The sequence below is a fragment of the Daktulosphaira vitifoliae genome, unplaced genomic scaffold (assembly GCF_025091365.1).
Source record: "Daktulosphaira vitifoliae isolate Bord-2020 unplaced genomic scaffold, ASM2509136v1 Scaffold_1, whole genome shotgun sequence".
Lineage (NCBI taxonomy): Eukaryota > Metazoa > Arthropoda > Insecta > Hemiptera > Phylloxeridae > Daktulosphaira > Daktulosphaira vitifoliae.
The window spans coordinates 22,475,228-22,541,581 of NW_026099572.1; the positions used below are offsets into that span (position 1 = coordinate 22,475,228).

Here is a 66,354-nt window from a genome sequence, read left to right on the forward strand (position 1 = left end):
ACGTCTTTTAAACATTAGTTTATAAATAAAAATGCTACCTTCTAAAAAAAGACGCCCTAGGCTATAGCCTACTTAACCGATCCCTAAATATGTCACTGGATACATAGAATTATAATATTACTTTTAAATTTGTTTGATTCGATATGCTTTCTGTTGTAAAGTAAACAGATGATTCAACTGGTGAAACTGCCAAATGTATTTCATTTTTCCCTGACAAAATAGGTTCACTAGGCAAACTACTATAGCTGTAAACCAAATACACCAAATGAAAGGGATATATCTAAGATATTAATAATAAAATATTTGTTTGATCTATTTATTTTTCAAAAAGTTATGGCTATTTTTATCAAAAAAGGATGAAAAATGTTGAAATTTGTCAATTTCAAGTCATAATTTTTTTGAGATTTGTTCAATTTACGGGGAACGGGGTAAATTTTTTCAATTTTCGAGAGCAATGTTTTCAACAAAATTCGATTTGTAATCTTTTGACATATTGTTCATTAAAATTGGTCCAGTAAAAACTGAGAAAAGTTGGCGACAGACACAAAAAAAAAACACATCATAGTAAAATTAATTTCTTCTCAGTTTCGAAGCTAAAAAATCTTGAATATACTAAAAATGAGCATAGGAACAACGATGAATTGCCAAGTAAAAAAATTTTTTAGTTGGGACACTAATATTTCCCTATCAATGAAGAATCGTCTATCTACCCTTTTATGGATCTGATTGAATTACAGCGATCGCTATTACAACAATAAATAATATACTTACTTTGAATTTTTATTATATCTTTTTAGAACTAATTGACGGGTAATTTTTTGTTTATTAGAAAATATTTTTAGCTTCGATGCGAAGCTGAGAAACCTCCAAAAAAATTACAAATTTAAAAATCGCTAATTTTTTCAATTTTTTTTACTAAAAACTGCTGTAACTTTTTCAAAAATGAACATATCAATATAATTTTTTTTTATATAGATGCTTGATGTCTTTAACTATCATTTGGTATATATTTTTTGTAAATCTGACACTTAACCTGCCCACAGGAGGGGAATTAAAATAGTAACTTTTTTACAAAAACTAACTTTTTCAACTTATTTTTTGAAAATGTTCCGGAAGGTCTGACACTTTTATATATATATTAAATTAAAGCTAATGTAATGTACTTTATTATGGAAATAAAAAATTTGACCTCTGGACTTATCTTCGTGGTGAAAATTGCTACCAAATGCTATTTTTGTGTGAAAATTCTTGATTTTATTTTTTTAATTTTTAACTTTATAATGCTATAACTTATTGAAAAGTGTATGGATCAACACAATTTTTTTATGATAAATAATATTTTTTAATAATCCCTTTTTCTTTCGACATACTTTATCTTAATCAGGATATTAATAAGGAACTAGCAGATCATGTAGCTTTTGGAATAATACATCAATTTTTTAAAATTGAACACTATCTAAAAATTTGCATCGAAGCGTTTTTTTTGAATAGTGATTTTAATCACTGTCAGATATCATTATACTTGATCCAACTATGCCACGTCACCACTGTGCCGCGACCCCCCTGTGCTGGGTTTTTTTATTATTTTTATTACCCATTTAAAAAACCTTGTACAACACCACACTTTAATAATAATTTTAGCCAAAATGCTTGCAAATATTTCGTACAACTTGCGACAAGCAGTGCTGCAGTAGATACGACAAAATTAGTTTTGCTTAATTCACTCTAAACACATAAAACATAGTTGGGGAAACATTTATGTGTTTTTTTTATCAAATCAAAGGACTTAGCATGGTATCTTTATTCACTAGTAATAGGAGAAAAACAATTATTATATTGTCATCCGGAACGTATTTAATAAAAATTCTGAAAAGCAATAACAATTCAAACATTGAGTGCGGGCATAATAAAATTGGTCCGCACGTGTTAGCAAAATTAATTAAAGAAATATTGATAACATTTTCGGCGAAATATCGAGCAACACCGCACGCCGCACCATCATCTGTAAATATTTTTAAAATATAATCGATAGGAGTAGCACTAGTCGGCAAAAAAATCTACAAAAGTTGTCTAAAACATATCTTAAAAGAATGCATTTTACTCACTCTGTATTACATTTAGAGCTTTAACACCTATTACAAAATTGAAAGAGGACAATATTTCGAACAAAATCTCATAGCCATTTTGAGATTAACCTAATATTAAGCTTGATAATTGAATTTGAAAATGTACTTTTTTATTAAACTTCAATCAGTTATAACTCTTTACTAATACAATATATTCAAAAACGCATATGAGATCATCTCCAAAATATTGTTCTCTTTCGTTTTTATAATGGGTGTTATTGCTCTAAGTGCAGTACTTAGTGTGTAAAATGCATTTTAAAAAGACATGTTTTTACGCTCTAAAATTGGCTGTATAACGTCCTCTTAACCAACTATGTCAGGCTGACCCTTTTCTGTACTATTAAAAGTAAAATTTTTAATTATATTTAAATTAAATATTTTTAAAAACGAAACAATATTTTATTTGAGTCGAGTCTTTTGAAAATTGATAATACTACTAAATGATTTTGATATTAGAAATATCAATTAAAGTCAAAATGATTCAAAATACAATTATTTATTTGGTAATTCAGATTTACATAGATTAGGTGCTAATTTTTGTTGAATTGTAAATCATTGAATTGATTTAACGAATCGCATTCATATAAGTGAACTGTTTCAAATCACTTAATCATATTGATCATCTCTACTCTATTGTGACGAATTAAAGCAAAATACAAAAGATATATATGCAAAGAAATATAGTAATATAATAAATATGTAATTAATAAATGAGTCTAAATATATCATATCTTATCTATCAATAGACAAGCAAATTGTTAAACAAATAAATTAATAAATTTGATTATTCATTTTATACATTATAGATAATTTATAATCTACAGATAACCGCCACTATATGATATCTTTATCAATGTTACTTGACCGTTTAATGTTCGAGAAAAATTGATAATAATTTACAAATAGAATTCCAAATAGCAACTATTTCAAAAATATACGAACTTTATGGAACTTATGTAATTTTGATTTCAGATTTGGTTTTCTATGAGAATTATTTTTTAGAATGCCTCCTATGAAACCTTTTAGGATAGGAAAACAAACAGGACCTAAAGGTATTTTTATATTTACAGTGTACCTAACAATTTAAACTTAAATATCATAACTATATCTTAATAAATTGTTAATTAAATATAATATTATATATGATTATTTAAATTCAACTGTTTAGACAATTTAAGTGGTAGAAATTTATAATTTTTATATTACTAACTAATATAAAGACAGATAAAAGTTTAAATTTTAATCGCTACTTGCTTAATTTTTTTTGTAATTCATTACAATAATTTTGATAATATATGAATTGCTGTGTATAATTGTTTCTTTTTATTAGATAAAAATAAGGGTCCAAGACAATCTAAACCAAAAACAAATCACAGTGAAGATAGTTCTGTAAGTGATATTGATAAGCCTTCTGGTTCAAATAATCAGTCTAAACGCCACCCATCTCATCTTAAAGGTCGAGAAATAGGTAATTTAGTATAAAAATATTTCAACTAACAAATGTAAAAAACTATTTTGTTGTATTAAAAATTTGTACATTTTTTTGCAAATTAATTTTAAATATTTACAACTCTATAATATACCATGAAGTTTTTGACATTTAATATTTGTAAAATTTGTAGTAGAAAGAGGATCTTATATTTGTAAAAAAAGTAGTGTAAATGAATTTTTATCCAAATTACTAAGCCAAGATTAAGGGGGGCTCATCTCAATTTTTAATACCGACTAGGATGGCCCATCTCAAGGTGACGTCCCAGAGTTCATATAGGTCTAAATCCGGCACTGGAAATTGCTAAAAAATTTAATATCTCATTCATTTAATTTTTAAAAATCAACTTGTATGTATATTAAATAATTTAATACTTTGTATAATATTTTATTTAAATTATTTAGGTCTCTGGTATGCACATAGAGCAAGCCAAAAAGAAGATGAAGAATTACTAAATGTTAATAAAAGAGGCATAGGACTAAAACTTAAACCACCTCCTTATTTAAGAGGTCATGATTTAGATTTATGGCATAAAGAACAAAATCGATTATGGCAACATGCTCAGAAAAAAGAAAAACAAAAGGAACTTGGCAAATGTGTATGATTTTTATAAAATTTATTTTATAAAAAACAGTAATTAAAGTCTAATCAATTTTTAAATTGTAATATCTTTGATGTGTTGTCACTTCTTAAGTTTTGATTGTTGATACATTATTATTTGAAATCTGAGATACTTTTAGTATAAAATATTATTTTTGTAAACATGTTTCTTGTGGATACATTTGTCTAAGTCTTACTCTATTATACAATAGAACTACCAATTTCTTTTTTTTTTGAAAAAAAAAAGTGTAAAAGGAATATTTCTTGTAGTTTATCAAGTTAAGAATTGAAGGCATTGGTCATGTTGAAATCTTAGCTCTTCAATTGGAAACAGAAATGCCAATTATTGAAGAATATAAACCTAAGTTATTTAGTAAAAACTTAAGTTCAAAAATTGTGTCTTCAAAAATTTCAAAGTAATTTTCTCAAATTATGTTTATGGTGATTCTTTTAACGCTAGAAATTTTTCTTAAAATAATAACTTTTTTGTGAAATTTTTTTTTGGTTTTTGTTTGTTACATATGTATTACCATTTATCTATTATAAAATATTTATTATGTTTATCCCTTATGTCTTAAAGGGGTGACAGCTTTATTTTTTTTAAAAATAACATACATATTTATCTAGCTTATAAAATATAAAATGACTAGTCAATAACAACTTTTGGTTTTATACTTTGGGAGTTATTAGCATTTTAAATTAAGACTGGAGGTAAAGCAATGATGTTGCTATTTTTATCATTAGTCATTTCTCAGTGGCTCTTCTCCTTCTGACTAGGTGAAAAATTGTGAATATTTTCTGAAGCACTGGTCAATAATAACTTTTATTATTGACCAGTCTCGATTATATTATTGCAATGTAAGTCGTGTCAATACATATTTAACTAACTTATAAAATATATAAAATTATCCAATTAAGAAAATGACTGATGATAAAAACTTTTTCAGAAGTTANTTAAAAATAACATACATATTTATCTAGCTTTTTTTATTTTTATACTTTTTTAACATTTTTATACTTAGGCAAGAAATTGTGTGGCTAGTGTTAAAAGAATCACTCCATATATGACTAATTTAGTTATCCAGTTACAAAAATATTTTTTTTGGTAATTTTCTTTTCTCTATGAATTAGCTTGTAACTAAGTAGGCAAAAAAGGAAAATTAAAAAAATATATATATTTTTTTAATATATGTCCTGCAACTGGACAACTCAATTTATATCATATAAAAGAAATCTATTTTGAATTTCTTAAAACTTGTTTTTGAAGTTAAAGATATTTATTCTGGTGTCTTTTTTTAGCTTTAGAAATTTAAATTGTTATTCATTAGATGATGAAGATATTGATGAAAATGCTGAATATATAATGGACAGATATAAAAAATTAGAAGATTCAAATTTTAAAAGAAAATTTCTTGACCATATAACTGGATCAATTGAAGATAATTTAATTGCTTCAGTGCAAAGTAATTTGGTAAGAAAAAATAAAATTGATTTCCAATGATAATACAAATTCTAAAAATTGATTTTTATTTAAGAAACTTCAAAATGATGAAATGAAAAATTCTGCATTAAAAAATGAATTAGAAGCAAAATTTAAAACTCCCAAATATAGATCTATGTGTGAATTCCGGAAAAAGTTACCTTCATACAGCAAAAAAGATGAAATTTTAAATCTAATAAAGGCAAACCAAGTTGTTTTGATTAGTGGTGAAACTGGTAAATTTTAATGTAAATATGATAAAAATTATATTAATAACTTTACTATATATGTTTAGGTTGTGGAAAAACTACACAAATAGCTCAATTTATATTAGATGATGCAATTTTATCAGACAATGGTTCGACGTGTAGAATTGTTTGTACTCAACCAAGAAGAATTAGTGCTATATCAGTAGCAGAACGAGTAGCTGATGAACGAGCAGAGCGTGTAGGAGAAAGAAGTGTAGGATATCAAATTCGATTAGAAAGGTAATAGTTAAAATTAATAAAATAATTTATTTCATAAATGATGATATATACTATTTGGAATAACTTATTTGATTTTTATCTAACATATTTCGTAAAAAATATTTCAGACGTTTAAGTAGAGATTATGGATCTATTTTATTCTGTACTACAGGAATTTTACTTCAGCAAATACAACAGGATTCTGCTTTGAAATATTACTCGCATGTGATTATTGATGAAATACATGAACGTGATACTATTAGTGATTTTACTCTTACAATCCTCAAGAGTATTATACTAGTGGTAATTTTTTTATTATTAAATTTATATTTAATTTTCTTTTAGAAATAATAAATATGTTAAATTAAAAATTTTGTTTTTAGAGACCTGATATAAAAGTTATATTAATGAGTGCTACTTTAAATGCATCTGCATTTTCTAAATATTTTGATGAATGTCCAACTTTGAACATACCTGGTTTTACTTTTCCAGTTGAAGAGTTATATCTTGAAGATATTTATACACTAAATGGGTATAGTATTTTTGAAAAAAATATTATTTTGTTTGTGAAAATAATCATTAATTAAAACTTTCTGTATCCCCATAAATGAGGATATAATAAGTAAGGTATTTTTTATATATTATTTTACGCAATATTTTTAAGAAAAATTATATTGTGTTTTGTCTTTTTTGAAACTTAAAAATTTGTATGTTAAAATATGTATAAAAAATCATAATGATATAAAAAAATTAAGTCAATAAATTTAACTATATTAATAATAATGTTTTATATTTTAAGTTAAATTCCAATGTGATAAGAGTTTTTACCTTACTCAAGTTAGTCTATTGAAACTCATTGATTCTTTTAACTTATATATTAAAGTCATATTTTTAATAATTAAAAAATTGAATATGATGAGTTAAATTTAATTGAAATATTGTATAAAAGAGTTGGAAAAGTTTACCTCATGAATTATAATAGCTTCCAGTCCCTTCCAAAATAGTGCTTGCATTAATTATGATAATAAAACATATAGAACTAATATTAGTTAATAGTAATAGTGTTAATTATTATATAACTTAAGTTTATTATTACAGTTCAAAATAATGGAACTATTTTTAATTATTAATTAAATTAGTTTTAGATATTTTCCCAAAAAATTAGTGCATAAGACTCGAAAAGTACGCCCAGGTGATCCATTCAATGAATTTGTCATACCATATGTGAAGTATGTATAAAATATTAAAATGTCTATAGCTAATTTTTTTCTTCAAATTTTAGGGAAAATTTAAAAACAAATATATTTTTGCAACTTACATCCTAAATCTAATGTCACAAAAATGCATTTTTGAGTTTTTTTATAATTTTTATACAGAAGAATGTTTTCTATTCATAAAATTACAAGTCAATTTTATTGATTAGTTTTGTATTTAACACTTCAAAAATGACAATTGAGATACCATTTAAATTTTTAATTTATTTTTGTTCTTCTGAAAAATTGCTAAATTTGACATGTAAGCTATGAAATACAGACTCAGATTCATTTTTTTCTTAGGGTTAAGAAAATATTTGAGTTTAACTTGATAATAAAATTGATAGAAATTATTTTTCGTTATTTTTTATTAAAGTCTCAAATTTGTTAAATTATTATACACACATTTTTACATGATATTGTTAACACAGTAAATACTACAAAGTTATTATATTATATAATATTTTTATTTAACTAAGTTTAATCATTTTTATGCATAAATATCATATAACAAAGGTTATTTGTTATAGTAATATGAGACGTTTGAAAAAGTATCCAAATTCAGTATTAAATTGGTTGGAAAATCCTTTTTCTGAAGATTTTGACTATGATCTTCTCGTAGAACTTATAAACTATATTTGCAATAATAAAGAAGACGGAGCTATTCTTGTATTTTTATCTGGATGGGATCAAATATCAAAGTTAACTAGAATTTTAAGAGATAAAGGTTACGGAAATACATGTAAGGACTAATCTCAAAATACAACATCAATTTATAAATTTATAATTATAGTGCAGAATTATATACATTTATAATTTTTGTTCAAGCCAGTTTAATGAGTCTCAAGTCCAACTTTATTGTATGATTATATTGTAGTCTAGAAATATTTTTCATTTTAGAGGGATATACCCCTAATCCTTCCAATAATATAACCTTAATAACAACATATCACTGAATTCTAATTAAATTAATAAAAATTTGTACTGGCTGAAGGTGTATTCGAAATAACATCAAAATTTATAAATGCATATAATTCTGCGTTAATTTATAGTTAATTAAAGTTAATTTAATATTTTTATTTTCAGCAAAATTTATACTAATATCATTGCATTCTATGCTTCCTACTGTATCTCAAAAATCAGTATTTGATTCACCACCTAAAGGTATTAAAAAAAAAAAAAAAATTAACTAGGATAGCAACTTTCTGTGCTTATTTAAATTGTCATTATTTTTTAGGCATACGTAAAATTATCCTGTCTACTAATATAGCAGAAACTTCAGTAACAATTGATGATGTTGTATATGTAATTAATAATGGACGTATGAAGCTAAAAGGATTTGATGCTGAAAATAATATTGGTACTTTAAAAGAAGAATGGGTTAGTGTTGCTAATGCTAGACAGCGTCGTGGTAGAGCAGGTCGTGTGAAACCAGGAATTTGTTATCATCTTTACACTAGAGGACGTGAACAGTCATTTGATGATTATGTTTTACCAGAAATGATGCGTACTAGTTTAGAAGAAGTGATACTTCAAGCTAAAATTTTACAAGTTGGTATGGTAACACAGTTCTTAGAAAAAGTTATGAATCCTCCTGATAGTAAAGCTTTAGAAGTTTCCTTAAAAGTAAGATATTTTATTATTAAATTTAACTATTTTAATTGAAAAAAAAAATTGTAATTAGCTATTGACTGATTTGAATGCTCTCGATGAAAAAGAAAATTTAACACCATTAGGTTTTCATTTAGCAAAATTACCAATTGGGCCACTCGAAGGAAAAATGATTATTTTAGGTGCAATGTTTAGCTGTTTAAGTCCAATTATGACAATAGCTGCTAGTTTGAACTTCAAAGACCCTTTTGTCATGCCAGTAAGTTTATATATTTATTTTTCCTATTTATTTCTATATGTAATATTATTTTAGTTGAATAAAGAGCAGCAATGTCGTGAAGTTAAAAAAGAAATGGATGAAGGTAATCAAAGCGATCATCTTTTAGTTACTAGAGCAATGAGTAAATTTTTGAAAGCAAAACAAACAAATAAAGCTTGGGATTTCTGCAGAGATAATTTTTTAATGCATAATACCATGAATATGATATCTGAACTTAAATCTCAATATGCTAAATATTTATGTGATCTTGGATTTATTAAATCTTCTAATTATTCAGATGTAGAGTACAACAGGAACTCTAGTAATGTTAAACTTTTGAAGTGTGTTTTAGTTGCTGGTTTATGTCCTAATATAGCTGTATCCCAGTATGTAGCTGTTTAATTAATATTAGTGACAAATCAACTAATAATATATTTCAATTTCAGAACTAAAGTGAAATCAAGTGGCCGCAAACTATCAAAATATGTGACTGCTGAAGATGGCAAAGTAGATATTCATCCTAAATCCGTCAATGCTGGAGATTGTTATTTTGAAAGTCCATTATTGCTGTATCACACTAAACTAAAAACAAGTTCTATATTTTTGCATGATACGACTATGGTTTATCCGTTTCCAGTTGTTTTATTTGCTAACCATCTTAAAATAACTGGTGAAAAGACTGATCATGTAACTTTTAGCCTTAACTCTCAAATCAATTTTACTTGTTCTGCAAGAACATCTAATTTTATTAAGGTATTCATTCAAATTGATTTATTTTTAGAAATTTATTAATTTAAAGATAGTTATGTATTTACTAAAAGTTTAAATTATAGCACTTATTCAAAAATATAAGTGTTATTATGTATGTAAATTAAGTTCTTAAATTGTCTAAAAAGTATAATGAATAATACAAAATTTTATTCTTAAACACTCCTTACCAAAAATAGTACTTTTAGTTTCGATACGAAGCTGAGAAGGTATTGGTTTTACTAAGATGTGTTTTTTTTTTTTTTTTTTTGTCTGTTACCACTTTTTCTCAGCTCTCACCGAACCGATTTCTTTCAATGATACGTCAAAAGATCACAAATCGTATCTAGTCGAAGACATTACCCTTAAAAATTGAAAAAAATTCCCTCGTTCCCCGTAAATGGGGGAAACCTCCAAAAAAATTACAAATTTAAAAATCGCTAATTTTCGATATTTTTTCAATTTTTTTTACTTAAAAGTGCCATAACTTTTTCAAAAATGAACATATCAATATAATTCTTTTTTATATAGATGCATAATATCATTACCTTTCATTTGGTATAATTTTTTCATAAATTTAACCCTTAACCTGCCCACAAGGGGGGATTTAAAATGACAACTTTTTCACAAAAAATTAATTTTTTTAACTTAAATTTTGAAAATGTTCCGGAAAGTCTGATACTTTTATATATATCTTAAATTAAAGCTAATGTAATATGCTTTATCATGAAAAAAAAAAAATTTTGGACTTTATCTTATCTTCATGGTGAAAATGGCTACCGAATGCTATTTTTGTGTGAAAATTTTCGATTTTGTATTTTCCATTTTTAACTTTATTATGCTATAACTTTTTGAAAAATGAATGAATCATTACAATTTTTTTATGAGAAGTAGTATTTATATAGATCTTTCATTCGACATACTATTTTTTTAAATCGGACCATTTCCCTTAATATAGGGGGGATTTAAAACATAAAAATGCATATAGAAAATAGAACTTTTTCAACTTAACTTTTGGAAATGTTCCGGAAGGTCTGACACTTTTATATATATCTTAAATTAAAGCTAATGTAATATACTTTATAATGGTAAAAAAAAATTTCGGACTTTATTTTATCTTCATGGTGAAAACAGACATTAAACTTAATAAAAAAAATACGATTTTTGTAAAAAAATTCTTTTTTATATTTTTAACTTTATAATGCTATAACTTCTCGAAAGATGTATGGATCAATATAATTCTTTTTTTTGTAGATGCATGATGTCTTTACCTATCATTTGGTATATTTTTTTTATAAATCTGACTTTTTACCTGCCTACAGGGGGGGATTCAAAATGACAACTTTTTCACAAAAAATTTACTTTTTCAACTTAAATTTTGAAAGTGTTCCGGAAAGTCTGACACTTTTTTATATATATTAAATTAAAGCTAATGTAATCTACTTTATTATGTAAAAAACAAATTTCGGACTTTATTTTGTCTTCACGATGAAAATGGCTACCAAATGCTATTATTGTGTGAAAATTCTCAATTTTATTTTTTACATTTTTAACTTTATAATGCTATAACTTATTGAAAAGTGTATTGATCAATATAATTTTTTTATGGGAAATTCTATTTTTTAATAATCCCTTTTTCATTCGACATACTTTATCTTAATCAGGATATTAATAAGGAACTAGCAGTTTATGAAGATTTTGGAATAATCCACCAATTTTTTAAAATTAAACACTATCTAAAGATTTGCATCGAAGCGTTTTTTTTTGATAGTGATTTTAATGACTGTCAGATATCATTATACTTGATCCATCTATACCACGTCACCACTGTGCCGCGACCCCCCTGTGCTGAGTTTTTGTTTACCTTTAATTTTTGGCCACTTAAAAATAAAGTGGTTAATCATAAGAAAATCACTTTGTTTATTTAGTATGGTCGACATTTTGAAAAATTTAATAACAATTTTAGAATAAGTACTTACGGAGTTACATAAAATGGGTATGTTGCATGGGTGGGTGGGTACATCTCATATTAGTGTATTTGCACTCTATGTATTCAAATGCTTGTAACTCAATGAGTATTTATTCTAAATTTATTATTTATTAAAAACTTTTTATAAGATAAGGGTTAAAAATGGCTATTTTGAAGAAATTTCAAATTAAAAAAAAAAAAAATGTTAGGGTCATATTACTCATATTTAATGAGGTTCTAAGCTTTTTTGCTGCTTCATTTCATGTATATGCATAATAGATCGCACCATTTTGTTCTCATCTTTTCTGCCAATGTTTTCATTAGAACTTCAATTGTAATCTCTTCAATCGAGTTAGCCCCATATAGTTGTGTATATTTATGTTAGGACTCTGCAAGTTTGGTTGTTAGTACTGAAATGTATTATGTTGGTCAACCTCTTGAAATATTTTTTCTTGATGCAAATTTGACTAGGCCTGTAAAATTATCCTAGCTCTTATTCATTAGTACCAAATCAATTTTCAGGTTATCCAGGTTTATTGTAAAGTTTTTCCAATCTGCCATTTTTAATTGTATTTTTATTTTTTATCATTAATTGTGGTCAATATTCTTTTTTTACCTATTTTTTTATTATTTTAATAAATCTATGTTTAATGAGATTAATTTGTATGTTTTATATTAAAAATTAATAGATTTTTATATTATTTTTTAGACTGTTCGCAATAGACTTAAATGGCTAATTGATTATTTGATGTCACATCCAGAAGAAATAAGTTCAGACTCAAAATCTATTAGTACAAGAGCACTTCAGTAAGCTTAATTGTTTTATTAATTTGTTTTAGTGATTTAGTTATGAGACAACTAATAACTGCTATTTATACATTTTGATAATTTCTTATTTTACTACTTTTACAAAATTAGCTTTAAATACCCCTAAAAAAATTGTTATTTTATTAAGACTTTGGAGATGGAACACAAGCAAATCACATGATTTATCATGTATTCTGTGAGTATTCCATCTTCTATTTGGTAATACAGGGTAGTCTATGATGTTTTGAAAAATCAAATAACTTTTGAGCTATTGGATGTTTTTATTTTTTAAATTTTGGACTATATAAGATGATTTTTTTATTGCAACCCTCAATTACTCACAGAATAAAAATAATTTTAACATTTTATTATTTTTTTTTTATACCTTTAGTTACATATTATTCTTGAAAAATATATAGCTATGTAGCTAAATATTAGCTATATTATTAATATATATATATATATAATATATATTATAATAGATAAATAGCTATTCTATATCAACGAAGTTATAATATTACATAGCTAATAATTCAAGAATAATAAGTAACTAAAGGTAAAAAAAAAATAAAATAAAAAATAAAATTATTGATACCCATAGTTTAAATTTTGTTATTTTTTATTCAAAAAATAATAATTGTCAATACAATTATTTCTATTTTGTTAAATTTAAAAAATATTTTTTAGACTTGTTGTTGATTTAGTGTCTGCAGAAGAACATCCTGGTGTTTTGGACTTTTCTCATTTGTTTTAATTTAAAAACCTTGTTATGTATTGATTCATTGTATTTGTTAAAAGAATATTGTTTAAAACCTTATAAGTGTTATTACTATAATTTTTTTGTACTATTTAGAATGTAATATACAAAATTGACTTACAAAAACATTTATTTTCTAATGAGACATTTTTTAAACTAGTTTATAGAAAAAATATTTTAAATATATACTAAAAAGAATGATAAAAATAAGAATAAACACTAACATCTTGTAATTATCTTGAGGCTGCTAAAATTATTATTGCCCACCATTGGCTATTTTTTATAAATATTTTTTATTTATCATCTTGAATAATGTATAAAATAATGGGGCTTTTAATTTAGAATGGGGCAGGGGCGCCGGAACTATTTTTTACACGGGGGCAAAAATTTAATGACTAAAACTCGGTCCCCTTAATTGTTACTAAGCTAAAAAACGGGTTTAGCTATTTTGTGATGGATTTTAGTAATCATATAAAAAAAAATTCGGTAATTTATAAATTTTACTCTTAATAATACATATTATTAGCTTCGATGCGAAGCTGAAAAGATATTAATTATACCATGATGTGTTAATTTATTTACGTCAAAAGATCACAAATCGTATCTAGTTGAGATAATACCCTAAAAAATTTAAAATTTTTCCCTCATTCCCCGTAAATGGACAAAATCCCCCCCCAAAAATTACGATTTTTAAAATCGGTAAATTTTAAAATTTTTTCATTTTATTTCCTAAAAATTATTTAAAAATGAACAACCCAAAATAATTTTTTTTATATTGAAACCTTCTTTATTTCCCTTTTATTTGATATAATATTTTTGAAAATCTGATCCTTTATCTGCCCACAAGAGAGGATTCAAAATAACAACATTTTTACAAAATTTAACTTTTTCAACTTTACTTTTGAAAATGTTCCGGAAATACTGCATCCTTAAAACATATGTCTAATTAAAGCTTATAATACGTAATATAAATAAAAAAAAAAATTTTCCCGATGACAAATTATCTTCTACGTGGAAATGGCTGCCGTAGTTTAAAAATTTTTTATTTTGTGTTCAAATTTTATTTATTTTTTTTGTTTATTTTAAAATACCTTAAAAGGGTTTGCAATAATAATGAATCCACCAATAAGTATAAAATTTACATGAATCTAACTTACATTAAATATAAATTTATACTTATTTTGATAATTTTGTCTCTTCAAAGTTAAGAAAATTTTTTTTGGAAATTTGTATAGAAAGTAGAGTTTTTTCAACTTAACTTTTGAAAATCTGTGTCTTTTGAATATATATATATATATATATATGGTAATAAAACTTATTTTATGTGCTAAAAAAAAAAAAATTTGTACCAACGACCTATTTTCTATGTGCAAATGGCAATCGAAGTAGAACAAAAAATAGGAGTTAATTTTGCTTTTGGAATAATCCACCAATTTCTTAAAAATAAACACTACTGGACTGGGAGTACCCCTGACAAAACTGTGTCTATGGAAAGAAATGTTTGTAGCTTTAAGATTATTTTTAAAAACTTATTATTTGAATGGTTGTAATTTCAATATCTTTTTGAACGGATAGCAAGGTTTAATTGGGTGGCGCTTTTCTGATACTTGGTATCCCTAAACATTTTTGAAAAATACATTTATAATTATTTAAAATATTCTTAATAAATTGATAATCATGGTATGGAAATATAAAACCTAAGATGTTCAGGAGCCAGCGGCCTACTTATCAGTCGACAACGTTCACGATTCTGTTGACCTAGACTGTGTAAGTTTTTGCTCTCTTACACAAGCAATAATTTTTAATAAGAACGTTACACATTATTAAATGATTGAGTTTAATTATTTACTTTGATACCTTTTTTAAAAATATTTTTGAGGAAGAGGCCATTGATACAGTAAACTATATACATAATCTTATTTTACAATACGATGAGTATAATTTTCAGTGTCGTATTTTGAGATGGACACAAGAGCACGTGATCACTCGACTGACTGAGTTATGCTAATATTTTATCAAGTAATGTAATAATACAGATTATTTTCAAATAGTCTGTGGTAATAATGTATTATGAGTTTGTGAGATTAATTGTAAAAATGTTTACTTTTTTTTACCGAAGATAACATGTAATTATCAAATATTGGTTAATATAGTAGTCTTGTGCAAAATTTGACGTCCCACAAAGTTATTTCAGAAACGTCTTCATTTATTACTAACAATTATATTGAATATATTTTTTTTGAAGTTTTTAATGTGTAAATAAATAAATATGGTGATATTTTTCACAATAATATTATACACCTGATTTAAATTATTAAAATGGATTCAAACGATAAAAACAAAAACATGACTGATTCTTTTTCAAATAAGTTTCAAGTGTGTATACTACACACATTTTATTGTGCTCTTTTTTTAAATTTTATGTGATAATCTCAGCAAAATGAAGTATGGGCAAAAAGAAAAAAGAGTTATCTAAATTTTATGGTACCATATAGGTGAACAATTTTTCTCCGTACCCTCTTATAAATTTTTAGATACGCACCTAATAATACCTATAACTTCATATTTAATGTTAAAAGTTATTTTTTTTAGTTTTAACTGCGCATATAGTACATAAAACGATTTTATTATCAAAAAACACATACAAAAATTAACAAAATAACAAATATATTATAATGTACAAAATTAGGAGGCATAATTTACTACCTTATTTTTTTAATATAAACATTTTTGATACCTAAAATAGCGTGCTTGTTAACTAGATAATACGATGTAAACATATTACATAATAGTAGAAATTTACAACATAAAATAACAATAATTTAACAAAATAAAACAAAAATTATTGTGTTTTCAACTAGAAATATTATAAAATTAAATTTGATTTTAAAATAGATGAAACCTCTTATAAATATCATTCATGATATTATGGGTCAAATATATAGTTGTCACGACCATTGACGCTTTACATAAAATATTTCAAGTTAGCTTTTAAGAAGAATATTTTTAGATTAACTTTATGGTATTATAATATTGTTGTATCGTGTGCCGTTAGTAAGTTGATGAATTTGAAATCGTCAACAATAATGTATGAAACTTTGCTAATATGATTTTACTTTGCGTAAAAATTAATTAAAAATATCTAAAACGTGTGTCAGTGTGATAGTGTGCATATCAATTAATAATAATGTGGATGCGATCGGTTCATAAAAATATATGAATTATGCCCATATTAAACGTGATTAGTGCTTACTTTAAAAAATAAAACCAATAATCGACGTGATTGGATTTAGTTTGATTATTTCATTGAAATCCGGTAAGAGTGGCACCGTATTAACGATTAAGTTATTATGTAATATTTTTTAATGAACAATAATAGGATTTCGTGTGTATGAGTAAAATAGTAAATTTTAATTCTGGACAGGTATATAATCTGGCTCACGCGAACGTTTATGATATTTCCACTTTCTCCTAAACATCATACAATTTCTTAAACGGAGAACGTCAATGACTGTGTTTGAGTGATGTACTATGTAGAAAACTGTATACAATAGTAAAGTGAACAAAATATTCTGGCAAAATGGTTTCCAAATCTGAGAAAAAAAGCTTAAAAGAGATGAAACGATTTTTTAATGTCTAAAACTGTCTGATAGGTGTCATTATTACAATACGTATCTGTATTATTTTAATGCGGCGAAACAAAATCCTGTGGCGTTACTAAAGTATTATTAGTGACCTTAATGAGTTTCTGATTTTATCTTTTCTATGCTAACTATATTTTTATGGCAACACGTCGTATTCAAAATATATTAAAAATTTCGTTATTCTTTTTATCGTGATTTTCTCCTGTCCATTTTTTTTTTTATTATACTTTATAAAGGTTTATTTAGTGTCATCGTGTTACATAAAATTTATGTTTTTGGTAAGATTTATATAAAGATTATTGACGATTTTTGAATTTATTTATTCTTCGCGTACTTCGGACGATTCGGTTTCTAGTTTTTAAAATAGATTTCCGCTTCCCGGTCCGGAAGGTGCGCCATATCCGGTAGATGGCGATGGTGAACCGTAACTTTCTGATGGTCCTATCGACGGTGATGGACTAGCTGGTGGTCCGTATTCGGAATTAGCGACAGAATTTGGATATCCTTCTTGTTTCTGAAATAAATATATTTTTATTATTTTTAAATTATTTGCATACCTGTGCCCCCCCCCCACTGTGATATTTAATTTTTATGAATTTCATAAAGTTAATACCTGTGTCTTGTATCTGATAAAGTATACTTCTGGTTTGGACGGTTGTGTTGGAGCCGGGGTGGGAATATGGATTTCAGGTTGTTCTTCGGGTTTCTTAACTAACACGTAGATGAGTGTTTTTTGTTCGACTGCCGGTGGTAATGGTGGTATTTCAGGTGCAGTGGGAGTTGGTGGAGTTGGTGCCTTGATGAATACGATTTTGTAGTGTTTCTGTGGTGGTTGTGGTGGTTGCACTGGCCTTTTGGGTACATAGGTCGTGGGCTCTGGGGGTGGTACATGAACGTACACATGTTTATGTATAACTGGTGCTTGCATCAATACAGGTGGACCATACATTGGTGGTGGTCCTCCGCTTGGATACGAACCGCTGCTACCGCCACTTATAGGCGCCGCATAGCTATCCAATTGTAAATTTCCGCCACTACTTCCGAAACCAGTTACAGGTGGTTCCGGTCTTCCAAGACCTTGGCCGACAGCAAGTAAAGTCTGGAATTAATAAAAACCAAATGATGAATTAATATGATTATTTCTTAAAAAATAATTAGTTTTAGAAAAGTCAAGAAATTTATTTGAACACACAACAATATGTAGAACGGATGTGTTTAAGTATGCAGGTTACGCAAAATAGATAAAATAGGAAGTCTACGTAATAGCCTATCGCAGTAGACGAAAAAAAAGGTAGAAGAGATTACAATAGTGTCCACGAGCTACGCAATTTTGTTACAGTGGATGGCTTAAAAGACAAACATTAGAACGACTTGGGCAATTAAGCATCGAAATTACTGTGGTGGTTAAGTTTTTGGACACTGTCGTAGTGTCGACAGTGGTGTATTCGCAAAAAAACCCTTTTTTTATTTCACGGTGCACGCTGATTTGTGAGCGTATACTCTTAGATAGTATATAAATATTATTTTTTTAGGGTATACGTTTATGAAAAAAAATAATAATTTTTTTAATAATTATTGGTGGGTACACGTCGTATACCACCCAAAACATCACTAAACGTTAACATGTACGTGCATTTATTTAGTTGTGACTTATGATCAATAAGCTTGAAGTTAAAATCTGCACATCGGACCAATCAATACTTCTTACTACAAAATAGTTTACCAATAAATGTACATATTGATATTGACCATTTTCAATAATGCGGTTGACAGTAAGAAAAAACTGAATAAGACACGAGAATCGTTCAATGAAAACCGTAGTGACATTTCAAAGTGAATTCGATTAGTTCGTAAACTCATTTGTTTTCACCAACTTATAGGAAACGTCAATGGAAGTTTTCCTTTTTCATTTCTGTGTAGATAACAATAACAAATACGCTCATTGTTCACTTTCTTGAGCACGGGCGGTTGTTATACAACAATGATACCTCTTCATGGCGTCCATGAAAACTTGTAGCGTGGAACCTAATATAATATTCTGCGATTACATACAATTATTAAACTCGCGTCTTCTAATTGACGTTTCTTTTTTACACCACATCGCCGGTGCGCATTAGGTAATCGTACATGACTTACATTAATGACGCGTTGTTGCGGAATCCGAGCACACGATAATAAGTAATGAATTGGTGTTAAAGTGTTTTCTCGCGTTTGTTCATTACAGTGCGTAATCGACTTGGTTGGTCTTGGGCGATTTTCAAAATAAATCGCCGATTTTAATTTATAATAATAATGATAATATTATCGTGGGGCGGTAACCGCGCGATTGGCCGACTCGTACACAGTAATCGGTCGTTGTAATGAAAAGCGTTCGTTTTCCGAATGATTCATTAATAGCTTAATTAAATGTACTGTTTAAAATAATCGGATGTGCTGTAATTGTTCATTCTTCATTAATCGTACATGCATCGACTTATAATACAATAAATGTTCCTTTGATATTTAACATAATATGCAATGCTACCGAATTCACATGTTCCAAAGATTTTACTATTAGCGCATTGTGATGGGTAGATTCGTTTATTGATGTTTCATTGCGGTTATTGTGTGGGCAACACGAGTAGTTTCGACGGAAATTGACATTATTGAGCGATCCGAGACAGGACTGTGGAGGAGGTTTTCGATGTTTACCAATAAAGACACACGGTAAATTGTAAAATTCATTTCAGTAGGTTGTCTAGTCCCTTTCACATCGACGAGATTTTCGGCGTACGCTTTTCCGGCCCATTGCGTAATCTTACAGTCTTGTCCGCTTACTATTTCGGTACATTTCTGAGGCTGCTTGAATATCAATGACCCATTTTTTGCATGTTTTATTGTTACAAGTAATGCAACAATGACGAGTAATTTTTAATTTTTTCACATTTAAATACATTTACATTTTCGTTTATTCTTTCTAAAAAAATACATCATTTATACGTTAATAACGCACACAATGCTTACTTTGGTAAACATAACGAGTCATTCACAAGTATTTTACAAAAAATGTCCGCCAGTCAGTATTTCCCTAACGTTTACTCGTTATGTAATCGGAGTGTTATTATAAAAAAAAAAATAACTGAGCTCCGAGAGGTACCAGTTAAGTTGTGTATAATACTTATAGATGGACTGAAATAAAATAAAATGNCATCATTTATACGTTAATAACGCACACAATGCTTACTTTGGTAAACATAACGAGTCATTCACAAGTATTTTACAAAAAATGTCTGCCAGTCAGTATTTCCCTAATGTTTACTCGTTATGTAATCGGAGTGTTATTATAAAAAAAAAAACTGAGCTCCGAGAGGTACCAGTTAAGTTGTGTATAATACTTATAGATGGACTGAAATAAAATAAAATATTAAAATTCGGTCAAGTAATCGAGTAATTAGCTGAACTACGACAAATTATAAGGGAATGAAAAAATCTAACTAAAGCGTTGTGATTTGCCAAACGAGAGGTGTTTATAATTTACAGTAATAGACAAAGTACTCTCTGCAGTAAAAAATAAGAATAATTTTTTTGTTTTTAATTTAGGTTAACGGAGGGGAGATTTGTGGCGCCGGAAAAGTTCTCTTATTTTATTACTACGGAAAAAATGCAGTTAAAAAGATTATCCGAACGAATATTTTTAAACAATTTTATCTACAATGATAATTACGATTATTTTATATGCTTTCTATTAAATACTACCGATTAAGATGACCCGTATTTATAAAGACTTAAGTCGATATGTAAAAATAGAAATCGTTAAAAACCTAAATCTAATGTGATAAATCTAAGAAAAAATGTATAATATATGCAATAGTTTGGGTAAACACAAATATACGTAAACAAATAATATCAATGTAAATCATACATTCGTAGTTTTTAAAAAAATTGCCGTTACAATGTGTTATGTCGCAGTAATTTTGAAAAATGAAGACATTATATAGTTTCAACTAACCCATTGAAATTTTATTGAACGTTATTTGCTTTTAACATGATAAAAACTATAACTTTCAAAGTCTAAAGTGTCAAATGTATGTAAATCTTATATAAATAACAAGAACGTTGCAACGTTTCCCCGCCGTCGTCCGTATGCAAGTAAATGAATGCTCCAGCGTACTGACAATAGATTTTATGACAGCGTATAAAAATGGCCAGACGTTCTCAAGGCAAATTGGGAATTCAGCGTTTTATGGCTTACAATGAGGCAATGCCGAAAGCGATTGTCTCCTTCTCTTGTTGCTATTCAATAAAAACTGAGACTTTCGGACGCCTCCGCGATAATTGACATCGTCTATTTGATACTGAGTAAACTTTTACTGATAATGTGTCAACTTCAAATAGAAAAACGCGTTTCTAAGTATTTACAAATGAACGCGCGGAGATCACCAGGATAAGCTATTAAAAAGACACAATCGAGCATGTGAACTTAAACACATGCACGAAACAACAATACGAATTGCGTAGAACAAGCACTTGCGGAGGCGGACGATTGGACAAGGACACCACGATATTCATGGAAAAATGCAATAGAGAGATCCTAATTAGATTAAATGCTGTATACCATCGTATTCTGCTGTGTGGAATTATCTAATTTCACTCATATAGCGATCAGAGGCGTTTTAATAATATGTCCAAAAAATGTGCGTGTAATACGACTGGAGCTGTTGTGTGCCTTCAAAAATTATACGAGTTATTATGTTATTGTTTTCCTTTTTTTCTGTCGCTAAAAGTTCAATGCTATATGACTCTTTTTTTTATGTTTATATCGAGCAATCCGTTTACAACACTTTTGGTTGTTTACCATTGAGAAAAAGTGTTTATTGACCCGTTACATGGCACAGAGCATTTACTGGAAAGTATTATGTCGATGGTGTCGTTACACCACAACTTCTTATTTCAAAAGCTGATTCCCAAGTAGATAATAATAACCGTGAAAACCAATGTATATTTACAGTGTGTAATTTATTTATTCTTTCGTTTTTGTTTTACAGAGAGATTAGGTAAAAATGGTAATTGAAACGTGTAAATTGTTTTTAGTCTTAATTTTTTCAAGTGGACTTTAAAGCGGCCAAACGACGATAACGTTCAGGAATTCAATTGAACATAATACTTTTGTTGTTCACTTTCGGTTCCTTCTATTGTTTCCAATTATTCCCTAGTCGACCGAGTCGCTATTGGAATTACAAAAGATGTTAAATTAGTATGCAGAGCCCCATATACAAATAATTTCTAAAGACTTTCGTTTTTCAAAAATAGTTATGAATTTGTAATCCAATTTTATTTGGAATTTCGCCATGTTTAGCATTTCTATCGTTTAATTTTTATATACAAGTTGTGGATTTAAAATTACTTTATAATTTAATTGATATTAAGTATTGGCGCCGTTACACAATAGAATCTAACAATATTAAAAGAGAAATAGGAGTTTTTTCTTAGTAATTATAATAAAATTATTGTTCGGTTAATCCGATATCTATATTGGTCAATACAAATTACAATCGCCAAAGAAAATTTTTCGTTGCAAAATTAAAAGAATCAATATAGAAACTATTGAAATACAATTAAATCCACGCTAAGATATATTTATAAATTAATTAAATAAAAAACTATGTGATCGTCTTTTTATTTTCATTTTATTTCATTTATTTAGCTCTACAATGAATGGATTATAGAATAATATTTAAAAAAATTTATATAGATAACGTTAGGGACAGTTATATTCAAGTGAAAGATGCATGTTATTTATTTTCAACGATATTAGAAAAAAAAAAAAAGAGGGAGAATTACATTAAACGAATGCTTTGTCGAAAAAGTTGATTTACTTTATTTATTTCGCTTTCCACTGTACTTTGATTGATCCATGACAAATGAATTGGTTTCGGGATCATGAACGATTCTCGTTTATCGCCGTGTGTAATTGACTCGTCACAATTTTGATAGTTATACAAATTATATACGAATGAGCAAACATTCGAACGAATTTATAGCTCAACAAAAAAATAATAATAATAATATTCCATTTTCACTTTTCTTTTGTTTCAGTGTGTAAAGATAACAAATCTTTTTGTAAAATAATCGGTTGGCCAAGCGATGCTTAGAAAGTTCATTAAACACAGTTATCAATTATTATAGTAACCGTTCATTTATACATATATATAAAACAATTAGAGAAACATTATTATTTTTAACCGTTACGATATAGATCGTTTAAATAAATAAATTATGTTAGTTATGAGTAAATCATAATGAAATTTGAGGAGTGTGAGAAAATTACTGATTTTTTTTAAGTTAAATTAAATGTAGATGTTATTCAAAGAATGTAACAAAAGTATTGAGTAAACAACAACTGAAGTACTTTTTTAATATAATTTAACTTAGAGACTTCGGCGAGCTACAATATCTAACCTAAAACATATTGTAAAATTTTTATTTGAGTTTATTCTTTAGGGAAACCGTTTGCTCTTAATTCGCGCCATGCATGGTTGCTTAATACTATTCTTTTAACGATATTATATTCACTGTTGAGATAAATGTGGCTTAGGTCCATTAACAAGAAAATTTATTGCTTTAAATTTATAGCTAAGAGTTTATTTATGAATATAGAGAATGTATAATCATTTCCGAAGCCTTTGCCGAAGAAATCCGTTAATACGTTTGGAGAGAATTTTTATTCTCCGTTTTGCGGTAATCAAATTTAAATGCTTTCATGGCAACAAAAATACAATCAAACCGTGTTCAAGTGTAATTTTTATTTGCAACAACAATTCCGACTCGACTGGCAAACATCCAAAAGGCGTTTTACTCGAGACCTGAACGCAATTGGATTATTTTTTCTACCAGATCTATTATTCTTTATATATGACATGAGTGCACTACGGTAGAGGTTGGAGTTCAATGTTGTACATACGCGTTACAGAGTAATTGATTCTATAACAAATATCATTTTAATTAAGTCAACTATAACTACCCCTTTCCGGTTAAGTGAACAAGATGCAATAGCTCTGCAATTGCACACAGCAAATGTTCTCAACTCTTTATTTTTATATTTAACCTATCAATCTTAAAAACGGATATGCCATTTTAGTTTTCAACTAGAATGTTTACAATTTTAAAGTGTAACGGTTGCTTTTATTATTTATTCTCATATTTTTTATTCCGTGTTGTCTATTATTACTTAATAATGATAATCTAAGAAGCTATAAAAATTCTAATTTTTCTGTTTATCCATATCATTATTTTGATGTCTCGATGGTCATTAGCATTTAAAAAGTAGCTATAAAAATTGTATTGTTAGCTGTCTACTTCAACAAGCAAAACATAAACGGAATAACGCGTTAGTGGTTTTAAAAAATAATTTTAATGCTGAAGGATATTTTTAAATCTCTTTACTTGTGTAAATTTTATTTTTATTATTATTTCATTTACTGTACTGTTGTAATATTTCTTTCTTTTAATACAAATAGTTACTAGATGTTTGTTACTTTTAACAATATTAAACTTCTTTCGACAAATAAGTTTCCATTTAGGAGTTGTAGAATAAAATATTTATATTTAATTAAAAATTTAGTTAAAAGAAATGAATACTACTTATTTTTTGGAATTAACGTGTAATAATTAAATATTGTTATTTCATTAGTGTTTTTTCAAATTACAGGAAAAAGATTGGCAGACTAAATTTTTTTTTCAACATTATTTTTAACGCTAGCCATTACATTTTTTTAAAAAATATAATTTTTTTTTTTGTTTTTTGTCGTTTACATTTGTATTTCCATTTATCTGTTATAAAATATATTTTAGTAAATTCCTGATATCTTATAGGGGTATTAACTTTATTTTTTTTAATGGCAACATTCATATTTATCAAGTTTTAGAAAATTACTAGTCAATATCAGCATTTGATTTAATACTTTGGGAGTTATTAGCATTTTAAATGCTCCTCTAGTCTAAATTTAAAATGCTAATAACTCCTAAAGTATTAGACCAAAAGTTGTTATTAATTAGTAATTTACTATTTTATTAGTTAGATAAATATGTATGTTGTCATTTAAAAAAGTAAAGTTCACATCCCTTTTAGACATAAGAAGGATGGACATAAAAAATATTTTATAACAGATAAATGAAAATAAATATGTAACTAACAAAAACTAAAAAAAAAAAAATATTCACAAGAAACTTATTATTTTAAGGAAAATGGATTGATGTTTATTTAAATTGATTTAGAGATAAAAGAATCACTCTATATTTAGTTAATGGGTTTTGAATACTGTTAACACCATTAATTGAATAATGTTAAAATAGAGATTTAATCTGTTCTTACTAATAATTTATAAATATTTAGCTGTCAATTAAAAACCTTGACGCTTAAAAATGTTCGCCGGCATTCTGAGTAGGCAATTCTGGTACACGTGTGAACGTTTTTTTCCATTATTACATATATTTTAGCAAAACAATTTTATTCTCGTAAAAAAATTTTTATTAATAATATAATTATGTGCAATTACCGTAATTAAAAAATTACAGAAGGAAAAAACAAAACAATTTGTAATTATGTTTGAAATTTAGAAACTAATTTCAAATAAATTTTTTTTTTAATTTTACGTATCTTATATTTAAAAAAAAATCAATCCAAATAATAAATCAGCCCTTATATACTTAGTTTCAAGCTAGCATTTTTGTTTTTGTTTCAAAAAAACTTTTTTTGTATAAAATAAAATTCATTGTAATTTTTTTATAACTTTTTATTTCTCCGAAGTGTATCATTTATTTTGTTATTTAAATTATACCAAAAATTGTTTTATAATTATCTTTTACATATTATTATAGACAATACATTATTATTTTACATACTATTATGGAAACTCAAAAAATGCAAGTAATTTATTTTCCATGACTTAAATTAATGCTTCAGTGTTAAATAATATAAAATTTCATAAGTTTATACAATTATAAAATATTTTGTAAATATAATATAAAAATATAATAGTGCGTTACACATGATATTTTCAAGGGGATAAAGAGATTAAAGACCTTTGTTTTTGTTTATTACTAGCGCCAAAGTCATAAGCTGTTAACAGTTATAATTGGCCAATGGCTAAAGAGGCTATATAACCTTTAGTTCTGCTTGTGTACGCCATCGAGTTGATCCAGATCTATTACTTTTTTACATTTGGAGTTTATTTATAAATTAAAATTAAAATACTCTTAAAAAAAAAAAAAAACTATTAATTTAATAAGATTTTGTTTTGTTAAATATTTTAAAAGTTACGGTAAATATTGAGAAAATATTTTATGTTAGTTTTATATTTCAGTGTACAATCATTAAATTCTATAATTAAAAAAAAAAGTTAAAACGTATCATTTTAACGAGAGGTAATTGTTTTGTATTAGATTATATTTCGTGTTGAGAGAGTGAGATGATCTGTTGTTTTACATTTCATAATGTTTGTTTTGAAATAAAACATAATTATAAGCAAGATTTCATTTTAATGGTTTTGAGAATTTTCTTAGTTGGAAAAAAGTGAAGCACATAAAATAAATAAATAATTTATATTATAGGGGTAATGCATACTATATATTATACAGTTGAAATGAAAGAAGTACTACACAGGGTTTACGAATGCGAGTAAATCATAAGCACCGACAAAAAAGTATCTATGAACACTCAAAAGATAAAATATTACTTTTTTTCTTGTAAATATTTTTTTTTATTTTATGATTTTCAACTTTAAGTGAGTTTTATTGACATTTGTATTGCTAGATAGGTGAAGTAGACATAAGCATTAAAAATGGTCGTTTCTATGTATTTTGTCTTTATTTAAAAATAATTACTATGAAAGAATTTCTATTGTTATTGCTAAAAATTCCTATGTTTTAATTTAAAATTATTTTTATTTTTAATAACTCACCACTATTGCAGAGCACCACGTCGCTGCCATTATGAATTACCAGCTAAGTATTTGCAACTCTTTGAATGCGCAACACAGTATACACTACTAAAATAAATAACGGCGTTCCGATGTAAACAATAAAACTTAACAGTATTTTACGAAAAAACTATTCTCTGCATAAATGTGTCCAAAAGAAGTTTCAAACTGTAACACGATGTATCGGACGGTGTGCAAATGAATATACTCGGTACACAATCCGCTTTCACGACACTTTTTATATAATTGCTCCTACTATGTTTTCCCACTACCGAATTTTCTGATACACATTGTGATGAATGTAAAAAAATTGACCTGGAAAGATGAACCTGTCTGATAAATAGTTATTATATTACTTTTTGCAATAAATTAGACACCGTGAACAGATGCCAAAGAGCTCAACATATTACATTTTCACTCTTTTTCTATTTTTAATTTACTTTAATTGTTAAGTTACAATTATGCAAATTGGTATTTACGTAAAAATGCTAAGATTATATTGATCTTTAGTAACTCGATTGAAATAATTTAAGTGTTTAATGATAAAAATATAATTGTAATTATAATTTTCAACATAGATAAATTTAGTGGCTATAAAAATGAAAGTAAAATGTTTAATTTATTTTTAATGATAAATTACGTGTTTTAAGTTAAAAATTCAACTCAATTATTTACTTTATGTCTAATAAAAAATTTTTAAAGACTATTCAGAAGGTTTTTATTAAAGTGGCTCATTATAAAAATAAAATTTTATAGTCTAGAAATAAAATGTTATTTCTACTATATATTTTTTTATATTAAATATCTAATTCATTATTAAATTAATACTACTAAAAAACTAACTTATTGACATTTGATCCCTCTTTGGGGACTGTCAATTACCAAAATATAAACTTAAACCTTTAATTAAGATACTAAAGTTTGATAAAAATAATGTTAGAATTATTCATTTACATTTCTCATTTCATAATTTCACTTATTTCGAATTAAATTTTATAACTGTTCAGTTATTATATAGGTTTATCATTTTTTTTTAAACCATAAATTTTTCTATTGAAATATAAGAATATTTCTCATAGTTAAACTTAATTATAATTGTTATTTGTATTACTTTAAAATATTTTCCATCTAACAAGATTTTTTTATATATATGAAAGAAATTAGGTTATAGCTAAATTACATAACATTTATTTTCTAAAAAACAACAAATTAAAGAATAGTTATAATTATAAATACGTACATGTAAAATAATTTATCAATTTAAACAGCTAATTTATATACAAAAGTATTTAGTGATTTAAATATTAAAAAATCGTTAATTAATATCACATCATCAAATAAAAATGGGAGTTATAATAAAATTTCATGTTATTAGAAATAAAAATTTCTAAGAACTAAATTGTTGTACAATTTAAAAATATTTTAAAATCTAGATGGTAAAAAGAAAGTGAACATTAAATCCTTAAATACAATATTTTTACAAATTTTAAATAAAATATTTCTAACAAAAACATTTTCTATTCACTCCTTTCATTTAACATCATGAGAACTTAAAATTTCTGATTGTTCACTTACCGGTATGATTATTTCATTTTGGCCACTTTTGTCGCTTGAATCTGGTAATATTACAACGGCAGGTTGCTTTGATCCTGATAAAGATTCATAGATAGCTGGTATATCACCTCTGAACTGTATTGCTGAGCCGTTATCTTCTTGTTGTTTATCAAATGTTACGGGTCCGAGACTATGTGGGTTGTGGTTGACATTTTCGTACGCATTGTTCAAAGTAGGTTTATCACCGTTTTGGATATATTGAGTCCACAAGTTGTTATCGATAGGTAGTGATGTGCCGGAGGTTTTGGTAATTACTGCATTGTAGTAAGGAGCGTATGGCTGATATTTGATTGGCTCTATTTTTTTGAGGGCATTTGTTTTGCATGGCACCTTAGATAACCATTGTCCGCCGTTTTTAATCGATAAACCTGCTAATGAGTTCAAATAATCACCAGATTTTAAAGGATATCTTATACCTGGCTCAATCCACGTAGACTGTACAATTGACTGTTGATGTGGAGCTGGTGGAGCATAGTTGGGCCACAATTGATATGGCATTGGATAAAAGTATAATTTTGTTTCTGGTGCAATTGGTTCACTTTGAACTATTGGTTCACTTTGAACTATTGGTGCAGTTGCTGGCAATTCGATGGCACTATGAACATTATTAACTGGAGAACTTTTGTGGAACTTGGATGTAATGGCGCTAATTTTTTCTGAGATCCCCTCTTTAGCTGTCGCGACCGTATTTTTTACTTTGTCGACCATCGATTGACTTTTACTAGCTAAATCGTGAGTGATTGATGCTGATGCCGAATTGAAGTTGTTCGGTTTGTCAAAAATAACCTCTTGCACAACAGGTTCTACAATGGGTTCTGCTATAGGTTTTTCTTCCACTATATGATAGTCAACTTGTGCAGGAACTTCAAAAACGGGAACATCTTCTTCGAATACGACATGTTCTGTACTGGAATGTCCTCCTTTATAAGCATCAAAGAGAGATTTTATAAGTTTCCCAGGTTTTATAAATGAACCAGATGAGCAATGCATAAACGGCAAAACAAGCATTACAATTAAAAACGATCGTTTGAAGTACTTCATTCTACAGAAAAAAAAAAAATTAAGTAAATACATATTAACAAAACATACCTAAAAATATTCATAAAACTATAAAAGAATTCATCAAATATAATAGTATTGTATATACATTAAATTATTATGTTTTGACAATTTTACTTTTTTGCGATTTTAATTATCAAAATAGTTATAATTAGTTAACAGTATTTAATATTCTATGGCCGACCCCAAGTAGTTGGGATTAAGGCGAGAAAAAAGAATAGTTTTTAATATTCTATCTTAATACAGTAAGAAATAAATATTTTGGCTGAATTTCTATATACTGGAAGTAAACTGTAACTAGTTTACTTATGTTAGTGTTATATCTTATGGTAAATGCTTAATTTTAAAATTGAAGTAAGAATATTTTTGAAATATATATTAAATAGATGTTTCATAATTTTTTTTTTTTATCAGAAAACTAAAATAAATCTAAATCATATGCCAATAAAATCAAAACAAAGACATATTTTGTGTAAGCGTATTTATATTTACAGAAAAACGATAAATTTCAATCTAATTCTCATAAAACACGATGTTTGAGTTTCAATACTTTTAATTAAAAACGTTTAATTTACAGTTAGCATAAAATAATTTATAAATAAATCCGAACATAAATATTATAGTAATATAACAAATATTAACTTACTTAAACTAATCAAACTTCTTCTTTTGATCTGCTGAAGTAAAAGCGTGTCCAAAATTTTTGCACAAAACAAGATCGACCTGTGTGTTACCGTTGAAATAGTAAACTGTTATTGATTTTAGCGTTTTTCTTGTATTTATATAAGGGATCATAAATGGCATTTGCCCCCACAGAAAATTAGGCCTTTGGGTATTTTGACGGCTACCTAATAACGGTCGGAGTTAGGGTCATTAAATTCACATTTCATTCAATCGATGACGGTTTTGTAGGTAATTCAGTGAAATAGTAACATGGTGTACAAATTTTATGAAAAAAATGATATAGATTTACAACGACGTTTCAATTAATAGTTATAATAGCAGTTTACACCTTTTGACATATTGTGAATAACAAAAAAATTCTGGTAAAAATGCCAATACCCACAACCTTAACAAAAATGGCCCACTCGTCCTGGTCGTAATCTATACCTAAATTATCTCATATAACTATTACAATTTTTAAACGAAAGAGCTACAGGTAAATCAACGATTCTATACAAACTCAAATTATACTTCTGTCATTTTTGAAAGATATTATTTGGGATTGATTGAATTGACCCTATTACAGTATTGTATTTGTAATATAAAACTCAGACGACTATAGTTAAGAAATAAATTGAAAAATTATATAATAAGAATTTGAGGAATCAACTAACATTTTTATATGTTAAGAATTATGAAATACAGCTTTTTAAATAACAACGTTGGTCTTAAAGTAAATTTCTTTCCGACCATGTATAACTGTAATCCAAAATTAATAAAATAAAAAATGGAAGGTAAAACATTAGATGTCAAAAGATTAAATAGAAAAATACTCAAATAAATATAGTAACAGAATTGAAAAATACATTGAATAACAAAATTTTGGTCAAATTTAAAAGATTTATTTTCTTTGGTGTGTTAAAAAATTTTAGAGTTGTAGTTATTAAAAATTTGGATTAAATATTTTGTTTATTGAAAAATGAATGCATCAGTGAAAACAGTTAGTTTGTAATTTTTAATCTGTTGCAATCTAATGAAACTTTATATTACTTTTTATAAAATTACATTTAATAAAAAAATTAACATATTATTAAGGACCCCAAAAAAGATAAAAATTATCAAATCTTTTTGAGACATTTGATTAGAAAAATCGATAAATAATTAAGTAAATAAAATAAATTTTTAATAGTTAAATATATGAAAGTCTAACTATATAATTTAAATTAAACTCGTAGTATATACTAATTTTGTTTTATTACTGACTACAATTTTTGTATTATTTTTATATTGACTAAATTACATTTAAAAAGGATAAAATATTGAGATATATCAGATATTTTTAAAGTTTATTCTCTTAACTAGTTAAGTTTTTCTATAAGTATTATGAAAATAATTATTTTAATTATAGAATCAAAAGCGGAGCTAATATAAAAATTGAGTATCAAATTATTTCTGTGGTACATTTAATTAATTTAATATTAATAGTATTAATTTAATAAATATTGGTACAGTATTGTTGAATTTCATGTTTATTAAGGTAAAAATTATATGTGCTTTCTTTGTGTGCAGTAAAATAGTTATTCAATTGCGATTATGTAACTTCATTACTAAAGTGTAAAAATAATAACAATTAACAAGTCCGCTAAACTATGCTGATTTAAATTTTTAACCTTTCTTCCAGGTAATGAGTCATATAAATATATAATGATGTTATAGGTACTCATTATTATTAAGTTAATGTGAAAGGCAAAAGTTACTGAACCAAAACTTATTATTAAACTTTACTTAATTGTTTTTTTTTATCAAAAATCTTCATATTACAATAAAAATAAACAACTCCCCAAAAATGTTTGAATGGTTAAATATGTATTAATAACGTGAAAACAATTAAATAATCAACAATTTCTTATAAAATGTTCTTGTGAAATTAACAAGTGATGGAAGTATACGTTTTGTATGTTATACTGTGGCAATGTTCAAAAGAAACGTGCAACATTAGTCGGTCTACACGCGTTTCTTTTGAACTACTAAAAACATGATCATATCTTAAAAAAAAATATAAGGGGTAAAAAATAAACCAATATTTTCAGCTTCAATAAAAGCTAAAATTACTATGATGTTTTTGATGTGAGTAGATTTTTTCTGAAGATTGTTTCCTTATTTTGTTTCTTCTATTAGCATGTCAAACTTATCCACAACTACCAGAGAATTGGGAATGATTCGAATGCATTTTTACATTAAATGTATGTTGTTTAACTAAATTTTGGTTAAACAACATCCAAACTCAATTGATTTATATACTACTTCGTAGTTATTTTTACACTTGCATATAATAATATATTATTATTGTTTTTAATTTAGCATCACCAAAAATTTTAATTAATTTCGCCTATGATTAATCCTCCTTCAACATACACCTTAATAAAATATAATAATAATTGAATATGAAATAAAAAAAAAGACTTTGTAACTTAAGCAAACATATATATTTCAATTAAAAATCTCTACAACGTAAACGTTTGTTGTAAGAATCATGTAGGTAACAAGGTGTAATACTTAATAGTTAGTTAACACATAAAGAAATGAAAAATAAATAAATAAAATTTTACCGAATAAATCCTATAGACTACACTAATTAATTATGTTTCGCAGTTGTTATTACTAACATTTAAATTATTACTTTCGTTGAAAACAGTAAAAACTTAAAAGAAAGTTTAAATGTATTTATTATACAACATATAGTTAATATTTTTTGTGTAATCATTTTTTTTTTAAATCACGTTCCGTTTAGTTTTAAGATCTTGGCCTTTGGTGACGTGGTACTACTGGATTAAAAAGTTCTAACAATGCTTTGTCTGGAACATTGTATTCTCTCGGTATACTTAATCTACTGTAGTCACCAACAGGTTCTCGATGATCGGCGTAGACTCTCTCCAATTCGTAGTTGGGCTGTGCTCCTGATTCCAGTAACTGAAAAGTATTTCAAAACATAAAAATTCGAGTCATATTCTCGTGTAAAATTAAAAAACCAAAAATAGTGTTTTATTTTCTTTGGCTTTAACAACTTAAAAAAATTGAGTTACGCGACTTATACATAGAGACGAAAATTTACAAGGGTCAAAAATATAAAACATAATTCAATTTTTTCTTTTCAGTAGTTAATAATATTTTACGCTCTAAATTTTCAAAAAACAATTTTTCCTTCTCTTTCTTAAAATTTTAGTTTTTTTTTAATTGAAACTATATGTTTAATAAATTTACAAAAACTATAAAATAATCTAAGAAAATAACTGTTTAATACAACTTTTGGACTATTTTTTAAAAGAATATTAGAATTTTTATAACATGGCGAGGCGAGTAGGGCAGTTTATTAATTAATGTCTAGAGATAAGAATATACAGACCCGCGCTTGACCTCCAGACTTAATATTAGAGTTAATAACTTCCAAAATATGTTATTATCATTTTCTTAGATATATCATTCTTTAGATTTTGTAAATTGGTTAAATATATGTTTCTATTTAAAAAACTAAGGTTGACACTACTTTAAAGGATAATGAGAAGGGATAGAACCATAGTTTTATTTGAAAATCTTGGAACATAAGAAATTTTTAACTTCTGAAAATAAAAAACTATAATTTGTTTTATAGCTACAAATATAATGCGTGAGTCATAGTTAAATAATCATTTTGTTTATTTTTTTTTTAGAATAATTGCGTGTGATCATTTTTCCAAAAACTATTAATATATGGTATGCAATCATTAAGTTCTATTTAAAATATAAAACGTTCTTGCATATCTGTTTGTTTATTAGAGAAATTATGAATACCTAAATTATGTAAACTAACAATGCACACCATTGAAAAATAATATCAACACACAAAGTTAATCTGCGACAAAGTCATATCATGTCAGCCATTATCATTTTTAAACCATTAAGAATAATACATAATATTTACAGACGAGTAACTCTGTAAACAATTTCGTTTTTAGGCCAAATTCCGATTTTTCTCAGTTTTTTTCGAACTTAAGAAGACATTGAAGTAAACTTGAAAAGGACTAAATGAGTAATTTCAATTTTAGAAAAACCTCAAGTGGTTTACATTTTCATATCCGCTTTGCAATAAATTAATAAAAACACGCAGTTTACATGATATATGGACGTCGTCGAATTGTTCACGGGTTTTCGATTTCTCTTTTGCTTAACAGCTACTTGAAAAAAAGGTTGTCTCTAAATATTAGATACCCGAGATGTACGTGTGCCGGATAAGACACAAACGACAATAATAATACTAATAATTGTTTGCGAATTATACAATTTTCCACGCATCATTTCCTATAGAATTCTGTTCACGGAGATAAACAACATCAGGTCCAATATCCTTAGCTACCGACGCGTCATCTAAGTGCACACTGCTCTCAAATCTCATGTAACAGTTATGTTAATATGTTTTTTGTATGAAACCCGGAACATGTTTTATAGAAAATATACTACACGCAGCCGTATAGTTATATTTCAATTTTCACGCCAATAAAATTTACCTAAAATTATAATTATCATAACAATAATAATTAAAGAGTAAAATGTTTAAATTTTATTTTAATTTCGAATTCTTTAAATAGTACAATATAAAAACAATATTGATATTGAAATCGAAGACATATTTGCTGTTAAATTCTTAAAACCAAACAAAATATTTAACGTAGCGTTAGCTATTATATTAATTGCAATTCACACAAAACATCTATATGGTTCAATGATAGTTATTATCGTAGTAAGAATCTAAATTGAATTAGACGCCTTTCAACAGGTATTTAAACCGTAAACACATAAACGCACAGGTATCCTTTTTGTGTTATGTCAATTTTTAAGTCTGGTGTACCTGAATCATTTCTAACTGAACCTTTCTATGATATTCCTTAGGTATGCGACGACAAAAAATACTTATAAAAAACCAACTTATAATATCATTATTAAATATTACTTAAATTGCTCTTTAATATACAATGAACTTAATAAAAAAAATTACACTACATTAAGATCTCAATTTATACACAGATTTAGATTTAAAATTCATTTTTCGATTATTTGATTAAGATATTATTTTTTTTACTGATATGGAAGACTTTAACGGTTCTGTGTGTATTGTTAGTTAGATTAAAATTAATTTTTGAAATTAAATGTCCCTCCATGTTATTTTAATTATCATTATATTATACCAATAAAAACCTATAGCAAGAATATTTTTAAATATTTACATTCCAAAATTTTTTTATAAAAGAAAACATGAGAGATTTACATTAATCACTGTACGTTGTTTTTTTAATATAGGTAAAGACTAATATTAAATAACACATTGAAAATATTTTGTAATAATTTTGAGAAACTTTGTATACAGAGCGATTCCTTAACTACGCGTCACGAAATATTTTCCAAAATATTAAAGCTTATCATTATTTTAATTTTACCAACAATAATTGTGTTTAGTTGACTACTTTAGAAGAAAAATTACTATTTTGATACCATTTCTTAACCCTAAACTTTTATCAACTTTAAATGACAATCCTAATTTTTTGTGTAATTGGATTTATGGAAAATAATATGTTATTTGATTTTCAACGAGTTACAGCTGTTTAAAATTATAAGCGATTAGAAAAGCATTTTAGTATAAAACAGATCAGTAAAAAGCCATTACTATTAAAAAATTAAAGTAATCATTAGCTCAACTACCTTTAAAACTATTGTATGAGAGGCAGTTAAGAAGTCACTTGGTATTTTACATTTGATTTATACAGAAATGAGACTACACATGAATAGCTTTTGTATTATAATAATTACGTATATTACTATTATTCACTTGATTGAATTATTAAAATAAATGTTAAAAGTATCACTGTTATTATTAATTTATAAGGGAAAAAAAATATTGATGAATTTAAACATTAGATCAATTTTTATTGTAAGTCTTGGTTTAATTAAAATATACTGTCTCTTTGACAATTAAATTTTATTGATGCACTTAGTGAAGCAATGGCTTTAAAATTTTGAGTTATTTTATTCTAAGAGACTAAATGTAAAAATTGTTCACTTAAGTATTTCCTCACGCTAAAAAAACAATGGTATAAAGAACCAAATAGATTTTTTTATGTGTATTTATTACTGGTCACAATTATTAACTGTTATTATATTATCTGAATAGTATAGTTTATTCTACATTTGTTTATGATAACAATATTTTCATAATTAAGATCGGGATTGTAGTAGTAATGCGATAGAGTAAATGAGATTTAAAAAAATATTTCTAATGATGAATGTGTATCAATTAACGACCATGTTTATAAACACTCATTCTCTTTTTCTCTCTCGAAAAAAAAAAGAAAATTAAAGTTAACTAAATGGTTTAAAATGACGGAAGTATTAATTTTTTACTTTAATCTTGAAATATTTTTGTACATTAAGTATAATTGTTTATGCAAAATTTACTCGAAATATTTCCAAGGTAGATACAAAAAATCTTTTAGATAGAATATTTTTCCTGTTTTTATTTGATGATTCTATTATTATTAAAACTACCAAATTTATAAAAAAATTTTTTATTTATTAAAACTCAAGTCTTAAATTTCTATCAAAAACGTTAAATTATAAACAGATTAATCAAGATAAATATTTTTTTATCTATATTGATAAATAATTTAATTAAAATTATATAAATCGATAATTTTAAAATGAAATATCGGTTAAATAGAAAATAATTTTTAATAATTATTGTTATTTCTTTAATGTATTTACTAAACTCCTATATATAAAAAAAAACTATAAAGAAGTTTACTTAAAAGTTAAAAATGGCTTCTAAACTAGTTATATCCATTTGATTTCCGCTTTTTACCCATCAAGAGATAAAAGTAATAGTACTTGGTCATTTTGTTCAATATAACAAAATATGGGTTTATGGTGGTAAACGCATAAATTTTACACGCAACATTACTTCAGCCAAAGCGGTGCAATTGTATTTAAATGTTTTAAATTTTAAAATCGTTGTCCACGTGTTATTAAAAATAATTTTGTTGGTACAAACTTTATATATTTTTTATTTATATTTGTATATATATAAATTTTTTTTATATTTGTATCATAGATTTTGTAATAAAAAAAAGAGAATGTTCACAGATGATAATGCTATTAAGAAATTGAGCTATGACAACAAAAATATATAATCAAGATGTTTTATGAATACTAAATAAATTAATATATATATTATTTATGAAACTGTAACCGAAATTTTTTTCAAAGAAGTTATTTGGAGATTCATTATGATTGCAATAGTGTAGTTAATTGAATAATGGAATTTTTCCGTGTTATATTTTATTCATTTTTTATCATCATAACCATTGACCAACGTATACAGTACATGTATTAAGTTGCATAAGTACGTTTTACAAAATATTGTAATCAGTGCCAGCAAAGTGCCATTAAAAATGAAAATTACTAGCGCAAGTGCGCCGTACTACTATTGTTCAACAGAAATATTATAATGAATGTTCACACTTTGTTAACATATAGTTCATAATTTACTGAGGTTCATATAATGGGTTAAGAGTTAAGTAATAAACGTGCGAGTATGAATGCGATTTGTATTTGCTTATTATTATTACTTATTACATTTTTTCTCATTTTATAATTCGGTATGTATAATTCGATTTATCTCTGATAGGACGAAGAAAGAAAAATTGGGTCGACATATCATTAGTGTAGCGATTAGAGAAAAAATTAGTGAGCACCAACAGACCACAATAATGTATGAAGGGTATTGTAATTTGAATTGTAGTTATGAACAAAATTATAAATCGGTGAGTCTAACTTGTGCATTGTTATTTAATGCATGAGTGACAAGTAGAAAGAAGAAATTATTTCTTATAGGAATGTATTGTAATGCCCGTGAGTAGCTATTCGAAATTCATAGAAACGTGCGAAAACATAAAAGCATCAAATACAATATGATTTTAAAGTAAGAGTATAACATTACTAGATGATATTAGCAATTAAATAAACAGTTAAATAATTTCAACAAACCTAAATTTTTTACAGTCATTGTTTTGATGAATATTAATTTTTTTTACGATTAACATTTTAATTCTATTACAGCCGGTTAACTACCTTTGAAGCGGCGTTATTAAATTATCTATTTAGTGATTCATATTAAAAAAATTAGCCATAATTTTCTAATTTCTTTGTTTAGTCGTCTAGACGTATGCGAGACACGGTCACATTGACTGTGAAAGTAAACTAGCGCGTGAACGCATACAATTAGTTTTAGATATGATTTGTGTAATAAAATATTTGCAGAAAAAGCAAAAATAATAACATGTAAATTGCACTTATACGCTCCCGTGGTTTTGTAATTATTCCAAAAATATGCATTTCTATTATTGTAATTTTAGTGTTATTATAAAATTACATAACACTTCGGTGCGTTTCTAAGACATGTTGTTTATTAATTTACCAGTAACGTTTTATTAAGTTTAAACGAAGTAAAACATAATCAATCAAGTATTTTACCAGTCATAAGTGTTATTATAATTATTTTATGCAATTTTAATAAAATACTTTAAAATATAGTAGTAGTAATTTCTCATAGGAATAATATTTTTTTAGTCGTGTTATAAAATAATATAAACTAACCGAATTAAATTTTATAATTTGATAGTTTATATAAGTCATTTATTTAAAATTAAAGTGTTAACATTATAAATCATTTAAATATTGGTATGAAATAAGTATATAAAAAAAACTTATTAGGACATGCAACTTAAGAAAAAAAATATTATATTTTCTCCAAGATCTTCAATTTTATTTTCCCAGAAATTCAAAAAAATATTTAAATAAAACATAGTATTTTATAGACGTTTGACTATAAAATACTAGTTGAATTTTAGAACTTAAAAAAATAAAATATTACTTTTTTATTATTTTGAGGAATTAACACTTAAAAGTTATATTACTGAACGTATTATTTATGTCTAACAAATTAATTACAAACTTGAAATTTTGTATAATTTCATTGTAAATTTTGTTAAAAAGAAAAGCAAATTTCGAAATAACTAGTAAAAATTAAAACAAAAATCTATATGACCAATTATACTACAGTTTTAGTTTTAGATGTGGTGTAATTACTAAAGAATAAAAAGTAAATGTGTGGAATTGGGTTATGTTCTGTAGATTAATGATGTCAAAAATGCTTATGAACTATTATTTTTCAAGATGATTAAATAGAAGATAACTGTTTACATTTTTCATGAATTTTCCTTTCACCTGTATTTTGAAAAAAAAAAGAGTAACGTTTTATTGTTTAGCTTACATTTTTACTTATACAAGGCAAAAAAGAAATTGCAAGAAGTTATTATATGGCTTCTCTTTTCATTCACCATATTGTTTGTTTATTTTATTGTAAATGTCATATCGTTTACAAAGCAAAAACCTCACGTGCATCATTTTTTTGCGCAACACTAGTCAGTACTACGGAAGCGCTAGTAATTGCAATGCTTTATTTTGTGATATGTATTATCTAAATTTTAGTTCTATTATACATCACCGAAAGGATTTTAATTTCACTCAAAAATTTTAAGTACAATGATATTTATCAATTTTTTCACTTATTAGAACACATACTATTTGAATAGTATCACTTTAAAAATAATTATTTTTAATAAATTAAATTATTTTTGTTAAAATTTTATACAAAAAAATCTTAATAATCATAAATTAAAATTTTAAAGTGGTTATAATTTCTAAAATAAATTCAAAACAAAATTATTAAATTATTATTAAAAAAGTTTCAAAATAAAAACAGCACGTTTATGTTTACTATGCCAAGCAAGCATTTAGAGGGTCCGTAGAGTCTAGAACTCCTGAACATTTTCCCAAATTAAATTATATTATGAAGCCAAACATCATAATATAGCGTAAGATATACTCTCACTTAAAAAAAAATAACAATTTGGCAAAGTTTCTTATTAACAATATTCTAATAATGGAAGTGAAAATAAATTTAAAATTTGAAATATTTTTTTTTATTATTATTATTCTAAATAAGATGCCTTATCCATAATTTAAGATTAGTGAATTATTTATTACAAAATATTTTTATTTAACTGTAATTGTCATGTAAAGAAATATGGTTTTCTCCAACACCAATCCAACCTGAGCAAGTAAATATCGTTAGTCCATTCAAATAAATAAGTAAACGAACCAGGTAGTTAATGTATGGCTTTATTACCTGTCGTTTCTATACCTACTAAGCATTTGCTACCAAACTAAAATTATTAAAGATTATATTTTCAATTAAATATATCAATATAAATTACATCATTTTTTTTTTTGTTTGATAAACAGTGCATACTTTTTGTTATACTTTTAACACTTAAAAGGGCTATATAAATTTTAAATATATATATATGAATTAAAAATAAATCTCCTTTATCCATGCAATATTTCTCTCAAAAAAAGTAATATTGCAAATACATTGTAAAATTTGAATTTACAACCTCATATCTTCTTGACAAATCATAAATTTATTCATAAATAACTGAAGTACTATTATATTATTACGAATAAGTTTTTGTGTTATTTTTGTTAATATATTTCTCTATTTTACTAAATTTAACCAATGTTAAAAATTTTATGTGGCACCTTTAAATTAACAGCTTAATAATTTTATGTCTTTGTTGTAAATGTACTTCTGTTTAAAAATGAAATTCGGGTATACAAGTAATAAGGTTTTTCTATGAGTAATTTAGGTTTTGTGACCATTTGTCCACTAAGAATATTATTTGATCATCTGTATATAAATTTAACATGAATTACTTACATTTAAAAACTTTATGTTAAACTGTTATTAAATATTAACTGATTATGTATACTCAGTGTGCCATATCTCTATTTTCAATAAAGTTTATAGACATTATCATATTTAAATATAAGTTAACAAATAAATTTATTTATCAGCTCTTTAAAAAAATATTATACTCGTATATTAACTTAAAAAAGTAGATTGTCATTGATAAAAAATTCACCAGAATTTTTATTGCAATTATTGGAATACAGCTTTTAATATACACATATATTTAAAGAACATTGTTTTATTTTTTTGACATCATTTATTTTTTTATAGGTTAAAAAATATAATAAGCAGGGTGATTAATTTATCATGGACTACTTTATTAATTGAAGACCAAAATAATATTGAGCATTTTTTTCTCAGTTTCTTTAAAGTATTATTTTTTCAATTTATGGATCATGAAGTATGTTTTATGTTCATCCTTTGTATCTTATAAATGTCTTGACTTTTTTTTATTTAAATTAAATTTTTAAATTAACTTTTATAATTTGATAAATAATATTTATATAGTTATAAATATAATGTATATAAATAAATAAATAAATTTTAATCATTATTAGGGTTGGGGACTTTATACATTCATAAAACCCAACCAAACAACTACTTAGGGCTGCTAATCTAAAAATGTTTAGGTGTTTTAGTCATTTAATATAAGAAAATGAGCAAAAAAAATAAAAGACTATATCATTAAGTTTATGATTTTGACTAGGGCAATAAAATACCTTGAACTAATTTTGACAATAACAATCTAAATCATATGATTATTTCATCGGATAGTTTAATTTACAATAAACAAACAAATTGATATGAATTTTTGTAAAACACATTTTTCTGTTTTTGATAATTGAACATTTTATTACAAAGCTTTCACGCGTTTTTCCACAACACCATCGAGTTATAGCTGTACTTAGTTCGTGCAATTAACACTTTCAGTTCGGATAATTAACTTTTAGTTAATTAAAACGCATCAGTAGGGTTAACTAAACTCATCTATTTATTAAACGCTGTGTGTCGTTTTATTTTTATAATGCTTTTACAAAACAGTAGGCACATATTTTATTATTATGTTTTATTATACCTTGTACACTAAGATCAAGGATTTTATGAGAGCAAAACTTTAGCAATTCGTTTCTTCGCAATGTTTTTTTATTACTGGCGTCTGTCAAGTTTCTTTATTTACTCTGAAACTTAAAAATAAAATCATAACTATTTTATTTGGCTGTCAAAATGGATTTGGTATGGCTCTAATAAGGTAATCATACAATATTTTGATCTGTTTCACAGTGACTATATTTCATACGGAATTTAACAAAGTAAATAGAATAGAAATATAGTACAAGTAGTAAAAAAAATCCATTGCGTTCATGGGTCAAGTTAGTCAGTATTTTTTATTGCTAGATTGCTAAATTTTGAAATATTAGTAATTCTCTGATTGAACAGATAAAAGACATTAAAGAATATTGTACTTGTTGTTGGCCACTTTTGAGTTATTAGATAACCTACTTAAAGCACATTCCATAAGAGAAACTTTTGGGCGACTATTGACATAATGAGTAAGTCGCAAAGATGATCACGATAACTATAATAATTATAGTTTATTTAATATTTAACTTATATTCCATTGTTTTTATCATTGACTGACATTTCATTTGACAGACTTGGACGGTTACTGCCTACTACTAGATATGGAAGTGGGATTTAATGTATATGCAGTCTACGGTCTATCCTCATGATTCTATTGTGTTAAACCATCAGACCAAAAACTGTGGGGTGTCTCATTACTGTATCAGTCGATTACCCGAAAAATATTTTGTCCACATTATTGTAAACGTATGAACATTTCATTACAAATTATGATAAATTGCCAAAAAAATAATAGTAAGGTAACAATAAGTTTTATAACCTTAAAATATTAAATCTCGCTTAGGAACTTTAGGCTTCTCTGTGAGGTTTTGAAAATGAATGGTGAGAAATTAATACTAAAGTGTCGAAATAATGTAACCTAACAATGGGCTGCGACCTAAATTATAGCGGTATTCGTTAAAAATATTAAACAATGAATTCGCAAAGTTGTAATGTCATTATAGATTTAGTTTAATAGTAAAACCGACTCATTATATCTATTACAAAAGTATTGCGGTTATAACCATAAAATGTTTTTTTCGGTACTTTATTTAGGATTTAGTAATAAAATGTTCTTATAAATATAAGTTAAATAATTTAATTCTACAATTTGAAAATCCACTCAGGTATTATTGTATATTGTTTTATATTTTCCAGATAAATAAATCTTTTGATCAACTTATCTTGGGTATTATAATATTTCAAAATGAAATAGTACAAATATAATTTAATACACGATCCACCAAATACATGTATACTATTGTCAAGCTTCAAATATTCATTGTATCTCCATAGTAGTTTAGAAAAATAAAAATAAATACTTTTCCCATTTCAAAACAATATTTTTTTATAAAGCAGAAAAAAGTAAATAACAAAAAAAAAAATTCTCTAATAGACTAAAAATTGTAAAGACATCAAATAACATTATAATATGAATAAAATATTATTGTTACTACATTTGATATGAAAATAACTTATTTTGGAGTTTTTTGAAACTAAATCTATATAGAGCCAATATTTGTGTTTCATAAAAACTGCTTTTGCTGAGAAAATGCTATTGGCGCATTTGAAAAATCAAACATAGTTTACTTACATAAGAGTTTGAATAAGTAAAAATGAATAGTACATTTTCTCAAGTTTTATCAAACTTTAGGTTTGTTTTTTATAGTAAAAAGTAACTAACACTCATTAAATTAGTAAAAAAAAATCAATGCTTAATACATAATATACAGGGTGTTCAGTAAGTCAGGAAACGGGTTTCTATTGTTCTCATTGTTACAAACAATGAGAACAATAGAAACCCGTTTCCTGACTTACTGAACACCCTGTATATTATATTTGCTTGTTATAAGTGTTTAATTAACTAAAATTAAGGTGCCTCTTATTGAATAAGTATTATTAAATGCTAATCGTTTCTTTACTTAGGAATTGTGTGAATTAAAAGATACCGTAATTAAATTTTATGAGATTTGAATACGGTTGGTTAAATTATTTTGAATGTTAACATTTGATAATGACAGCAGGTTGAAAATTTTGTGTGTATAACGTCATTCCATTAAATAATCATTTCTTTAAGAAGTGATGCATTAAAAATGACCTTTGATCATTTTAATATACGTAATAGTAGCCACGGTATTTTTTGTAGTTTTACTATAATAATTAAATAATCATACAGGTAGTATTTTTTTTTTTTTTTGTAAAATCGCAGCCCTAAACATTTCGGTGAATTTTGATATGTTTTTAATAGTAATATTTGAATCAATGTGACATTAACAGTGACGTGTATACTTAAGGGATCATAAGATTTGATCCTTTTTAAGACTGAAATTGCCCACCTCCCGTTAAATATGACCTAGGTTGAGACTTTTAGGAGCGTTATAGCACCCAAAAAATCTATTATAATGGAATCCGATAAAACTCAGATAAAAATGTATGTAAAGTTATTTACAATTTCTTGTGTTTTTACATATTTTAAGTAATTAAAGCCAGAATTTTTTTTTTCTCAACAAAAAAATTTTAGGGGGTTTCAAATATAAATTACCTCAGAGCGTTGAAACCTTTAATACGCTATTGACGTTACAGTAAAATTTAAGAACAATTAGAATTTTTTAATTAAGTTTTGTTGTTAAATAGGTTTAAATTATTTTAAAAGCATTGGCGCAAATAGGAGGGTGATTTGATTATGAAGCACAAGCAAACATTTTGATATTTTTTAAATATATTTTGTAATTTTTCTTGTTATTGTAACATAAGAAATTACAGTGTAGATAAAAGATGACAATATAAATTTCATTATATTAGTATATTTCAGGTACTTGATAGTAAGCGCGGAGACAAAGATCTTTTGATCATAGAACTTGTGTCCGCGTGTCTTATACTGTTTGTTGAAAGCATTTTATGTTTAAAAAGTATCCGGATATTGTAGATAATTTAATCGTAGTAAAGTGTAAGAACACGTATGTTTTCTGTGCATTTGCACATACAATAATAAACATGTTACAAAGTATACTTTCCTTGATATTGTTGAGGTAAATAACCAACAAACAGAAATCGTGTCAGGTATTCTAGACATTCGTATCTTAACTAAAAACAAACACTCATATTATACGTAACATATATATGGGTTTCAGTTAGCCACTGTGTACTCTCAAAGTGGCTTACATTAACATTTAGTTCAATAATGAAATGTATTAATACTAAAATAAATAATTGCAATAAAAATGTCACACCGTCAAATATTGGCTTAATAATCGAAAAGCACTTCGTGAAACACCATTCATGTTGATCTGAGAAAAAATGTCCATTAGAATAAATTAATGGAATATATTTTGATTAAAAATAAAAATGTAAACAAAGTGAATCACTTATATATGTTTTGGTACAGTTAAAATAAAAGTAATCCACTCTAACTCTAAGAAAAGATTTTTAAAACTAGATGTGACACGGTATGAAAGTATATATACTACATATCGTATATAATAATCACAACACCGTGTTTCAGGTGATAAAAAATACAAGTTCATTTTATTTTTAATTGTAAACAACAATATTTTGATGATGAAGTACACAAAATGACGGGTGAACAATATTATGTAAATCGCACGTTACAATATGATAATGTGGCAAATACAACATGGCGGCAGCACGCGGCGGAAGTCACATGAACTGCTTTACATTATCACCGACGTGTCTTGTGGTACTGACCTGTCCTATCTACCGACCACCGGATAAGGCGAACAAAGTGTTATCGTCCTAACTGATGAGTACGATGGTGGTAATCACGACCGGATGGCGTGCCAATTCACCTTAGATGAATAGAGCGTCATTTCGAGTGTAAAACTTGTTTATAAAAAAGTGTTATTATCAAAAAATATTACTAGGGCATTCTTCGAAGAATTAGTAAACACGCGTTGAATCCAAATAGAATAGGTAATTTAGTAATAATTTAATTGTGATTTTGAGGAGGTTTTTTAATTAATAAAGTTATAATGTTGTCATGGAAACTAACTTCTACTGAAACTTATGTTTAGGGCTGATCAATTGTAATGTTTCTGCTAAAATCATTGTAATTAAAACTTTTGTTACAATCATGATATCCTATTATATATAGTTAAGTACCACCGTTCTCTACTCATGATGAAATGTATAACATAGATAACAATAACTCGTATTAATTATTAATTTTTTTATTAAATTTCTTTACATTGTTACACTTATGAAACTACAAACTTCTTTTAGATACAAAATAATATTTCGTTATATGAACTGTCTAATTCGATTTCCACAAGTTTCTGATTATTTCTACACAGACCCATCTGCTATTACTGTTATGTATTACACGATGGATAAATATTAATGATGTCTAGGATTTCATCGTATTAAGTATATATATATATGTTAGTAAATTGGCACGGGTCAGATGCTTTACTTATTAAGCTGATTTTTTGTACACACGTAATGTCGTAAAATATCATAAGTGTGCCCCAAATGTACAATGGTTTTTACACAATAATTTAATTTTACTTTTATTTTGACAGCAAAATACTTCAAGCTCATTTAATAATAGTGTTTAGCTAAAATATATACATAAATGTGTGGATAAATAAATACTTTAATGCATGAGACTTAGAAAGTCACCGACTGATAACAAAATGTACTTACTCATTAATTAAATTGAATGTGTTAGAGTTTTGTTATTGTTTGTCGAATATTAATTAGCATGTTACAGCTAGTACCTAAGTTTAATTAATGGAAATATTAATATCGTAGAGTTCTATATCTAAAGTAAGTACCTAGTAACGAATGTGTGCGATGTACTTAAATTAAATTTTATTACATTTTATGTTAATGTGGATAATAATATATTTGAATAGTTTCATATATTAATTAATTAGAAACTATACACTCGATATGTATTCAAAAATACCAAAAATATGACAACTTTTTCCTTTTGTTCGCATTTTACAGTATATTGACGAGTGTGATGAATAATATAAATCGGCCAGATACTAGTTCAAGTGCATTTACTAAGGAAAAAATCAAAACTAGCGCTAGAAAAATAATTATTGGTTAGTAACGATCTGGACTCCATAAGTACTTTTAGAATGTTCGTAAAAATAATTTAAAAAATACATCATACTAAAATTAATACCTTCTCAGCTATCCATCAAAGTGCTACAAAAAGTCATTAAAATTTTAAATTTTATGGATTTCAATGAATTTGATTATATATTTTTTTCCATTTCACTAACAAAATTATAATATAAATATTAAATAACCGTTGTAAATGTACTATGATTATTAACGGTATATTCAAACTATACGAATGCAACGTGCATTGTACTGACAATGAGTAATAAGTTAATAAAAAGATCACGATTCAATTGCATCAGTTTTGTTGGCTATATATAAAAATCCATAAATCGCTTTCTTTAAGTATTCTGACAAAGTAGCGTAACATTAATTTTGATTATGTGCCCAACTAACATTTACTAGATCACATTAACAAACAACAAGTACTTTTTGTATTAGCGCACCTGTTCATTGTGATAAGTTTTCATCATGTCCGATCGTTGTTAATGATAATGTTACATTATTGGTAATTATTATCATTGATTACTTTTATGTTATTCGATGCATTGTTACCGGACATTTCCGACTGTGTAAGGCGTAATTGAAATTTTCAAACATGAAGCCTAGCGAAATTTAGCAATGAATGAAAATTATGGTTTTACTATTATTGTTTATTACTGTTATTATTATTCTCTGATCAAATTGTATAATTCACGTGGAACGTATTCTGCCGTTGGCGATTAAGCAGATGACATAATATTCGATCATTAAAAAAAGATTCGCGGATGTTAAGTTGTTCCGATTTGTTACATTTCTTTAGAGGTATCAATAAATAAAAAATGCATGTTATATTTGTATTTTAAGTGTGATAAAATTTATAATTCATCGGTAATCAACAATATTAACAACCGAACATAAATAGAAATTTGCGATAAATTAATTATTTTAAATAGCAAACACATTTGTAATTACTGAATATACATCGGAAAATTTTCATCAATAATATAAATTAAAAATGACAAAATTAAGCGATTCCGATTGTAAATATCATTATGTTTCGTAAAGCGGTTAAAACTAAACGAAAGTATTTACAATTTAACCTTCTTTTTTATTAAAATAATAAGTTATGTTTGATTGAGTTTATCATACATTTTTACACTAAATTATTACTTGAAGTAAAGAGTAAATTTATAATTGAAGTAAAGTTATAAGATATTAAAATGAACGAATGGATATGATACATTGTTCGAATAAATTACTCTCGCAATTATTGTAATTGATTGTAAATAACTTGAAGTAAGTACTAATTAATTATCATTAAGTAATATCAGAATAACAATATTTAACGTTCCCAATGATTGATAACAATGATGATGTTAGTAAACTAATAATATGATATTAGCGATATATATAAAAAAAAAGGTACCCTACAAGTTTAATCTAAACCCAAATTTTGAGATACGTTTTAAATAAAATTTGAAATCAGGTTTAAAGCTAAATTGCTTTTTAATAAATTGTACTTTTTTAAATGTATAGTTCTCTTGCTTTCGATCAAAAATTATTAAATAAAAAAATTTATGTATATTAAACATATTTTTTTAACAAATCAAATTCGATTTTAAATTCTCACAATTATTTTATTTTCAATTATTTATTTCTCACATAATCATTTTCATTCAAATTTTAAAAAGAATTTTTAGTTTTTGTGGATGTTATAATTCAGAAATTGTTGAGGTTATATAAGTTGGATAATGTAATTAATGTAGTTGATGCTCACATAAAATAATCTTATGCCGAAAATCACAAGATTTTAATGTGCTTATATGATGTTTAATTGTTGTGCGAGGAAAAATAATATTACGACAAAGAAATGACAACGTCTACAGGAAGTGAAAATATGCTAATCATTAACACAGTTCAACTACATTCTATGTTTTATATACAATTATGTATTTTTAACTTAACTAGAACGTTTCATTTTTTCATCCATGTTATATTTTATAAAATTTTTGATGTACTTAACTATAAAAAATAACTTTGAAATATATGTTTAAAATGAAGAAAAGTATTTTTTCAGTGATACATTTCTAGGCATTTACATAAAAAAAATAAAACATATTAAAAAAAAAAGACTCTAAATTTTCACAATTTTTTTTTCTTAAAATCAAAATTTCAAAATGATCGTTTCTTTGAACCTTAAATTAAAAAAAAATTGCACACATTTCCAAACCTTTTTCATTTTATTTAATATAGATAGTTTTTAAAGAAGAAACTAATATTTTTAAATTTCATAATCTAATGTAAACATTAAATGCGTTAAAACTTAATGTTCACTCTAAAAAAATATTCATAGCTGTACAGTTGAGTCACTCTAGAAAATTAAAATGTAAAAAAAAAAGGTCTTGTGTTTATGAATTATACTTTGTTAAATTAAACTCTAAATTTTGACATTGATTTTAGTATGACATAAGATTACTAAAATCAGCGCTACGTTGTGTTACGTTTATATCGTAAAATTAATTAAGCTGAGACAATTTCTGATACACTTTATCTATGTCAGCTGTCGTATACTCCAGAACTACAACTTTTACATTATAATCAAGAAATATCGTTTTTATTGTGGTAAGTTATTAAATTTAAGATTTATCTTTTGTTAAATTTAAAATATAAAAATAAATATCTTAAAAAAAATGAATCTGTCATTTTTATCGTAATCTGTATGGTCAAGTGAACTTCTAGGGTATATATTACAGTAAAAGTGACCAAAAGGCTAATGCAAAATAAATTAGTTACTTACTAATTCAAATCATGTCTATAATTAACCAAAAAAAATTAAATATACTACACGTAAGTCGGTAGACTAATTATAAATAAAGTTTCAAAATATGATATTAATTAATTGAATAACAAGATGAAAACACTGTTAATTGCAGTCGTCGTGAGTTATTCATTTTTTCCTGGTTTTCAGTTACCCATAAATAATTAGAATTTTTTGGCCCGTGTAATTTATCCAAGGTGATTTTACTCTTATATATTTCACCCGTTATTGAAGTTTTACTAGAAGATTTATTCCGTTATAACTGATGTTGATCAAACTTCTATCAGACGCTTTCTCATAGGCGAAACGTTAATTAAATAAAAAATCATTTTCTTAAATTCAGTTATTAAATGTGTATTTCCAAGAACAGGTGAATTTTATCGCTCAAAATAATTTCTATTCATATAGAATTATGAAATTATGCTTGTGTATCACTTGTGTAATACTTCTGTTCATATCCAATATTTTTAACAAAACGAAAAGATGAAAGATAAACGATTAAAAATTTGCATTTAGTTAACATGTATTCAATTTCTCGAAAAAATAATTACAACTTTTTATATTGTTGTTTATTTAGTTAATCATTTGAGTTAAATTAAAAATATTAATATCTATAAAGATTATTGATATTAAGTTTGATTTTATTTAAAATGGCTATATGAAATATTAGCAAGCTTGAAGTTGGGGGGTTTTTATTCATGTTTCATATAAAAGTAGCTAGTAAAATTATAGCAATAAATAACATTTTTATTAAAATTAGAATTTAATTAACATTTTTTGTGAAAAATCTAAACAAATTATAAAATTATTATTGATTCCATTATAAAATAAATAAGTTGAATAACATATATTTGTTATATATATATGAACCCATTTAAAATAAATTTATCAGTATGAAATTGAATGTATTAACTATTATCGATGTACTATTTCTTTTTATTACATGATAATATTATTATAGCCGCACTAACTGCAAAGCAAACAAAGAATTTCAGCTGTGAGGTTTATGTATGTTGAAGTAATTTTGTATAATAATATGTGATCATTAATTTTATTCAATGTGTTATTATCTCAAACGTGAAAGCAATAAAAAAGTATTTTCGTTAAAATAAGTTATGATTAGCGAAAATATTTGTTTGCAATATCATTTTTTTTTATTAGATTTTACTTTACATTTATTAAAATTATTTTATTTATTACAAATATTATAATTTTTTTTGAAAATTAACCACAGAGGTTTCAAGTGTTAAAATAAGTATATGTCTTTGCATAAATAACTGCAGTGTCGCGCCAAAAATAAAACATTATGTCGTATAACAATGGACTATAAAAATACAATCTACAGAATCAATTCATAGATGTCAATAAATCTTTAATAGTTAAAAGGATTTATCGTCACAGTTTTATTATTGGTTAATTAATTGTGCGATTGTCGATATTGTCTATAATTTATATGAATGATGTACTTTTTTGAAAATCTCAAGTATCTATAAAACTTGAAATATTATCTGTTTGTATAGAAGAACATTTTCATGTTTTACTGCAATACTAATAATTCAAACTGTTTGCACATAATTTCCATATAGTTATGCACATATATGTGCAGTACTATAATAAATCATAACAGTTTAGTCGAATTGTTAATAAAGATGATTAATTAATAATAAAAAAAGCTATTAACTAAAAAGTGGCGAAACAAAGAACAATTTTTCAATTCCTTTTTGCGATTCAAATTATTAATCCAATACATTATCTTTCCCATTTGTAATATGTATACATGTATTTGTACTCGTGTCATGATGCAACACATCATACATCGTCGAATGATTCTTTTAGGTACATTCCATTACTACCAGGCGTAATTAAAAAATAACTTTTGTTATAAATCAGAAAATTTTATGGACAGAAGATCTGTGCTATAATGACGACAGTATTCTTCTGTCATAAAAAAAAAAAAATGCTTTGTGTAAACTATCATAATTTTGGTGTTAAAATTAAACAAGAGTAATAATTAAAGCAAATGAAAAGTACAAATTTTATTATCTCACTTTACATTTTCAGGTAATTATTAATAACAAAAACAAATGAGACGATGAATGTATAATCTAACTCATTATAATCATTGAAAGTTATTTGATTTGCATCTACTTGATTTAAAATTTGTTTATTTTTAAATTGGAAAATTATTTTTTTTTTCATTAATAAAAATTAGGCTTTTAAATATTTGATTAAAAATGTCATACAATCAACTGAAAATTTTCGGTTGAGTTTATATTTTAGTTGAAATTTTAGTTGAAATTTCATTTTAAATATATATTTGGATTAATTACTATTGAATAAACATGTCTATGTTCTTGGTAATAAAAGCACACTATTTTACAGTAGTATTTTTAATACATAACCATCTTATTGGTTTTTACACAATCGGCCATAAAAGATACTCAGCATTAGATTGTAGCTTTATTTCCTGTTACAACCAATTCAGTTCTAGATACATTAAAGAAAGGATATTATAGTAACTCAACTTAAAACATGTAACCATAAATAACTTTGTTCTACTCAGCATTGTCAGTTAAATTAATCCTACATTCTAAAATACATTTCAAGATCTATTGTATTTACGTTTCTATTTTAAATAACTTTATGGAAAATGTTATATATATATATATATAATACAAATAAAAAAACAAAATGACAACAATTTCTTGTTAAATAAACATTTAAAATTTAATTTAAAAATATTAACGAATATTCTAATTATTCGATTGATTGAATCTAATTAATGGAATTTAAATAATACACGTAGTTTAACGATAACTTCTTTAAATCAAAGTTATATTAAAATTAAACTATTTTTATTAACTAAAACTCAAGAAGAAAATTTTACGAGCCATTACTAGAAAACAAATTTAGTAAAATATATACACCAATATATATAAAGTCAACTATTAAAAAATTTTTTTTGTTCTTTAAAAAACTTTAAATCCTTAGAACAACCTCTGGGTAAGAATTTAGATATATACAAAAGATTTGATTCTTTTAGGCGTCACTTCACTTTTCTAAATCATAAAATAAATTATTTTTGATAACAACAATGGACTAACTTGGGGTGGTGATTAAACTTGGACAGTTAAATATTTAACAGATATGATCATTTAATTTTTGTTATAAAATATTTTGTGTTTCTTAACAATAATAGTAAACTTTTTATTAGTGCGGTTGATAGATATAATTTAAAACTATAAATATTTATTTAAGTGTCCCTATTCTAATAAAATTTTATTAAAAATAATGTTATAATAATGTTTCTATAACATTATTTTTTTTAATTGCTATCTAGGCCTACTTAAGTGTGACAGTAATTAGTTACATAATTATTGTTATTATCGAGCTTTCCCACAATATTTATCTATAAGCTAAATCAATTTTTTAATTTCTAAATACTCTTCTAATATATTTTGTTTTTTAATGTTTTCGCCACAACAATATGTTGATTTTGACTTAACTCTGGATGATTCCATTATAATATTTTTATAAATGTATTCATTATGAATATCTATCAAATCAAAATAAAATTAAACAAAACTTACGTCTGTTAACATTTCTTTCAATCTAGTCAAACGGTCTTCGTTCCCTCTTGTCGGTAGATATCGTGCACCGACCGTTGTTTGAGGGCTGAATATTGACATAGTAAGAATTCCAAAGATAACGATTAATGAAAATTGACGTGCCATTGTCTGAAATTTATAGAAAATTTCAACAGTTTTGATCAAAACATAAAGTTAAGAAAATTTACTTTAAAAATTATTTTTTTGGTAACTTCCTTTTATAGAAACAAAATTCCCGACTGACTATGAGATCGGAAAGTTCCGCGCCAAGCTCCTAGTGCAGATTTTTATAGCGGTTGCTGACGGACTCTACAGGGTGCGCGTGGGTGTACGGGAGTCTAGTGAATGAACACAGCGGTGATGTCACGTGCTTTAACGGCCAATACGGACCCTGATTCATTCTAAATGCGCCACACCCCTTCACCTTCTTCAGATGGTGCCCTCTGCACTAACGGATAAGAGTACAGTATTTTCAAAATATATGTATTTGTGAACAATTTATTTTTGTCGTCAAATATGTAAGATAAAAATCACTTAAATTATTACTTCACTAACAAAGAGTAAGATTTCTCATTTTAAAGGATATTAGCTATTTCCTGACTTATAAAACGAGTGTAATCGAAATAGATTCAATTCAAATATAATTCCGTTAAAATGTTAATCATTCTAAATTTCTTGGCCCAACAAGTACTGCAAGAATATTACGAGATTGATTTTATGTTTTATTAGTTTCGATGCGAAGATGAAAAGAAAATGATTTTACTATGATGTGTTTATATTTTTTTTCTGTCTGTCACTACTACTTTTACTCAGGTCTCACTGGGATCAATTTTTTCAATGGTATGTCAAAGAACACAAATCGTATCTAGTCGAAGACATTACCCTTAAAAACCTGTACTCTTTACGTTAAAGTCTGTTAATTTCGACATGTTTTAATTTTTTTTATCTAAAAATCTTTTTAAATTAGATGAATTGAAATAACATACTTTTATACAGTGCTCGAATTGGCTAAAAATAAGTAGGGGAGCTCAACTAACAATTTGAAAACTGCGTCCCTAGCATTTTGAAGACCTTTTTTTTTTTTTTTTACTCATTACTTTATTTAGTATTTATTAATAAATCATATTTCATTATCATACTAATATTTAAAAAAAAAAAGAGGTGGTATTTTCCACCGTCCTCCTGTCCCAATAAAAAAAAGTAGTTGGGGTGCGCAAACAAAATTAAAAAAAAGTAGAGGAGCTACGTCCCCCTGCGCACCATCCCCCCCAATTCGAGCACTGCTTTTATATACACTTTAGGCATTTTCCTTTCATTTAGTGTATATTTTTTGAAAAATCTGACTCGTTACTAGCATACATTAAGAGATTGATTTTTTCAACTTTACTTTTGAAAATATTTTGTAAATACTACGCCTTTAAACATACGCTAGATTAAAACCCATTTTATATACTATAGGTAAAAAATAAAATTTATCCCGACTTGTCTTCTATATATAAAAGGCCACCGAAATTAGTATATTAAAAGAAAGGAAACTGGCTTTCTAAAGAAATGTTAGGTTTAAATTTCAATTTAATTTGAAATAGTCTGTGGAAAATTATAATTTTATAACTTTCTTTTTTTTTTTTTTTATCTATTCTAGTGGTGATATCACACTATTATAATATTAGAAAAAAAATACACTAAAGAAGTCAATTTTTGTTGTTAATTCAATCTGTCTATCTTTAACAGTCCTATATGTTCAGTTAAATTTGGTTGAGTAAAAATTTGTTTAAAAATAAATTTTAAAGTGTGGTTAAAACTACGTTAGGTAATTTTATTGCCTTCAATTACATTTACACTATACATTTTCTCTTCTTGATAAAGTAAGGTTATGACCATGTGTAGTTACTTTATCAAATCATTTTTGGGATACTATAGATTAGCTACATATTTTTTAAGACTAACTTAACTTTAACTAGTTAGAACAAATCATTAATTTGCCCAGACTTGCTTAAAATGTCGATATGAAGGTAACAAAATAAAGTACAACTTTATATTTCACCGTAAAAATGATAGAACTAAATTAATTCATACTATATTTAATAACTGTTTATTTATATATTATACTTAATAATCGTAAAACTTGTAATCACGATGTAATTAAGGAAATAACATTTGAAGTTGTTTTTTGAGTAATTCAACAAATTCTTCTTAAAATTAAACATTATTTACAGATTTGCATTGAAGCATTTTTTATGAGAGTGATTTTAATCACTGTCGTTTATCATCTATACTTGTTCAAACTATGTCGAGTATTCAGTGTGCAATCTTTTTTTTTTAACTACACTTTCAATGTTTTTAAAATTTTCTCCAAATTTTACATATTTTTAAAAATGTATTAAGAAACAATTAAATTATATTAAAATTTTTATTTAAGCCTCATAGTAAAACATAAAAAGTAATCACTTTTTATTTTACTTTAATATTTAGCTTAATTTCCCATTTTCTTAGAAAGCTATTGAACTAAATGAACAATTATATGTTTTTTTGAGCTGTTAAATAAAAATTTGATATACGATGGTGTAAAATATTTTAATAAAAATTAAATGGACAGAATACTAAATCTGTGAGTTTGATTTTGATTTAATTCCCTTAAATATATTGTATAGACAACATAATATACTGTTAGGTATAAAATGTTTCATATAAATTGTTTCTAATAAACTCATAAAATGCTAAATCATTTCTAGTAATAAAACGTGCAACACATTTTATTGATCATAAGAAATAATTGGGCTTATAAATTGTAGCTCAATTTTATTTTTTATTTTACATCCGAGTTAAGAAAATTTTAAATGGAATTTATTTTTATATAAGTATATAGAATAATATCTATTTATACACACGGCGATGTATTAAAGTTGATACCTTCGCTTTGTCGTCAAATAAAATTTCCCTAAAAAAAAAAAAAGAAAAAGTTTTAATAATTTTTTTTAATCGAAATCAGTAAAAAGATTTTAATTTAAAAAAAAATTGTACTGTGCAGGTTTTTATGTAAGATAACTTTTTCAAGTTAAATGTAAACTACATATTTTTTTATACTATTACATCAAAAATAGACTAAATCGAAAAATGTTGATAAGTCTACAATGTTTTATAACATTGCTCTTCCAGACATTTGTATTTCAAAATCAAGACAAGATGAAAAGTGAAGTAATGTATAGCAACATTTTATCTACATAAAAATAAATAGATAAATAATACTCTGTTGTGGAATATGGGTCCTATACATCAGTCTGACAAAATAAAAATGTATTATTAAAAATAATGATCTAAATTATAATATTAAAAAATACTATGTTAATTTGAAAACAAAATTATTATTGGATTCCAATTAATAAGAAGAGTAAATTTTAAATAAATAGATCAAAAGTGTTATTCAAAAATTATAATATATATATATATGTGTGTGTGTGCTATCATAATAGAAAATTAAACTTTACTGAATTTGTATCTTCAATCCTTAGTAGAAATTAACCCTCAACTTTTGATTTACAATACATAAATTCTCTACAGATATTTACGAAGTAATGATCTATAACTCGTTTGAAAGAATACCTACGTCATACTATCACATCACAAGAAAATCGACTGTGCACAAAACTAAATATCACCAATTTCTACGCATATGTATTTTAGACATAGGTGGTCATCCATAGGGTTAGTTTCCAGGTAATGTTTGCTGAAAATGATCCAATTCTTCCTAAAATGTTCATTATTACCCAAAAGCTTACGTTAATACTTCTAAAATAAGGATTCTATCAAATATGATAAGTTATTCTTAAACATTTATCAAATAAATCTGGTTGATTGTAATATGTATGTTTTATACAAATTTTAATTAAATTCGACGTTGAATTATGTTCGTTGGAACATTTTATTCATATCATGATGTTATAAATAGCCGGCGTTAATATAAAGCCCTAGCCAGGCCTAAAAAAATTATTCATTGTGAATTATTTTATTAGAACATTTATGATTTTTATAAATAAGAATTTAACAGAGTTTTTTGGAAATCAATGAGTAACGAATTGGTACACGTCTAAGCTCTGACAGACTAAATTGGCGTAACTCAGCAGTATAAAATAAAAAAAACATTAATTTGTTGTACTTTTGTTATTTTCGATAGAACAACCCAAATTTTATCAGTGACAGCCAAAGGAAACAAATTCAATTTTATTTGTGGATTTCTTTAAAATAACAATACTGTTTGAATAAAGAACACATTTTATTCTATAACATGACGTGATTCGAAATTTTGCAAGCTGAATCCAAAATTATTTTAATTCTTTCACGTATATGATCTACACAAATAACACATTCATTTGGAAGTTTTAGTGTTGGAACGGTGTAATGATAAATTTATTATAAATCAGAATATCGTTAAAAATAATGAAATTTAAATAAAAAAGGTCTACTTAAATCAATTTAGGAAACCAAAAATCTTATTTAAAAATAATTCTATTTCAAAAAATATTAATTCAAATTTTATAAATTAACGCTACAGTTAATTTATAATTATATCAGTATTTTTTATTAATATAATCCAACTTTGCCAACCCAAGCGTAGTACGATTATATTTTCTATGTGATGTTTATTAGAATAACACATGATTCTTATAGACTTTGAACTTGAGATGAAAAATTTTAAACTAAATAAAATTGAAGATATTCCAAATATGTAGACGACAATTCTTAGAGTAGACTGCTAATACTATAATAATAAATTGATCTTGGAAATGAATTACTATAAACACGAAAAATCCTTTACTTTTTATTTCTTAACAAATAGACATTTGTTCAAAGTCCAATCTTTGTGATAGAAACTAATTCATTTTAAAGGATCTAATTTCAGTACATGGTAAAATAATTATCTCGCCTATATTTTACCATATTTTTCATTCATTCTATACTAATACACTGTAAAACTACTTGTGAACTCGTTGTACTTCATTACATNTCTCGCCTATATTTTACCATATTTTTCATTCATTCTATACTAATACACTGTAAAACTACTTGTGAACTCGTTGTACTTCATTAATGTAATGAATGTAATGTCAATGTGACTTAATTACATTTATTCACTGTCATAGTGTATTAAAAGTATTTAGGATAGATAATTACCTTAATGTGTTAAGATAATTGTTTTTTCATCAACATTGGGTTTTATGAATGATTATGATAAATCTCAGTGAATTTTCGCAGCAACTAACTTGTTTAAAGTTTTTAATATTTGAGATTAACGGTGTCTAATATCACGATTCAAATTTGAACTAACTTGCAGCATTCTGTCCTATGATAAAATTATGCAAGTAATTCTTATATGGTCACAATGTATTTAGAAGTTGACGGATCTATAAAAATCATCGTGTCAATGATTATATTCACGCAAAAACAAACAACAACCATTAACTCGCTGAAGCGTTGTGATTAAAGCCGACTTTTTTTTACGTTCTTTGACGAAACAAGTAAAAATTAAGTTATTACATAAAATATTATGCCCATTTTTTACTAAACCAGTTGAAAGGTTACGGAATATAGCCAAGATTTTAGTTGCTAGCCTATCTCGGGGCTATAGCAATAAACGCCCCCAACACGCTCTGTGATAACTCGTATGGCAATCACATTTAGTTGTCCATTTATGATGTAATCATTATCGTTGGAAAATAAACAAGAAAATGATGAGCACATTTAAAGACGGCCCTCTAGCTATTCGGACGTATGCAATAGCTTACTTTCTATTAGCATGAATTTTTATTTTTATTACTTATTACATTTTTTATATTTTCTAGCTCATTTGACGGTTAATTATTATTGTCAGCATGCTTCTTGAACTCTATTGTCCAAGGTTCCTACGGTAAAACACGGTCGTTAATAAATAAATGTCAATAGAACTAAACGTCAAGCTTATTCTGAAGTTCAGTTGAATAACATCTAAAATAATGTTTGTCTTTGAAAATATGTAACTTTGATAAATGAAATTAGCTAATGCCTCAAAATGTAATAAATCATAAAATTAATATTCAGAGTGGGTTCTATACTATTAGTTGTTTGTGTTTGCAATTTTCATATACAATATTTAATTTAGATTTTTATACGTTTACATTAATATGTGTTTTTATTTGTGTCATCTGTTATATTGTCAGCGTATAACTTTCATTAAACGATTGAAAATGTTGAAATAACTGACACAATTGCAAATGCTGTTTCATAAAAAACACATGAAAAGCACATTACATATCAGAATTATACGGACGCTATTTAGATGCATGAGTATTACAAGTAATCATAAGAATCTAGGAATTACCTATTGGCTATCTAAAATGTGGTGGCAAAATTAACTCGAAGATGACCCAGTGAACCTGTCGCCACAGAAATAGCAATATTATATAATATTCAATGGTTAAGGATAAATCACGACAACTGTAATTTATTTCCTGGATTATAGAAAAATATTGCATAAAAAAATCAAGATATTTTCAACAAAACATCATCGATTTTATATCAATGACATAAACTTTACTAATACTATTTGTTGCATCTAAAATGATAACTCATCGTGGATTATAATATACTTTTATTTTATTTTTCGTGTGTTTATAAATCAACATATAAGTAAAAAAAAGTTTTCAAAACTCAAAGTTAAAATTAATCATTAACATTATAATCAAACTGAATTGGTGAAATTTGTTAAATGTTATACACATACGAAGATCAAATGAATAATGTTTAAAATATAAATTGCCAGAACAACTGTTTATGAGTTAAGAAAAAAACAACCAAAATTCAATACATTATCATTACGAACAATAATTGTCGCGAAAAACAAACGTTGCTGCTAAAATTCTTTGCATTGTTCAATTTACATTTTACTAGGAAAAATAAATCTCCTTCAGCAGAGTTCGCAAAAAAACTATTATTTTTCTTTTCTCTCTCTTTACAAAGCAACAATATAATAATTTTTACAGACTACATGTGACCATTCATGCATTTTACCCCTACGCATTATGCGATAACATGAACAGAAAGCAGTAGCCGATTGCTAGTTTGCACAGGAGCAGAGGGAGGGTTTGAGCAGACAATCCGGCGGCGCCATAACTACTGACACAGTGAACCTCTGTTAGATGTTTCTACTTAGTGTTCACTGCTTCAGTGGACAGTGACGCCACTAACGTTGAACTTGTATTGTATACTTATGAATTTTGTCTTTCTTCAATATTAATTACATAATTTTTGACAATTAGGGGTAAATTCAATTAAATGTCAACATTTTACAATTACAACGCAAACAATACTTAGAAAATTATACTTAGCTTAAATTTTAGTATTGAAAATTTTAATGTTAATGTTAACATAAACCATTTGAGTTATGATAATTAAATAGCAAAACTAGCGAATATTTTTTTACTATCTATATTTTATAAACGTTGATTCTTTTAATGCTAGCTACATAATTACTTTTAAAATAATGAATTTATTTAATTTCTTTATATCTTATAAAACGGAAAATGATTGTTCTATAGCAACCTAATATTTTAGAAATTATCAGTATTTAAAAATATAAAACGGAGGTGGAATACTGTTGTTGCTAATTTTATCATAAGTCATTTCTCGGCCGTACTCTTCCTCCCTCCAAGATAAAAAACCATAAATATTTTTTGAAGCACTGGTTCGACAAATGTTATCAAACAGCCCCAATTTCTCAATTAGTTAATTTTCTATTTTATAAGCTAGTTTGATATGTATTTTGCCTTTATAAAAATAGAAATGACACCTCTATAAGATACAAATGATGAACTTAAAATTATTTATGACAGATAAATGAGTTTACATATGCAATTAACAAAATCCAGAAAAAAAAATTTCAAAAAAATTATTATTTTAATTCAAAGTGAATTGATAGAGATAAAAAGATTACTTTATATATGATTTATTTTTAATGAAAATAAAATATTTTTCTATAATAGTTATATGGTATACTGAGCCAATATGAACTCCAGGGATCATATATAAAATAATCCTATCCACAAGGGTAGATTTATAATCACAATTTAAAACAAATTTGAGTTTTAATAAAATAATAAACATTTATTTCTAAATATATGAAGAAGCTAATTTATAAAATAAGAGACTAGACGCCTAGTCTATTAAATAGTAAATTTTATTAAACTAATGTTGTATAATTTTTTTATTTATTGAAAAATTTGATTGCTAATAGTTACGATAATAATTATCCTAAGTGCCAGTAATTGGACAAATTATGTTAAGAAAAATGTCTCACCTTTTAACCATTGATAACTCTGATTTTTAAGTGCAAAATATAAAAAAAAAATGTATTTTATATGTATATGAACATTTAAGAAGCCATAGAAATACTAATATTTTTGAAGAAGCGATAAAAATGCTTATATTTTTAAAGAAACCATAGAAATGTACAAATTTAGGAAGCCATAGAATTGCTGATATTTTGAAAGAAGCCATAGAAATGTACAAATTTAGGAAGCCATAGAAATGCTAATATTTTTGAAGAAGCCATAGAAATTTTAATATTTTTAAAAGAAGCCATAACAATGCTTATATTTTTAAAGAAGCCATAGAAATGTACAAATTTAGGAAGCCATAGAAATGCTAATATTTTTGAAAAAGCCATAGAATTGCTGATATTTTTAAAGAAGCCATAGAAATGTTTATATTATTTAAAAAATGCATAAAAACACTAAAGTTTAAAATACAGAAATCATTAAAATGCATAGATAAAATGTGTATTAATTTTTGAAATATTATATTACAATGAAATTATGTAGGAAGTCATATTAATATGAATTTATTAATAATGTTTCAGAATTTCCCTATACTATTTTATAAAACTAAAATTGAGGGTTTTCATTCTTCGATTTTTTTAATATGATAGATTTAACTAGATCGAAATTGGATGTTTTAATATATTTATTATTAAAATTAGATCACTAAGTTGAACAAACTTAAAAAAACGTATATTATGTTAAATAGAATAATAAAAATAAAATAATTGATTAAGATATAAATGAAAAAAATAGTGATATAAACAATATTTAAAGATTTTCTTGTAAATTTACTATTGATAATAATTATATAAGTTCTTAACCACATATCAATTCAGACAATGTCATTTTTTAAATCCCCATAAAATTACTTATTTAATGATGTCAAATTCAAGCTTGTAAGTTGAACCAAATAGATTATGGTAAAAATTTCAACTTTTTTTATTGTTAACTTTCATAAAAATCAACTTTAAAAGATCTAAAAAACAATATTTAAACATGATATTCTGGATTAAAATTTTTCATGGATGATGGATGATGGATGATTTTAAAAATTAAAATCAATAATAAAAAATATTTTTTTTTTTAGTTATTTATTTCATGTGTTGTAATAATTACACATAAAATATTATTAATTATCATCTGCATTTTAATAATGAGTAGTATTCTTAATAACAACTAACAGTGGTAGAAAAAGTCTCATTATAGATTTGAAATTAGTTTAAATATTTGGTTAATCAAGTGTTTCTTCCTCTAATGAAAATTCCACGTAGAACAATGATTGTGAAAATAATAAAAATTTTAAACTTATTAAAAAATGTCGTAATAATAAAAATTCCATAAATTATTTTAAGACATATAAGAAATAGCCCTTAAAAATAATACTATTTTTAATATTAATTAATAAACTACTTTATATTTCATTTATTTATAATCCGGTTAACATAACTCACCCTCAATTTTTTGATAATGTTTATTTATTATTGTAATACGTTTTGGTGTACATTCAATCAACAAATAATAAACCTGTTTTATTAACGTAAATAACATCTCTAGGCTATATTATGTAGTTGTTTATGTCTTCAAATTTTCATAACAGTATACAGGATGATCTTTTTATCATAACCCACTCAATTACTTAAATTTTAAATTTTCATGTTATTATATGAGTATAATTACGAGGCACTATAAATAAAGGTAGCTATTTAGTTTTTTATGATATTATTGTCACAGATATGGTGCAGTTATTGTCTATTATGACTATCAACATATATGTTTTTTGTATTGCCAGATGGTGTAATTATAAATGTTAACTCACAACAGTGAGCTTTACAACCACACTTTAAGCATATCTGTTGATAAAGTCATAATTGACAATGAACACTTCGTATAAGCTATAGCGACGTCATAAAAAAAATAGTTACCTAATTTTTAATCCCTCGTATATTATCTAAAAAATTGAAACTATTATACATAATAAACAAATGTAGTATGTTAAAAATTCAAATGTCATTTAATATTAAAATAAAACCCCAAAAATTTTTTTTATATCAAAATATGTGTTCTCATTTGAAAAAACAAAGTTGACAAAGTTTGAAATAGTATAACATTAGCTATTATAATATATGTTGTATATTTTAATAATATAACTAATGTTTAGCAACACAGCTATATATTATTCAAGAAAATTATGTAACTAAAGGTATACAAAAAAAAATTAAACGTTAAAATTATTTTTATTCTGTGAATAATTGAGTGTGTTATGATAAAAAAAAATTACTCTTTATGAATCCTTATCATCAAAGTTTTTCCTATGTAAAATTTTACTATAATAAAAAATTTGAGGTAATATTAGTGTGTATAATGCTTATATATTGTGGTCCATAATTTCTGTAGAGGTCAATAATCATGTTATTTAACAGATATATAGCCCACTCAAGGACGTCAATAATCGAATGACCAGTAATGATTTCACTCTTACTCACCCACGCGACCAAGTGACCAGAGTAACAGTCGCATCGTTGCACAGGCCAACGGCTGGGTCATCGTCGTGGTACACACTGTCATTGCGAGTTTAGAGAAAGGTACGTCTACTGTGTATACGATCGTGATGGGCGAAAGTGGTTGTGTGTATTATATTCCTATGCTCTTTTTTTATGAAAAATTACCGTGAATCGTGGGGCAGTTACGATTACAATCGTAACAAACAGTAACTAATAAATGTTTTTTTTGGTGGGAAAGGTGAGGCATAGTATAACATAGCTATACAAAAAATGTTAGGTATTTGGATATATATAACTATTGAGTAACCTGATGGGTATCTTTCTTAAAAATTTAACAATTTAAAAATGAATTCTCAAATTATTGATTTTGTAAGCGGAAATTACCAGATGATAACCCTTATGTAAATAAATATTATAATTTTTTGTTGTTTTTTAAAAAAGCAATGGCAATATCAAATATGTTTGATCTTCTGCCATTACATAAACTAATAATTTTAATAGTATTTTAGACATTCGATATTATTAAATTACTTATGTAACTACTGGTACAGGTTAGTAATTAATGGTACCAATAAAAAATAAATTAAACTCAATTACAAAAAAATGACATTTTATTTTACATTTTTACTATAACAATATTTTTCTTATAATATATATATAAGTCAGTTTAATTTCATGACGATAATTTACATAAATGTTTAAATTGAGCTGAGAAACCTATCTTTTTTAATAAAATAATATAGTTTACAAAACAAATTGCAATGAAACCATGACAATTTGTTTAAGGAAGTAAAGCGAGGGAAAGGAGTATATTTAGGGAAAAGGATTATCCGCTTCGTGGATGTTCAGGCCGTAGAAAAGTAACAATCAACAGTTTTCAGCGACCAGTGAAGCTTTGGATTCTTGTGAATGTAAAATTCTAGTATGATCCGCTGGAGCTAGGGGCACCATAGCTTGCTGATGGGCTAGCACTTGGGGATCCGTAGCTTGAGGATAATCCAGCACTTGGAGATCCGTAGCTGGCTGATGGACCAGTAAGGTCGCCGCTATATCCACCAGCACCACTGGAAGCGTAGTTGGCACCAGAGCTAGCTGGATATCCAGATTCCTTTTGTGCCTTATATTTAATGAAGTATACTTCTGGTTTAGATGGAGCAGTTGGTGCTGCAGTTGGAATGGTGATTTGTGGTTGTTCTTCTGGTTTTTTAACTAATACGTAGATCAAAGTCTTTTCAGAATCTTGTGGGATGACTGGGATATGTGGTACAGTTGGGGTTGGTGGAGTTGGCGCTTTGATGAAGATTATTTTGTAATGTTTTTGTGGTGGAGCGATAGATTGAGTTGGTTGAGGAGCAATGTACTCTTGTTCTGGAGGTGGGACATGGACGTAGATGTGCTTTTGTACGATTGGAGCTACTGGAGCGTAGTTATATCCACTAGAGTAACCAGAGCTACCACCACTAGAATAGCTAGAGCTACCACCGCTTGA

At 25.9% G+C, this 66,354-nt stretch overlaps 5 protein-coding genes across 6 annotated transcripts in view; 1 reads left to right on the plus strand and 4 right to left on the minus strand.

Annotated features, from left to right (window-relative positions):
• The first annotated feature begins 3,000 nt into the window (after positions 1-3,000).
• LOC126894780 (ATP-dependent DNA/RNA helicase DHX36) lies at positions 3,001-13,693 on the plus strand. Its single transcript, XM_050666036.1, has 18 exons — positions 3,001-3,178; positions 3,457-3,594; positions 4,020-4,213; positions 4,486-4,631; positions 5,515-5,686; positions 5,751-5,931; positions 5,991-6,183; positions 6,291-6,465; positions 6,546-6,694; positions 7,302-7,391; positions 7,946-8,157; positions 8,502-8,579; positions 8,653-9,041; positions 9,100-9,285; positions 9,340-9,671; positions 9,732-10,038; positions 12,711-12,808; positions 13,496-13,693. The coding sequence occupies exons 1-18, from the start codon at positions 3,130-3,132 to the stop codon at positions 13,560-13,562; spliced, it is 3,156 nt and encodes a 1,051-aa protein (XP_050521993.1). The 5' UTR covers positions 3,001-3,129; the 3' UTR covers positions 13,563-13,693.
• Positions 13,694-17,418: 3,725 nt separating this feature from the next.
• On the minus strand, positions 17,419-27,390 carry LOC126894793 (uncharacterized). The gene is made up of 3 exons (XM_050666056.1): positions 27,148-27,390; positions 17,823-18,308; positions 17,419-17,723 (listed from the first exon to the last, which is right to left on the minus strand). Exons 1-3 carry the CDS (start codon positions 27,175-27,177, stop codon positions 17,568-17,570), a joined length of 672 nt encoding a protein of 223 aa, XP_050522013.1. The 5' UTR covers positions 27,178-27,390; the 3' UTR covers positions 17,419-17,567.
• A 1,025-nt stretch (positions 27,391-28,415) lies between these two features.
• On the minus strand, positions 28,416-30,603 carry LOC126894787 (uncharacterized). Its single transcript, XM_050666046.1, has 2 exons — positions 30,485-30,603; positions 28,416-29,821 (listed from the first exon to the last, which is right to left on the minus strand). The coding sequence occupies exon 2, from the start codon at positions 29,818-29,820 to the stop codon at positions 28,696-28,698; it is 1,125 nt and encodes a 374-aa protein (XP_050522003.1). The 5' UTR covers position 29,821; positions 30,485-30,603; the 3' UTR covers positions 28,416-28,695.
• A 2,396-nt stretch (positions 30,604-32,999) lies between these two features.
• Positions 33,000-54,364, minus strand: LOC126894794 (uncharacterized). 2 transcript variants are annotated; one of them, XM_050666058.1, is made up of 3 exons: positions 54,205-54,364; positions 53,999-54,145; positions 33,002-33,471 (listed from the first exon to the last, which is right to left on the minus strand). In XM_050666058.1, the coding sequence occupies exons 2-3, from the start codon at positions 54,140-54,142 to the stop codon at positions 33,295-33,297; spliced, it is 321 nt and encodes a 106-aa protein (XP_050522015.1). In that variant the 5' UTR covers positions 54,143-54,145; positions 54,205-54,364; the 3' UTR covers positions 33,002-33,294. The 2 variants fall into 2 exon arrangements, with proteins under 2 accessions (XP_050522016.1, XP_050522015.1); XM_050666059.1 differs by lacking the exon at positions 54,205-54,364 and having other exon boundaries at positions 33,000-33,471; positions 53,999-54,198.
• An 11,094-nt stretch (positions 54,365-65,458) lies between these two features.
• The window catches only part of LOC126894792 (prisilkin-39-like), a gene marked incomplete in the record, with an annotated part of 3,620 nt that continues 2,724 nt past the window's right edge, over positions 65,459-66,354 (minus strand). The window contains 1 exon segment of the mRNA XM_050666055.1: positions 65,459-66,259. Coding sequence (XP_050522012.1) covers positions 65,785-66,259 — 475 coding nt within the window.

What these genes read in the sequence shown, in the direction of transcription:
- LOC126894787 (XM_050666046.1), bottom strand. Translation starts at nt 29,820, where the DNA reads ATGAAGTACTTCAAACGATCGTTTTTAATTGTAATGCTTGTTTTGCCG.
- LOC126894780 (XM_050666036.1), top strand. Translation starts at nt 3,130, where the DNA reads ATGCCTCCTATGAAACCTTTTAGGATAGGAAAACAAACAGGACCTAAA. An exon ending in AAAACAAACAGGACCTAAAG is followed by an intron (nt 3,179 to 3,456) that starts GTATTTTTATAT and finishes TCTTTTTATTAG; the next exon opens with ATAAAAATAAGGGTCCAAGA. An exon ending in GAACATCTAATTTTATTAAG is followed by an intron (nt 10,039 to 12,710) that starts GTATTCATTCAA and finishes ATTATTTTTTAG; the next exon opens with ACTGTTCGCAATAGACTTAA.
- LOC126894793 (XM_050666056.1), bottom strand. Translation starts at nt 27,177, where the DNA reads ATGGCAGCGACGTGGTGCTCTGCAATAGTG. An exon ending in CGTGGTGCTCTGCAATAGTG is followed by an intron (nt 18,309 to 27,147) that starts GTGAGTTATTAA and finishes TATTAATTCCAG; the next exon opens with ACTTTACTTGCTGTCGGCCA. An exon ending in TTATCAGATACAAGACACAG is followed by an intron (nt 17,724 to 17,822) that starts GTATTAACTTTA and finishes TATTTATTTCAG; the next exon opens with AAACAAGAAGGATATCCAAA.
- LOC126894794 (XM_050666059.1), bottom strand. Translation starts at nt 54,142, where the DNA reads ATGGCACGTCAATTTTCATTAATCGTTATCTTTGGAATTCTTACTATG. An exon ending in TGAAAGAAATGTTAACAGAC is followed by an intron (nt 33,472 to 53,998) that starts GTAAGTTTTGTT and finishes AATACTTTTCAG; the next exon opens with TTACTGGAATCAGGAGCACA.